The following is a 72089-nucleotide window of genomic DNA, read 5'->3' on the forward strand; positions in this document are numbered from 1 at the left end:
ATTCTTGAGTGAATTGAGTGATATTATTGTTTGTTATTTTGAACTCTTTTGTGGTCTGATTTATTGAAATGATGTTTGAACTAAGCTAATGTTTGTTGAAGTAAAATAACGATGTGCTATTAAGAAGGTCAAGTTGTCAGTTTATGAGTTGTGGTAGTTGACTTGAGTTGAATATTGTTCTTGTAAATGATTTCTGATTTATTTAATATCTTGGTAAAAGGTGAATCGAAATTGCTTGATTTGATTTTTTTTTCTAGGTGAGATTATTAGACAAAATCATGGTTGAGTGCTTTATATTAAGTGGTGTGTTTAGGTAGGGTTTGTGAGTTGTAATACCCCATAAGATCCTAAGCTCAATTTAATCGTAGTTGCATGTTTAAGGGGTTCAAGACTTGAAATTTTCACTAAGTGTTAAAGACTTAGTCATTTTCAAGACCTCTAAACTTCGGTGATCTTTTTTTTGGTCTTCCCAACCCCGAGACTTTGAGTTTTTAGTTGATTCATGTTTGAGGTTGTGAAAGGTATGACTCGGGGGAGTTTTGGGATTTTCTGACGGGCGTAGGGGCATGTTTGGGAAATGAAAATAGAGGGCTCCCACGATAAGCCTACAACGCGGGGCTTGCTCCGCTGGAATAAATCCTACAGCGTGGGGCTTACTCCGCCAAACTGAAGCCCACTGCGCGGGGATTGCTCCACCGGACTGGGTTTCGCGGCGCGCCAGTGTTGTTCCGTCCAGCTCATTGGTCATTAAACTAAGAGCCATTTTTCCCTCAACCCAATTCGTCCTTAGCACAATTTGGGACTTCCAAAAGGGCATTATTTGCCTCTTTCACTCAAAATTACTCTCAAGAAATCCTACTCTTCTCCCAAGAACAAAACCCAAGCTCTTCCTTCAAGAAATCAACAAGCTCCCAATTTTAAGAAACCCTTAAGAAATCTTCATGAAACTATCTATTGAGGTTTGTGGGTACTTAACAATGGATCTCCTTTACCCATTGAGCCCAAGAACCCTATTTTAACTTACAAGTATGGCTTTTCCTACTTTATGAAATTAATCCATGAATTTCATGATAAATCGATTAAAAGTCATGTCAACAAGTGTTTTCAAGTGAAATACGCTACTTCATATTTTGATGCAAGTTTCCATGTCATAGTCGATTGATTTCATGTTAAATCCCTGAATTACGAATTTAGCCATGTAACCATGCTGTTTTCCATATGTTTAACCCATTTCTATGTTCAAGTTCTTGATTCTCACTCTTTTGGTGAAATATTCATATTGTGGATCTTTGAACCATGATTCCATACTACAGTTTTTAAGATTTGTTATCATATTTTATGGTCATTCGGTGCTAGTGGGTTATGAACACCCGATAACTATATGTTTTACATTATTTTAGATTTTAAAGTAATGATTTAGTTAAACTATGAATATTACTATTTACTCCTTTATATAATCATGATGTGCACTATTAGAAATAATGTTCAGTTAAACTTAGTTCAGTTCAGTACCAGTGTCAGTTCAGTTAGGAGTAGGATTTATCACCGAGCGAACCTAGGGATGGGGGCTCACCTGCCAGTAAAGGGTGTGACCCTTAGTAGTAATCTTTGAGTTACAGAACTACGTAGCCAGTGTATGTTCGAGATATCTACCTGTGAGGGTTTACATAAATCTCATAAGAGCACCTGCCAGTAGAGGGTAACTCCCTAATACTTCGGGGCACCAGTTTAGTGGATCCACATAACCAGTTATAGTACCCGTGGCACGATACTGATACCCTTCCAACTGGAGTTACAGGTTGGACCCTGATTAGCTCAGATTGGGGCATTTCGGTTACATGATACCTTCCATAATTTCAGTCAGTAATTCAGTATATCTCAACTCAGGTTTGCTTGATCAAGTGTACAGATTTTCAGTTATTCAACTATACAATTTTAGCCTTTCATATTATAGATTATCTCAGAAACATGTTGCATTCTTGAATATTACATGTTCATGCATACATGCTCAGTTATCTCATGCATTTCAGACAGTCCTTATATCATATACCAGTACATTCAAAGTACTGACCGCATACTTTTTCTTTGCGCTATGTTGTCTTATAACATAGGTTCGGACGATTAATTTTTTGATCATTCTAAGACAACTCAGTATTACCCAGCTGCAGTAATGGTGAGTCCTCATCCATTGAGGACATGATATGTTTTATCAATTATTTCAGCATTTTCTTATGTTCAGTCAGTCGGAGTTAGTTGGAGGTTTGTCCCATCATCTCCTCATGATGTTTAGGGCCTTTCGAACAATCAGACAATTAGTTAGACAACTAGTCTTCTTTCGATTTCTTTTAATTAGTTGTTTTAGACAGAGAGTTTAGTTTCAATTACTTTATCAGTTATTTCAGACATGTTCTTACTACGTATTTCAGTAATTAGACTTCCAGTATTTTATCATCTTATCTTCCATACATATGTTGTATTACTATTTTACTCAGTGCTCACAACAAGTACCAGCTCATGGATAGGTTGTGGTCATTAGTGGTCGTAAGCACCATTGTCTCGACTTGGGGGTAGCCTTGAGTCATGACATTAGTCTAATTAAAATAGTTTATTATTTACCTTGATATACATGAATTAAATATATATTATTGGGCTAGTTAATTTAATGGATGATAGATAGTGTAATGACCCGAATCTGGTACTTGGAAGGCTATACGGTGCTCATGACCCCGAAGGACCTCAAGCTAATATATGATTGATATCTGTAACTGGGCACTGCATAATATACTGTATAAATGCGGAAAAGGGATGAAAGGCCATAAGGTTCAAATATCTGATAAAACATAACATTTGGAAGTACGGTATATCAATACCAAAACAAAACTGAAATAATTATTTGAACATGCTATAGTCTAAAAGCCTCTAAAATATCTGAATAAGAAGTTGATGGGATATGTTCCCAACTAACTCCAACTACTAAAATAAACCAAGTACTGAAAGAATGAAATAATCAAATGATAACGTCCTCGAATGATAAGGACTCACTGCTAGTCTGTCTGCTGAACGTCTGATCTACTAAGGGTGCTCTGGATCTCGTGATTTTGAACCTATGGTATAAAACACCATAGCGCAAATGCGTCAGCACTATTGAATGTACTGGTATGCAAGTGAGGTAGGCTGAATGCAAGGGGTTTATATGTATGAACAATACTAACTGGCTGAATAACATGAATGTGAGAATACATGCATGAATACGTGAAATTTTACTGAGATCATCACATCACTGAATCTGAATACTGATAACATAAGTTTCGTATAATTGATATACTATTATCTGAATGACTGTGTCTGACAATCCTATTTCTGATGGAACTAGCTGATTTTTGTACTGAACTAGGTGACTGTATCTGACAGTCCTGAATTCTGTAGAACTATCTGAGTTCTATTACTGAGACTAGGACTGAGACTATAACTGTGAAAAGTAGTCATCTAACCAACATACCCTAAATAAGCTATTATTGCTGAGTTGGGGTCCAATTTGTAACCCCAATTAGAAGGGTATGGTAAGGACAAACTGTCGGTGACCCTCATCTGACAGTGTCCCCAAAAGAGAATGGTGGGACCCTTATCTGACAGTGTTAATCCACCTCATCAACCCTGAACTATCACTGTTGATGTCTTAACCTATGCTAGCTATATTGTTCTAGAATGCAAGGATTGCTTTTAAGGATCACACCCTCAACTATCAGTGTGTTCCCTGATCCTTGGGTTCACTCGTTGCTAATTCGTACTACCATCTGAATAGTCACCGAAACATAATTAACTAAACTAAACTGGACTGTGTTTATTGAGTTTTGTTGATTGATGGAATACTACCGAGATTATCGAATTTCTGAGATTTCTGAGATTACTGAGTTATCCTGAGTCAAATGATCGACCAAGTTCTATGAATCATGGCTCGACTGAGATTATCTTGAAAATATGACACTGGCTCTAGGCACACAGCTAAATTGTCGGGTACAAGTACCCCAGGACTCGATAGTATGAAAATGACAAGACATGATACTTTTTGACACATGTTCATAGTCAACAATTCATAGTACAATCATTGGGGATTTCATGAATTATTCACATGCTATAAGCTTACACTTGAATAGGAATGCATGTAAACATATCATAATTTCATAAGCCTAATATCATGAGCATTACGTCAATCCATTACAAAGAATAAATAGAACGTAGGAGTCATATCGAACATAAAGGAGAAACATGGATTCATCAATTTTGGTCACAAATGAGTCATAAGGCATAATTTCTATTCTCTTAGGCATTTTATCAACCACCTTGCATTCATATCTTTAGGCTTAGGCATGAATATTGAAATAATACTTCATAGCAACATTTTACACTTCCAATACAAGAATTTCAACCACACTAATATATTTTCATGATAGTCATTAAAGACTTCAACTTAGAAATCAAACAACAACATAAACATGGATATAATTCAATTCATACCATGAAATCCAAAGTTTATATTTCAACTAGGGTTTCTTGAGCTTCATAGGTGAAAGGAAACCATGAATCAACACTTGATATACCTGGGTGATGATTTCTTGAAGATTGGTAAAGAAAAGCTTGAATTCTTGACTTAGAATTAAACACCTAGGGTTTTTTGTTCTTAGGGATTGATCTGTGAGAGAAATCCTAATTTGGTGTTATAGATGAATAATGAAGTTATGAGCTCTAGTCTGGTATAATTATGGGTTAAAATGGGTGGAAAATATCCAAATACCCATTTAAACACGGCTTAAAATCGCTAATTGAAAGTGGCGACGGTTTGGGCAGCGGTCCATTGCTAGCTCGACGGTCTGTCGGTCTATCCCGTCGTACTTGGACAGAACCTAAACTTTCTGCCTCGCCTACGATGGTTTGGCCGATGGTCCGTTGCTAGCTCAATGGTCCATTGGTCCTGACCATCACACTTGACCAGAAGTCGGGTTTACTACCTTAGTCGCTATGGCTTGGGCGGCGGTCCGTCGCTAGCTCAACGGTCCATCAGCCTGACCGTCACTTCTAGGTAGTTCCGATAGTTCTCTATAAAACGTCCACAACTTTTTACTTCAATTTCAAATTTGGACAAAATTGGTATCATTCGAAAGATAATTCAATTTTCCACATGATAGAAGGAGAATTAGGGAAATTCTATCTGATTTAAACAAAAATAATTTAGGAAGTCATCACTAACTCTTCTGGAGACTAGATTTGACTTAAAGAAAGTTTGGGGTATTACAATATCTCCCTCTTGGAAACATTCATCCTTGAATGGGACTAACTATACTATGAAAGATGATAGACTGATCTTACTTAAGGGACGTGAACCTTTGAGCATGTCTATGTGACTGGAACTTCTGATATACTAAAATCTCATACTGAATATGTATGTCTGATGCATGGATATGTGATGGATAGTCTTCATGAATGCATGACTGAAATTACTGAGAAGATGAGTTTCTCACTATGAGAATACATATCTGATGCATGAATATGTGGCTGATATGATACATGAACATATGACTGAATATGCAAAGGTATTTGATACCAAGTTTATAACTGAAAGCTAAATATGAAACTGAATAAACTCGACAAAAATTATTACCTTGAGATGAGTTTGAGTTTGTAGAGAAGAGGTGAGGATACTTGGTCCGCACGTCTGTCTCTACTTCCCAAGTAGCTCCCTCAAAGGATTGATTTTGCCAAAGAACTTTGACTAGAGGGACTTCTTTGTTCCTCAGTCTGTAAGTCTGGTAGTTATGAATTTCAACTGGGATCTCTTTGAAAGAAAGGTTGTTCTGAATATTTAAGCCCTCTACCGGGACTACAACTGCTGGGTTGCCGATGCACTTCTTTAGTAAGGAGACATGGAACACTGGATGAACTGAGGCTATATCTGAAGGCAATTCAAACTCATAAGCTACTTTGCACTGGATTTTTTGTTATACTATTATCTATCTTGAGTTGGGGTTTATCGAAAATAATCTCTCTACTTCATTCAAGGTAGTGGTATGCACTGCGTATACATTATCCTCCCCATACCCCACTATGTAGGAATACACTGGGTATGTTGTTGTATAATTCATTTAAGGTAGTGGTATGGACTGCATACACTTACCCTCTCCAAACCTCATTTTGTAGGAATGCATCGAGTATGTTATTATTGTTGTTATAGAAGTTTGATGTGTTTACTTGATAGTATTTGTCTAGTTTCTAGGCAGCCTCGCTTTTCATAATTACATGTTTAATTGATTCTAGTTGTGGCTTGGAGAAGCAGTAGCATGTAGAGTCGTTTTAACTATCAAACCTGAAAACATCATTATCAATCTTAATTTTCTTCTCTTTTCCACAGTTGTAAAAGTGAGTTGAATGAAGATTAATTACAAGCTCAACACGTTATTAGTACTTTGGAAGAAACCTCTACATATCTTCCTTAGTTTAGGATAGGAGTAATATTTAGTACTATATTTCAGTTAGATTTCCTTTGTGTTGGACTAGTTTTACTTTTCTTTGTACTGTGAGGAGATATTACCTTAGTACAATTTTAGCTTTTTAAATTGTATGATTGTGGGTGAATTTTATCAATCTGGCATGTTTTATAATTTTATTTTTGATTAATTCAATTCTAATTTAAAAAATGATATCAATATGAAATAATTAAGCGATTTCTTGTAATTGGTGACAAAAGATTTTATTATCAAAGATAACTTTTAGCAACGATTAAATTAGACTTTTCAAAATAAATATTTTCGTCACGAAATAAACTAGTTCGTCATAAGTTTGACTATATTTAGTGACATATGTATTTGCCTCAATATCTTCCTTTTTATTTGATACAAATTAATTTTGTATTTTATGACAACCATAATTGTCTGTAATCATAATAATTTAGTGATGATTCTACATTGTTGGTAAAAAATACTATTTTTAGTGACAAATGGTAGATTTAACTACAAAATTATTAATCTTTATTAAAATAATAAATTTATCACTAATTCATACATTTAAGTACGAAATTTTTTGTAGTATACAAAAAGTTGTCAATAGTGACGAAAATACATTTGTTCAGCCACGAAATATATATAACTCTAGAGATAATTCATTCATCGCTTATTGAACTAAATTATTAGGGACGATGAAATTTTGTCGGTATTGATAACTTTTTAGTGACAAAAGTTTATCATCAACTACAAAATAATTACATTGTTTTGACAAACAAATTTGTCATGTTACACATTTGGGGACGATTTTTTATTTTGTAGCTAATTTAATTCTCTTTAGCGACGAAGCACTAAATCATCTTTGTCTACTTTTGGTGACCCACTTTTAGAGACAATTGTTTGATGAAATTTTTTTCGTCGCACTAAATCTTTTGCGATGACATATGACTTATAAGTGACAAAATAATTCATCCCAAATAATCAAATTTGTTGTAGTGATATTAATGCTTTAAATTCAGAACTCACAGACTTTAACTCCTGCCTCCACCTCTGATTGTGATGGATGTAGATGATGGTTGAATTGGAGTTAAAAACTCAAGTTAATTTATGTATGTATATTAATTGTATTTTTGTCTACTTGTTGCTTGCATGCTATTGAATGTTGAACTTGTTGGATAATGATACAAGTTGAATTTTGATCACCTAAAATGGGATTATGTGAAAAGGCTTAATTTAATATGTAAGTATGGTTGAACTATCTTGTTATGTGATTGTAATTTTTGGGATGTTAGTTGATGTTGTGGAATTGACCGGTAAAGATTTATTGTCTTGAAATTGATGAATTTCCTAGAGTTTAAGAGTGGAGACATTTAAATAAGGGTTGCATAACACTTAATTTGGGATAAGGGATAGACACTAGTTATTTGAATTATTTTAGTACATGGACTGATCTTGTCCCCTGTAGGTCATGGATAGTGAAAATATATAATACTCGTAGCATATGTGTATATGGTATTGAAGAATCTGGGGATTCTTGAATGATATCCTAAAGGAAGGCTAAACACGAAATGGACGCTTAAAAGGCAAAAATCAGCAAGCACACAAAGAAAAAAACAACAAACTAGAAGGAGATGAAGAAGAAGAATTGTATAAATGTAAAGATAGTAGAGAGACCCTTACTTCCACTATGTGATTAACAGAAGGAGATGTATTAAATATACAATAACACCTCACTAATGGAAGCTCAAACCACTCTCTTAGGTTATTCAAAGGGCTCACACTTCCTCAAGCACACCTTTCTTGTCAAATAACCCAATACAAGTGAAAACTAATTCAAATGCATTCAAGGTTCAAATTTTGGTTTTCCTCTCTTAAGAAGAAGGAGAAGACTACAATCTAACACAAAGGTTACAATCTAAAAATTCACTCAATTCATTACCTCAAAACTAAGGAAAATAAGAGCTAAGGTATCCATTTATACTATTACAAGATAATGACTCAAATGCCCTTAATGAAGGGCTTTAGGAAAGGTGGCCATGGATTGTCATTTTAATGTGTTAAAAGTCCATCATGACGTTAATGGGAGGTTCCTATGGAGGTAAGATCCCTCCTTCTTTATTCACTTGAACAAGGCTTCAAAAAGGCTCCAAAAGGTCTTCAATCCACAACTTGAACCTTTGATAATACCTTGTACATTTTTTTGTGCTCTTCATGCTTGTATCATCCTCTTCATGTTAAAAGGAATTTGTCCTCAAATTCACATATTAAAAAAACAAAAATAGAAGAAAACAAGCACACAATCCTCTTTGTAGGAGGGTTAGCATTAGTACCACAATTATATCATCACTCCAAAGGTGGTTCACACGTAACATACATCCATTTATCCTTGGTATTTGGCATGAAAAGCTTGACATAAAGTATAAAAATGAAGTGAATGGCATAAACATCAAAAGGTAATGAGCATGAACTGAAACCACACCTCCCACATCTCAAAGGTATTCCAGGGTCAAAGGGAAGTAGTAAGCAAGGGTCTAGGTCGAGGTTAACCATTTCTTTTACTAGAAAATCATGTTCATAATTACCAAAAACAATCACCCTTAATAGAAAGTTATCATTCAAGACTAAAGGGTTGTGGTCTAAAAATTCCCTCCTAGGAACAAGCACACCTTTATTCACAAGTTTGCCAAACAAATAATCATCATGAACAAGACTAGTGGAATGGTTTTCATCACACAAGCTCAAGGGTTCAAGTTTCATATCATGTTCAACATTACAAGAATGAGCACCAACTTGAAGGCTTTCAATTCCACAATTCACATATTCAAGTAGTGGACTATACGTAGGAGCACATTGATCATGGTAAAAATTAAGAGATCTATTAGGAGGAGAAACATGAACCCCTATGTCAAGAAAACCCGAGACCAACACACTAGAGGGTACATCACAACATTTCAAGCTCAAAGAAGGGTAATGAGTATCTTTAAGAGTAAGTTGATCATTGTTCATAACAAAAGAGCTACTAAGGAAAAGTGTATGCACTTGTAAACCCAAAACTACTTCACGAGACACTAAATCACACTATTTTGATATCAAGGAAGTGTAGAGAGTAGCGAAGTCACCTCGGGTAAGGCCTCAACAACCCACTTTTTTGGCTCTATTGGTCAAGGAAGTCTCTAGTTCGTTTCTCATGCTTTCATGTGGAACTCCTTTTGGATCCTTCTTGATTATCATTTCATCTAGTACCTACACATAATAAGATTCAAATCTAGGAAAAATGCTAGCTTCTGGGTTAGGAAGTGACAAAGGTTCCTTACAGACAAGATCCACAATCAAGTAATTTTTTTTCTTTTCTACTTCACTACCCACGGTTTCCCTTTCCCTTTCCTTCTTTTCTTCACGTTTTTCTTGTACCTCAATATCAAGCTTCTCTCCATCATCACCATCTCTTCTCTTAGTTATATAGGGTGATTTTGGCTTAGTAGATCTTGATGAGGAGGCATTGGATTACATTGGTGATGTATTTGGATTTGTGGCATGGGATTTTGTGGAGTGTGGTGTCATTGGTAAAGTGGATTTGGGACTTGGTGGTTTGAATTTTGTGGAGGCTTTGGTGGATATAATCTATCAACCCTCACTTTCATTCTAGTCACACCACCCATCAAGGATGCCATTTCACTCTCATAGCATCCATATCACCCTTTATGTCTCTCTTCATAGCATTGATTTCACCCTTCATATCCCAGGGCAAAGGCCTCAAAGTGATCCTTCAAGGCCCTCACAATATCATTTCCCAAAGGTTGGGATGAAGAACCCTCGGGCTCTATGGTCAAATGTACCTAATAAGAAGAAAAAAAACATAAAAGGAAAAACCTACAAAATGAGCAAACAAGTTAGTTCAAAAACCTCACTTCACTCACACTCAACCTCACCTCACACTTGGCCTCACAAGTGTTGGATAATAGGCAATACTTGGTAAGTTACTTGAGTGGTGAGAAGCTTTTGTACAGAATCGATCTTTGTTTGAAATGACTCAAATAAAGTGATGTACGAACTTGAACCAACAAAACACTACAACTTTAAAACGAGAAAAGCACACAAAAAATCGAAGACACGAATTAAACGAACTCTAGACTAATAATTAATCTAGTAGAAACTTACTAGCTTGATAATTAGTGTTTGAATTAGCTTAAGAGAAAATAGAATCAAAGAGGTGAAACTAAGAAAATCTAATTTTAGAGATGAATTTGGTTGATCACAAGTGATGATGTGGCACTATGTGGTAAGTTGTCACTTTTCAAATTTTCAATTTCCCCAAATCTTGTTTCGGCCAAATATCACCTTTTGGGAAGGAGAGTTTCAGATTTGAGGGGGTAAGGAGAAAAATTAGAGCTCTTTCAACCCACCAATTGAAATTGAAATGAAATGGCCCCCCCTTGTACTTGCAAGTATACTTTGTTGTCCCCTTGTCCCCTCCTCCTTTTAGAAGAAAGGAATATTCTTGGAATATGCTTTTGGACTAACAACTTTTTCACTCTCTTTCTTCCCTCTTTTGGATCAAACAACACCTTTGAATATTCTTCTTCCCTAAGATATGAAGATGATTGATGAACAAGATGAATATTCAAGTATTGACCACGTTTGACCAACAAGCAAATGAACCCTAATGTTGATTTTTCTTTTAGATCTAGGGTCCTTAGGCCAAAACAAACTCAAACAACTGAAAATAAGCCACCAAACACGCCCAAATCACAAGACCAAATCCAGATCTAGCTCAAAAAGCTTCAAAACTCCATAGCCAACTCAACCAAACTTCACTCTAAAAGTAGATCTAGACTCCCTAGGTACTAGAGAGAAAAGATATAGTACAAAAAACTTCAAAAAAAAAAGTAACATTATGTAGATCTAAGGTTCTAAATTCGGATCTAACACAAGACAACACTAGACACCATTTTTTTTTGGGATTTTTAGATTTTTTGACTCTTTATTGTTGAGATTTTCTTAATAAGAACACTAAAACCAAGGATTAGAGTTGTGGAAACAACAGCAAGGATTTGATAGCAAATGATAGCCTAAAGGAAGGACACTTAAAAGGCAAAAAATCAGCAAGCATACAAAGAGAAAAATAACACACTAGAAGGAGATGAAGAAGAAGAATTGCATAAATGTAAAGATAGTAGAGAGACCCTTACTTCCACTATGTGATTAATAGAAGGAGATGTATCAAATATACAATCACACCTCACTAATGGAAGCTCAAACCACTCTCTTAGGTGAGCCAAAGGACTCATACTTCCTCAAGCACACCTTTCTTGCCAAATAACCCAATATAAGTGAAACCCAATTCAAATGCATTCAAGGTTCAAATTTCAGTTTTCCCCTCTTAAGGAGAAAGAGAAGAATACAATCTAACACTAAGATTACAATCTAAAAAGTTACTTAATTCATTATCTCAAAACTAAGGAAAATAAGAGTTAAGGTGTCTATTTATACTATTACAAGATAATGTTTCAAATGTCCTTAATGAAGGTCTTTAGGAAAGGTGCCCATGGAATTTCATTTTAATGTGTTAAAAGTCCATCATGCCCTTAGTGAGAGGCGCCTATGGATTGTAAGATCCCTCCTCCTTTCTTCACTTGAACAAGGCTTCGAAAAGGCTCCAAAAGGTCTTCAATCCGCAACTTGAACCTTTGATAATACCTTGTACCTTTTTTGTGTTCTTCATGCCTGTATCAATTCTTGAGTGAATTGGGTGATATTATTGTTTGTTATTTTAAACTCTTTTGTGGTCTGAATTAATGAAATGATATTTGAACAAAGCTAATATTTGTTGAAGTACAATAAAGATGTGCTTCTAACAAGGTCAAGATGTTGGTTTATGAGTTGTGGTAATTGACTTGAGTTGAATATTGTTCTTGTAAATGATTTCTAAATTATTTAATTGCTTGGTAAAAGGTGAATCGAAATTGCTTGATTTGATTTTTTTCTAAGTGACATTATTACACAAGATCATGACTGAGTGCTTTATATTAAGTGGTGTGTTTAGGTGGCGTTTGTGAGTTTTAATACCCCGTAATATCCTAAGCTCGATTCAATCGTAGTTGCATTTTTAAGGGGTCCAAGACTTGAAATTTTCACTAAGTGTTAAGGACTTGGTCATTTTCAAGACCCCTAAACTTCGATGATTCTTTTTTTTGTATTCCCAACCCTGAGACATTGATTTTTGAGTTAATTCATGTTCAAGGTTGTTAAAGGTATGTCTTAGGGGAGTTTTGAGATTTTCTGACTGGCGTAGGGACGTGTTTGGGAAATGAAAACAGAGGGCTCCCGCGATAAGCCTACAGCGCGGGGTTTGCTCCTCCAGACTGAAGCGAACGGCGCAGGACTTTCTCCATCAAACTAAAGCCTATAGTGTAGGGCTTGCTTTGCCGAATTGAAACCCACAACACAGGGCTTTCTCCACTGGATTGGGGTCCTCGGCGTACCAGTGTTATTCTATCTAGCTCATTGGTCATTAAAATAAGGGGCATTTAATTCATTCCCATCAACCCAATTCGTCTTAGCACAATTTGGGACTTCCAAAGGGAAATTATTAGCCCCTTTCACTAAAAATTACTTTCAATAAATCCTCCTCTTCTCCCAAGAACAAAACCAAGATCATCCTTCAAGAAATAAAGATTTCAAGCTTCCAAGTTTAAGAAACCCTTAAGAAATCTTCATAAAACTATCTATTGAGGTATGCGGGTATTTAAAAATGGATCTCTTTCATCCATTGAGCCCAAGAACCCTATTTTAAATTACAAGTATAAGTCTTATCCTACTTTATGAAATTAGTACATGAATTTCATGATAAGTCGATTAAAATTCATGTCAACAAGTGTTTTCAAGTGAAATATGCTACTTCATATTTTTTATTCAAGTTTCTATGTCATGGTCCATTAATTTCATGTTAAATCCCTGAATTACAAATTTAGCCATGTTGTTTTCCTCATGTTTAACCCATTTCCATGTTCAAGTTCTTGATTCTCACTCTTTTGGTGAAATATTCATGTTTTGGATCTTTGAACCATGATTCCATTCTACTGTTTTTAAGCTTTGTTATCATATTTTATGGTCATTGGTGCTGGTAGGTTATGAACACCCGATACCTATATGTTTTACATTATTTTATATTTTCAAGTAATGATTCAGTTAAACCATGAATATTACTATTTACTCCTTTATATAATCATGATGAGAACTATTAGAAATAATGTTCAGTTAAACTTTGTTCAGTTCAGTGCCAGTGTCAGCTCAGTTGGGAGTAGGATTTAGCACCGATCGAACCCAGGGATGGGGGCTTACCTGCTAGCAGAGGGTGTGACCCTTAGTAGCAATCTTTGAGTTATAGAACTACATAGCCAGTGTATGTTTGAGATGTCTACCTGTGAGGGTCGACACATATCTCATAAGAGCACCTGCCAGTAGAGGGTGACTCCCTAGTACTTTGGGAAACCAGTTTATTTGATCCACCTAGCCAGTGCTAATAGCTGTGGCACGTACTGACACCCTTTCAACTGGGTTTATAGGTTGGACCTAAATTAGCTCAGATTGGGGCATGTCAGTTTCATGATACCTTTCACAGTTTCAGTCAGTATTTCAGTATATCTCAGCTCAGGTTTGCTTGATCAAGTGTACAGATTTTCAGTTATTCAACTATACAGATTTCAGCCTTTCATATTATAGATTATCTCAGAAATATGTTTATGCTTGGTCTTGCATTCTCAAATATTACATGTTCATGCATAAATGCTTAGTTATCTCATACATTTTAGTCAGTCCTTATATCATATACCTTTATATTCAAAGTACTGACCGCATATTTTTTCTTTGCGCTATGTTATCTTATAACATAGGTTTGGACGGTCAATTTCCCGATCATTCTAAGACAACTCAGTATTACCCAGCACCAGTAGTGGTGAGTCCTCATCCATCGAGGACATGATATGTTTTCTTAGTTATTTTAGTATTTTCTTATGTTCAGTCATTCAGAGTTAGTTGGAGGTTTGTCCCATCATCTCCTCATGATGTTTAGAGGCTTTTGAAAAATCAAATAATCAGTTAGACAGTCAGTCAGTTCTTTCAATTTCTTTTTATTAGTTATTTCAGACAGAGAGTTTAGATTCTATTACTTTCTCAGATATTTCAGACATGTTCTTACTACGTATTTCAGTAATCAGACTTACAGTATCTTATCAGCTTATATTCTATAAATTTATTGTATTACTATTTTACTCAGTGCTCACAGCAGGTACCAGCTCATGGATTAGCTTGTGGTCACTAGTAGTCGTAAGCATCGTTATCTCGGCTTAAGGATAGCCTTGGGTCGTGACATTAGTCTATTAAAATAGTTTATTAGTTACCTTGATATACATAAATAAAATATATGTTATTGGGATAGATAATTTAATGGATAACAGATAGTGTAACAACCCAAATCTGGTACCCAAAATGCTACATGGTGCTCATGACCCCGAAGGACCACAAGCTAACCCATGACTATTATCTATTACTAGGCACTGCATAATATACTGTATAAATGCGAAAAAAGGTTGAAAGGCCAAAAGTTTCAAATATCTGATAAAACATAACATCTGGAAATATAGTATATCAATACCAAAACAAAACTGAAATAACTGTCTGAACATGCTATAGTCTGAATGCCTCTAAACTGTCTGAATAAGGAGTTGATGGGACATGTCCCCAACTAACTCCAACTTCTAAAATAAAACAAGTACTGAAATAATGAAATGATCAAATAATAACATCCTTGAATGATGAGGACTCACTGCTAGTATGTCTGCTAAACGTCTGATCTACTAAGGGTGCTCTGGATCTCATGCTTCTGAACCTATGGTATAAAAAACCATAGCGTAAATGCATCAGCACGATTGGATGTACTGGTATGCAAGTAAGGTAGGTTGAATGCAAGGGGTTTATATGCATGAACAATACTAAATAGCTGAATAACCTGAACACGAGAATACATGCATGAATACGTGAATTGTAACTGAGATCATGACTTCACTGAATCAGAATATTGATAACATGAGTTTCATATAATTGATATACTATAATCTAAATGACTGTGTTTGACAGTCCTATTTCTAATGGAACTAGCTGATTTTCATACTGAATTGGGTGACTGTATCTGACAGTCCTAAATTTTGTAGAACTATCTGACTTCTATTACTGAGACTGTAACTGTAGAAAGTAGTCATCTCACTGACATGACCCAAATAAGCTATTATATCTTAGTTGGGGTCCAATCTGTAACCCCAATTGGAAGGGTGTCAATACCACACCACTGGTAAGGACAAGCTGTGGGTGACCCTCACTTGACAGTGTCCCCAAAAGAGAATGGTGGGACCCTCATCTGACATTATTAATCCACCTTATCAACCCTCATTTTTCAGTGTTGATGTCTCAATCTATGTTGTCTATATAGTTCTGGAACGCAAGGATTGCTTATAATGATCACACCCTCAACTGTTAGTGTGTGCCCTCATCCTTGGGTTCACTCGATGCTAATTCCTACTCCCATCTGAATAGACACCGAAACATGATTAACTGAACTAAACTAGATTGTGTTCATTGAGTTCCATTGACTGATCAAATACTGCTGAGATTGCTGGATTTATGAGATTTCTAAGATTACTGAGTTTTCCTGAGTCACATGACTGATCGAGTTCTATGAATCATGGCTTGACTGAGAGTATCTTGAAAACATGACACTGGCTCTAGGAACACAGCTAAATTGTCTGGTACAAGTACCCCCAGGACTCGATAGCATGAAATTGACAAGACATGACACTTCTTGACATATGACCATTGTCAACAATTCATAGTACAATCATTGGGGATTTCATGAAGTATTCGCATGCTATAATCTTACACATGAATAGGAATGCATGTAAACATATCATAATTTGATAAGCCTAATCTCATTAGCATTACGTCAATCCATTACAAAGCAGAATAATAACGTGGGAGTCATATCGAACATAAGGGAGAAACATGGATCCATCAATTTTGGTCACAAATGAGTCATAAGGCATAATTCCTACTCTCTTAGGCATTTTATTTAAGTTGAAAACCATCACAAAAGAATCCATTGAACATATCATTCATGAGTACACCTTCAATTAGGACAATTCAAATCTCATCATTACGTAGTAAATCAACAAATCAATATGTTTGATAATTGTATATGATCATCCGAAAGCACAGAACAAAATAAAAACATTAACCAATTAAATTCAAAACTTTCAAATCTTTCTGATTCAAAAACAAAGAAAATAATTAAAACTCCTAAACTCCTGAACGCGTACTTAGCTCTCTGCTGCCTCGATTCTCACCACACATCCATAACAACCTAGGAAAAGATATCTATCTAAGCATATAAAGCATCTGAAAATATCAAAATATAACCTTATATTTCAAATTTAACAAATAAGTGTAATTAAAGATTCAACTATAATACTAACAAATAATATTTCAAAATATAGTAAATCAACATTATCAAAACTAATAAAAATTAAGAAACAATTAAACAAAGAAAGAGAAAGAGATAAGCCTTTGATATTTTGACTACTTCATTCGGCATCAACATGTTTATTTTGTCCAAATTTTTGATTCAAAATTCTAAACTGAAAAAGAAAATTATCAATAAAAGGAGAATTCATTGTCAATTATTAATTATATATAATTAATATACAATATATAGAAATATTAACTAAAATAAATTTAAAAAACAAAACAAAAAAGATGACGATGCAAGAATATGACTTGAATCCTCAAAACCAAAATATAAGAAGGAAAAAGTAGAAGTGAAAGAAGCATACGTTTGTTTATAAATTTAATTTGATCCATCCAAATATTTCTTATATAGAGTTATAGAATTTGTTTTATACATAAAGTAAAATTCATAATGATTTAGAAGTATTAAATATTATAGTTTCTTACCTAGATTAATAACCAAGCCTAAAAACATACAAATCAAATTAAGTGCAATTATTAGAGCCCGTTCACCTAGAGAAAAAATATATTTATGATATCCTTGAATGAATGATACGCATGAGTTTGCCACTTAGGTGAGTCAATTCTTGAGGTTAGGTTGTTTTGGGTAGTGTTTATGGGCTATCAATTGTGTAAATAACGTGCTTTGTTTAGAAACTTGTATTCCATATAGTCATTGTAGTACTAGCTTGAGTATCTTGCATTTAATAGAAGTGTAGTTTTTCCTAAACTTATGATGCTTAGAGTAAAGAGTTGTTCGAGGATGAACAAAACTTTAAGTGTGGGGTGGTGATTTGGGTGTATTTATGCACTCTAGCGTTACTATTCTAGCTTATTTAGCCTTGTTTTGAGGATAATTCGTGTACTTTTTGTGTTGATATGATATAAATAAGCATATAAGTGTCCAAGTACGTATTTTCAATATTGAAAGTGTTTTTCAAACAAGTTTGTACTTAATTGAGTTATTTAGAGTTCAACTCAGAAAACTAGTGTTACTAACTTGAGCTAGGTGTGTGTCCGTTGGATTCTATTGTATTTAAAAGGTTCCAAATGGTTTTAATGTGTAATTATGAGTGGAATAACTTGTTGGTAATGTGCAAGGTTCAATTTGATTAAGTTAAGAGGCGGAATAATAAGTGAAGATCAGTGTGAATTAGCCTTATTTTAGCTCTTGTTTTGATTCATCATTGAGGATATTGTGTTGTGTTGATCTCTAATTTGTAGTGTGTGATTATGTAGGAGGATTTGTGAGCTAAATATGGTGATATATTTATGATAAAAAGGCTGGAAATTCATTCAAAATACACTACAAAAGGCATGGGAAAAAGATAGGACATTAAACACTTAGAATAAATTTCAGACGCAACTTTCAGTGAGTCGACGCGATATCAATATGTTACGTTGCTCCTGTCGATGCTTTCATCAGTGCGCCGCGATGGGTTGCACATGCACGGCTAATTTTAATTCTTTCCTGACACGGTTAGGACTTTGTCCTATTTTTAATACAATTTGGTGGTACACGTTTTGAGGAGCTAGAGGGAATCTTTGTGGGAATATTGGAAAGTGTGGGACAATTTTCTTAATCCCACAAGGATTAGGAATAATATAATATATATATATATATATATATATATATATATATATATATATACACACACACGATGGTAGACAACTGGGAATGTAGGGGACAATTGGAGGAGCTGCTACACATCGTTGTTAGGTTTAATATTCTTTTTATTTTCTTATTTAGCTTTTAATTATTCATATCATGTATTCAATTATTTGGGTCGTGATTATGAATATTATCGGCTAAAAACCCTCTTTCTGGGGTTAAATCCAAGAATATGAGTACTACTGTTTTGGATTAAAATTCATTTAATTTGCTTATCATTATTGACTGTTTGTTTATTCTTAATTTAATTATTTGATGGATTGATCACCCAAAAAATACATCAATTGTCAACCTTGTGATCTCGGGAGAGGGAATAGGGAGATAGAACCTAGGAATAAACAAACTAGGGTCTGTATTCTTTTATAACATAAGGAATTCAAATTAGCATCTAGGACAGGGATGTACTTAGATTCCATATTTGATTCGAACATGGTAGGATAGCGTTAAAAACACTAAATTGGATTATTACATTTCCGCTCAATGATGTAGTTGTAATGTCCAAATTAGGTAAACAGTTAGAGGTCGGGAGACCATGATCATGAAATTAACCCTATGAATCAACAACTAAGATAAGCAAGTTAACGAATGAAGTTCAATATCATAGTACGATTGTTTGGAGTGCTTTAACCCTGGGCTTTAATCATTGATTATTTCTAGACCTTTATTTACGCATTCTTTACTTTAATTTTTAGTTTACAATTATTCAACAATCTTCTTGGTTACTTTATCTCAATTGTTAAAATGGAATTGGATAGTTGTTTAACACAAGTCCCTGTGGGGTCGATATTCGGCTTTCTTGAAGGCCATTATATTACTTGAGAGACCACGTACATTTGCGTGTGTGCTTGTCCACTGTCAGTCCTTCCATTAGAATAACAAATTCAATCATTACAAATTATGATTCAAGAAGGGTTTACAACTGAACATAAGCTCAACTTCGTCTAGCGGAGTTGGAGGCATTGAATCAGAAGAGATTAGAAGTAGAACAAAGGTTGGAGTGCCATCAAGCTAAACTTGCTAGATCTTTCAATAAGAGGGTGCGACCACGATCATTTCAAGTAGGTGACTTGGTCTTAGCAGTTCGAAGACCCATAATCCTCAACAAATGCATCGGTGACAAGTTTACATTAAAATGGGATGGGCCATATGCAGTGAAGGAAGCTTATTCAAGTGGCGCTTATGAGATTGTTGATCAAGATAGTGTAAGAGTTGGTCCCATCAATGGCAAGTTCCTAAAGCAGTACTTTCCATTAAGGTTGCCTACGTTCCTTAAGACACGAGCTTAAACTATATGTCACTACTAGCCCGCATAAGTCTAAACTGTGAATGACTCTCTCAAAGAAAAAAACAAGAAAAATAAATCTAAAGAATAAATTAACTCATCATTCCTGAACTGTGTTATGACTTGATCCTCTCGAGTTACGTAGGCAGCTTAGAGAATTTTTTACTCTAATTTCAGTCATATGAGTTAAAAAAAGAGAGGAAAAAGGTGTGTCATTATTTGAGCAAGGCAATAACACTTTAAATTGACATATCTATCACATGAGGATAGACGTTCCTTCACTAAGCTTATTGCGGACGTTTAAAGGTGAATAGACCAGCAAAACAATATATCTATATAAATTCGTATAGGTGTTCACCATGATTTTTACATATGTAGTATATCTTAGAGACTTATCTGCAACAATAAAGACATCTCATGATTCAATATCTCCTACGCCAATTTATGAATTTTCTATCATAGTCTCTCAAAGTTGCAAAATAGGTCATCAAATTCCGAACAATGCTGACTTTGATGATGTATCTGTATAAATCTATAAAGGCATTGAGTATGGTTTTTATTAATTTTTTAGATCTATGAATCTACTTTCCCACAAAAAAATAATACCTGATTCTGATACTTCTATGTCGAGATACAAAATTTATCGTGACGCTGTGCAAAGCTGATAAAACTAGCGAACAAAGATTAGAAGATCGGTTTTGGGGAAATATATGGGAGGATTTGGGTTCAATATGATTGTGATTCCCTTGTGATACCTAGAACTACGAGTCTAATTTTCAATTCAAGAAACAACACCTAATTTTGATACTCCTACGTCGAGATCCAAAATTTATCATGACGCTGCCCAAAGCTAATAAAACTAGCGAACCAACATTAAGAGATCGGTTTTGGGGAAATATCTAGGATGAGCAATCTTACTATGATTCCCACATGCGATGTATCTCTATGATTCTAGTTTTCAACGTAAAAAACAACTCCTGATTTTGATGTTCCAACGTCAAGATATGAGAATTTTTGTGAGGATGCAAAAAACAAATAAAAAGTGACAAAACAAAATTGAAAGACTTATTTCGGAAGAGTACCTGGGCAAATACGAAGAATATGTGGCCATGATTTTTATAGACAATATAGGTACATGAGTTAGTTTGCCAATAGAATAAGAATTTCATAATTTCGACACTCCTAGTTCGAGCTATGAATTTGTTTACTATAGCCGCTCAAAGATAAAAAATTGGGCGACATGAAGTTCGAGCAAAGTTTTTTATAAAAGATTTGCCCAAGTGTAAAAATCTTTTGGTCATGACTTTTATGCGCATTGTAGTTTTGTGAATTCTCATCCCAATAACATGACAGACTCATAATTTTGAATTATTTATCTCATGTCACAAATGTCAAAGTGTATGGGTTAGGAAGGAAAATACAAGAAGTTGTTGGCGTGTCAAATTTTAAAAAAACAAACTACATAGCATGCGAGATATTAAAGAAAAATGTCACTTTTATTGCTCTAAGAAAGACTGCCAATACATCATGATAAAATTCAAAATAAAACTAAAAGGGGGAAAGAGAACATTCTTGGGAAAAATAAAAATTAAGGGAAAAGCTTATGGTCAAGGATCTGAAGGTGACTTGTCTCAGCGATTTCCTTTATCTTAGCCAGTTCTTTTTTTTTCTGTTTTTGATAGTGGGTTGATTTTCTCAAGGGCATGTATCTCTTCTTCAACATTAGTGACACTCTCTTGATTTTTGGATTATTTTTTTTTATGCTCTTCAATAAGCGAAATGGTCTTCTTCTCTTCGACGTCTAGGTTTCTAACTCTTTTTCAGCTCTCTCAAGGACTTTTTAAAGCTCTCCCAGATGCTTGTCCACCTTGACTTTGTATTTATTTTCATCATGAAGACGTTATTGCACAACAGAAATACAATGCCCTGAGACTGCACCCTAGGCATCACACGGTGTGTACAACCTGAAAGACCTTAAGCTAACCCATAACTAGTAACTGTTGTGAGCACTGAATATAATGCTAAAATATATATGCAGAAGAAATCTGAAAAATGCCATAAGGTTCTCAAAATACTAAAATAATACTGAGTATAACTGATAATAACATCTAGAAACTGAATAATTATCTATACTAGTCCGAAAGCCTCTAATTGTCTGAATATGGAGTTGATGGGACAAACCCCCAACTAATTCCGACTGAAATATCTACTGAACTACTGAAATATTGAAATAAGTAAACTTTGTCCCCAAAATATGAGGACTCACCACTATAACTGCTACTGATAGCCTGAGTTGTTAAGTACGGTCAGGAATAAGAGCGTCTGAACCTATGATATGAGACATCATAGCTCAAAGAAAGAGTATGCGTCAGTATGTGGAATGTACTGGTATACTAAGTAAGGTAAGGCTGATATACATGGGTTCATATGTATGAGATGATAACTGACTGAATGAACATCAAGAAGTAACTGGATGAGAGTACATACTAAAATCTAACCATTGAACATGCTATACTGCGCATATAGATATACATCAAGTATCTAAGATTATACTAAAACTGAGTGTTGAATTCTAATGGATGAGTAACTGATAAATAATAGCCATGGTTCTGTAGAACTGTCTGAGTTCTTTACTGAATGCTAAGACTAAAACTATAACTGTAGGAGTGTTCATCTAACTGACATACCCCGATATAGATTGATTTGGGTCCTAACCTGTGACCCCAATTGAAAGGGTGTTTGCACTTTGCAACGGGATACTAACAATGCTGGGTCAACCCTAATCTGGCAGAAAGAGTCATGAAGTATATATATGATTGCATCAACCCTAGTCTGGCAGGAGGATGACTTACCCTATGCTGGCTACGTAGTTCTGTAATACAGGAACTGCTACTAAGGGTCAAGCTCTATGCTGGCAGAAATGCCCCCATCCCTGGGTTTTCTCGGTGCTGAATCCTACTCCCAACTGAATTGACACTGAACTGATTACTAGACTGTACTAGGCTTGACTGAACTGACACTGATCGTGTTGACTGACTATACTGGATTGAGTTTACTGAGTTCTATTAACTGACTGAGCACTACTGTTCTTGACCTTTATTGGGACTAGTCCATAACTATTTCAACTAAGCAAACAACTAGATTTTGAGTAATAAATACCCCTAGGACTTGATAGCACAATAGATAAAACATAGCAAATCTTGAAAGCATAGCAATAGTCAATTGTCCACAATTCAATCACTGAGACATTTTGTCAAACACTTGGAGGCCATAAACTTGTACATGAATGAGAACACATGCTAATATGTCATGATTATACTATTCAATTCACATGGACATTCTATCAAATACTTAGGGAGCACAATTAATGCACATGATAATGAACAACACATAAGCATTATCACAATAACTTAAACTTGCAATTTCAAGGGTTTTGGCATGGAAATTACATCAATCAACATTCATTCTATCTTATGTTCATGAAACTTATCATTAAATCTTGAATTGAAAACCCATACTACAACACAAATATAAATACAACCCAATTTGCGTATGTAAATCATGAAACTGAAAGCTTGTAGTTTTAGAAAGGCTCTTGAACTCCAAGGATGGAAGGAAACCTATGGATAAACACCTAACATACCTTGATTATTAATTTTATGAGAATTGTGTTGAATTCTTGGGACTGGTACTTGAACTTGATGAAACTACGGCTTTGTTCTTAAGAGTCTTTGTGAGATAATGAGTGATTTTGCCCTTTGGGGGGTTTAATTTTGTGTTTTGGCTGAATTGAGTGAGGTGAAAAGGACTTAATTACCCTTGGAAAGTCAGAGTTTAATGATCAAAATATGCCTAGTGATGCGGCAGGAGATGCATCGCATCGATGGTGTCGACATGATGGCTGATGTGTTGTGTCGATGTTGTCGATGCAATAGCTAACGCGATGCATTGAGATAGTGTTGGCTTGCTATTTTGGTCATCCAAACATAACCCAAACGATTTTCAAAAATTTTAAAACTACCCAAGATGACCTATTGACAATCTTAATCATGAAACAATTTAAAAATTAATAATCTAAGGTTGTGAGGATTGAAAATAAGATCATCCAATTACGAAGGCTAAAAATGACTCTAAATCTTAACACTTGGCTGAAATTTTTTTCTAAGTCTGAGACCCTTATTACAAGCTATATGGGACTGAATTGAACTAGAACTTTTATGAGGTCTTACAAGAAAGAAACTCCTGAAGAGCATCTCTAGTTATCTTTTTGAGAGCTGGACGATTTTACAACATCATAATCTCCATGTTTCTTAAAAAAGTCTACAAGTAGAACCTCCAAAGAAGATAGGTCAATAATGTTGACCTCCCGAAGACCCTTAAGAATTAAAGCAACCCTTTCTCCAACTCCTTAAGGTTTTCTAAGGATTTGGCATAGAATTGTGTAATAAATTCACACAAGGTACACCATAATCCAGAAACGTAGGACAATTTGAAAGAATAAATAGCCTTTTGTGGTTCAACATTTGGGGCAATCAGCTGTAATGGCCAAACCAAATCCTTAGGGATGTTTGAAGGTCTATGATCGTTTGCTTCAGCCACCATATAAGTAGTTGAAACATTTTGAAAAGATTCAACATTTTCTGACAACTTTGTCGACAAATCCTTATTTGTAGCTTGAGTCTTGGCATTATCAAAAGAAAGATTAGAAATATTTATCACACTTGAGGGATTCGGGCTTGTGACATAATCCTTACCAAATACATCATCACCAATTATGTTACTGAAAATATCCACAAGACCCAACTAAAAAAAAGAGAGGTTAATATCGAGTAAAGAGAAAAGTTGCAATATTAAAAAAATAACTATTACCTGATGTGCCAAATCAGCCAAGGGCATTATTGAACCAACGGCACCATCTTCAAAGATAGCTGTGTCAATACTTATGGAATCCAAATCAGCAAACTCATAATGTTGATCGCTTAAGTCCTTATATTTTTTCTTTAAATGCTTCCAGTGTAGTTCTTGGCTAGCATTGCTTTCATTTGAGCTAGAGGCGACACTATCAATAGCAACTCCATTGAGTGAAATAGGTGGTTTGGATGCAACACTGCAAAATGGCATGATGTCTAGTAACTTTTCAATGCCTTTATCCAACGATCTAGAAGATTTCTTTCTTTAGTAGACAACGTCGATCACTTCGAAAGTGGAGATGGCTACTTCCTTGGGGGACGATGAGGGGATTTTTACTCTTTTATCCATATGTGTATCCTTTCCCTTTGAATTTTTAGATTTAGGAACAACTTGGACAGATTAAGCTGGATTACTCATTACCGCCTTAGACTTTGAAGAGTGAGAAATCTTTCCTTGACCATCCAACTGAAGTTGGTTGATGAGGGGGCATCATTTTTCTTCGGACCTCTTAAAATAATATGGGTACTTTGTCTCAAAACAGTCTCCCAATGGGCTGGCCACCAATTCGAGTACTCACGAGTCATAAAAGGTCCATTGTCCAACGAACGCATTGGTATGTTAAGCTTTGACAAAATTCCAAGACCAACACAAGAATTCCAAAGCTAAACCAAAGCTAGCAGCGAACCATCAAAATGATACTTTGTTAGAATACAGGGAACATCTTGACAAAATCCAAATTGGCGACCAAATCGATGAGGGCTATAAGGCTCCACGGTCAGATCATTATCATGCCTCAAAGTGAAAAAACTTGAATGAAGACCTATGAAGAAGTCACTCTAAGAATTGGATAGTTTGCCGTTATCATAAATTTGTACCTCTTTTCCCTGTAGCAAGGCTAAATGAGGAAACTTCTTTATATTGACTTATTGAAATAACTTGCAAGCATCAACAAATTCAAATTATTTTGCCATCTTTTCTCTTAAAATTAGCCACATTTCCACCCCTCGTTGTGGATGGTTTACATGGTAATAAGTTTTAAAATACTCATATATCCATCCATAAACATAATAGATGGGAAAGAGTGCATGGCAGGACCCTAAGTTTGAAGAAGTAGAGATCTCCCTAAGGCAGCGATAGATGTTGGCACGAACTGGGATCGCCAAAGAAATTTTTTGTCCATGAGCCATCAAGCTTGCGACTTTGAAGATGCTAACATGAATACAACCAGCTTTCTTGTTGGGGTTAAAAAGTTTACATAGCCAACATGCAAGGAAAGCCGCCAAATATGTTTCATCTCTAAGTGATTCTTCCACGACTAGCTCGACAAAAGGGACATTCTCTTCTATGGTTCATGGTAAAAAATTCATGTCAGTATTCCCCAATAGGTCATGATTCATCCTTGGATTCGTCTGATTTTTTGACATATTTTGTGAAGGCTCAACATATTTTCTTGGTCCTTAAAACCAGAAATTAATCAAATCAAAAAAAGAGACGTCATTGATGACACCTTTTGTAAGTCGGTAGAATACCAAAAATAAGTGTGAGCAACTTCTAGAGAGAAAAGGCTTCCCGTTGTTATCCACATATGTCAAATCCATAGTCGAGGGAATAAATTTATCGTAAAATAACCCATGAACATAAAGGCCTCTGATCTTTCTCAAGTCCCATAAAGATATGGATAGCTCTCCAATAAAAGTAGAAATTGTGTTGGTGGATGGATGCCAATTCTCATAAAAGGCCTAGAGCACATTCTCGTTATGGTCATGTGTGACAATGAAGCAAAGACGACATAATAAGTCTTATTGTGCTCCAAGGTCTCCTTATTACGGAAAAGAACGTCCTCTATCCATTCCTAGTAGCCAAATGTATATCGAACCTTATTAAATCTGGAGGGAGGAACACACCAACTACTAAGGCTCCCATTGCGTCTAGGAGAGCTTGTAACAACAATATTTTGATATGTAAAAGACCTTAAAAGGAGAACTTTTTCAGTCATAAATTTTCCCGAAATGTTGTCCATGGCGTCTTTAGTTTTTGTTGTTGACCATTTTGTGAGATGGAGGGAAGTTTTCAGTGGCTTTCTCACAAGTGAGAAGGCGCCAATCACCAGAGGATGAACTTTCAAAGTAAGGTCTTTAGCATGCGAATCTAGGTTGCTCTCCACGATCTCAAGCCAAGGGTATGGAGTTTCATAGTCGTTGAAACAAGTCATTATTGGGGACCAAGAGCACCTACACTGTTCCTGAGTATTAAGAAAGGAATAGTGACTAACCATTATGGACACACAAATTAGGTAAAATAGGAAACAAGAGAACTTGAAGTTGAGTGTTAAAGAAAAAAAATTATTAACTATAGTAACATAGGTTAAATTTGGCCGTAAATTTTTTGTTTAGTTGTTATTCCTTGTTTTCAGTTACAATAAATATAATTGCAAAATGTGGATAAGTTAAAAATCCTTGTTGTTACTTATTTTTAAAAAAATAAGTAGCTTGAGATTGCAGTTACGTATTTCATATTACAATTGTGAAAATTTGAGTGAGCAAAATACAGCAGGCTGCTATGAAAGTTATAGTTACCTAAGAAGCAGTTTTTGGATTCAATCCTATCGGTAAAGGTAACAGCTTCACAGTCTGGCAATCAAACACAGTCGAACACTTTTCTTTGTGGCTACCGAATGCTTTGATGAAACTCCGGTGATAGGGAAAAGCTTATATAGAAGTTCTTATGGTAATTCTCATTTCTTATACAAGGAAAGTTGTGGTGAAATTAAAAGATGAGAATCCCTGAAAAATTCAAATAGTCAATCAGTTGGAAAATTACCATATTGAGAAGATTTCTTTAGAGGAGACTTTAATTCTATTGTGAAACCAAAAGAAAAGTTAATATTTTTCTTTGATACATAAAATGAAAATGATTGAGGTGTTGACATGGACTACTCAAGGTGAGGTGCCTTGGTGTATGTTATTTGCGGATGATGTAGTGTTGATTGATAAGACGTGCGCGGAGGGGGGGGGGGGGGGGGGGGGGGGGGAGGGGTGTGTGAAAGATAAATTGGAAAGGTAATATTTTTTCTTTAGTACAAAAGGAAAGGTAAAATTTTTTCTTTAGTACAAAAGTTCAAGTCAATTTTTTTACTTGATACTTGCAATATTTCAAGTGAGGGTGTTGTATTGATCCTTCTATTTCAAATACATTGAAAGGGTCACATGGTTGTGCTAGTAATAATTACTTAAATAAATATTAAGGCGGTTATTTCTCATGTTCATACTTATCCAAGAAGAGTCAAAAAGGAAAAAATCAATTTGGTCATTTTTTTACTCTTGAAGTAATATCGAGTTTGTACTCGATTGTGGGCGAAAAATGAGGATCACCACAAATACATCGTTGGTTTCTTTGACAAAGCCTTTCACGACATGAAAGTTTATAGAGGAAACTTTAGTTAGACCACTCGTAAGTATTGATCTAACTATGATGCACTGATGAGAAACAAATACCTTTGAAGTCACGAAAATGAAAACGCATTCATGAGTACTTCAAGTCTCTCCGCCAAGTTTTGGCAAGCCTACATGTTGACAAGTCTCAAAGTAAGGGGCATTTGTAGACATATAAAATTCGATGAATTAAATTAATACAAAATTTAAATTTAATTCATGGTCATTTGGGTTAATTAATTAATCTGGGCCTTAAAAATTAGTTGGTCCATTTTATCAAATTCAAGACCAAGGTCCATTATACCTTGGAGCCCAAACCCATGCCATGTTTCAGGGTGACTTGGCGTTCCCATCAAATTAAATACCAACAAAGTGATGCCACATGTCCAAATGATATGAAAATCTCATTCAAATTCAAGAACTAGTCAAAATTCGCCAAGTGTCAAAGTGACATATTTCGGCTAATCACAAGAAACTAAGCCTACCCCCTACAACAATAAATAGAGGATAACATAACATTCTAAAGGACATTCTGAAAGGAGGACTATGATAAGCATTGGCAACATCAACTTCGACTATCAAGTTCTTGCAAGGAGCAGTCAACGGAGTTCTTCTAGGAGATTATTTCAAAGTGAAAAAATATTTATAGACATTTTTGGCGATTGAAATACATCTCTAGGAGTCCAAACCATCCAACAATTCGAGAAATACACTATTGAAAGCCCTCGAATCATTTTTAAATTTAGGAGAGAAGAATCAAGAGAGTCACAGAATTGTATTCACGAGATTCATCAATAAAAATTATTTTTTCTCTTTTATTTATCTTGGTTTCAGATAATTTTTGATGCATTGAAAATTTGTTGTGAACTACACTGAAAGCGTTTGAAGAAAAATTAATAATATTCAATCCGTGATTCTAATATATCAACCCTAATTAATTATCATAAGTCATTTATTTATTAAAATTTAAAAACAGTTAATTATGAAAGGTAAATTAAACATTTATGGCATGTTTGCTTCAGCTGTTTTTACCGTGATTTTACCATAGCACCCCTAATTAATTATCATAAGTCATATATATATTAAAAAATTAATAATATCAAATTATAAAAAAAAAAAAAAAAGTAAAATAGACATTTATGACATATCTGCTTTAGCTGCTTCAACCATGGTTTTACGAAATATCACCCCCTTAATTAATTTTATAAGTCATTTAAGTATTAAAAAATTAATAATATTTAATATAAATGTAAAATAGATATAAAAATGATAAATTAACTCTTTGTATTTTAAATTAACTTGACGTCTTATACTAGGTCCACTTAAATTTTTTTCACAAGTATTTTTATCGTAATTTTGCTATGTTACTTTTAATTAGTTGTTGTAAGTCACTTAAGAAATTTATGCTTCGGTGTTTTAGTCATTATTTTACTATATTACCCCTAGTTAATTATTATGATCATTTAAGCATTGTTCTACTTAAATTGAAATAGAAAAATATTATAATCACAATAATTAAAAATTTAAATTATATAAATAATTTGATTGGCTATCGACGACACAAAACTCTAGACAAAGAGAGTAGGGGCTTTGGGTTGTAGGTGACAAAAGTGTTTTAAAATGAGGTGTAGGTGACACAAGTCTTAATAATTGAGTTGAAGTGACAATTACTTTATTATGGATTAAGAAAGTTGGAGAAGTTTGAAAATAACTCACAAGTTTTTTAATTTACACTTTGATCCAAAAGTTAGTTAATATAACAGGAAAAGGAGGGGAAAAGGGTATGTTTCTCTGTCTTCTCATCCGTTGTTATTTTCTCTCTTTTCATAATTATTGTTGTTCATTGTTGTTGTTGCTTTATTCATCATCTTCTGCTTTATTATCATCACCTTCATCTTCATCTTCTTCATGGTGACTATTATTGTTGTTGTTTTTACCGCTACTGCTACTATCTGATCAATTTCTTAGGTGAAATTTTATTTCCTACATCACTTTCCACTTTGGCATTACTTCATAGGTGACTTTGGTAAGTAAAATTATGATTTCTATTCGAATTTGTTATCTGGGTACACAGTTACTGCTATTTGCCAATAATAGATAGAATCCGATCATGAATCCAACATAAGTGCCCACAATTTAAATAGATCACTCATCTAGTACATCAGATGAGTAATTTGTTACAGCGGAAGACTCATATGTTGGATTCATATTGATGCTTCTATAGTGTCCGTAACATGAAGTGAACAAATGGATAATCTGTTGTAACAGAAAATCTATCTGTTGCAATAGACTAGTCATCTATTGCATCAGGTTGATTATCTACTGCATCAAATTGCTTATTTATTACAACATATGAGTAATCTGTTACAACAGATGATTAATCTGTTTGGAACAACATAAATTAGCCCCTGCCACAAACCCAACAGATAACCAATATGTTTCAACTCTTGCTATTGCTACTGGATTCAAAATTATTTCTTACGTCCAATCATCGACATGTTTGTTGAGAAAATAATAGACAGAATGAAAATTGATTACTCCCTCTATCTCAAATTACCCATCCTAAATTTTCTAATTTAATTTCTTATTTACTTGTTTTTTTTAATAATCAAAAGAGACAAAAATATTCCATGCTTTACCCTTTGCATTAATTAATTTTTCTTCAAATTAAAATGTCAACTAGACCTTCAATTAAGTCTTTGCAATTACATGTTGTTGGTATTACATTCATCCCGACCCGAGTCGTCGATCGATCACTCTAAGTTGAAAATATTCTCATTAACTTAATGTTAAGCAAGTACCTAAATCGATTTAGGTGGAAATAGGGATGAATGAGTTCATAGGGTCAACTACAACCTCAATTAAGTCTTTGGAATTGCATGGTGTTGGTATTGCATTCATCTCAACTCGAGTCGTCGATCAATCACTCTGAGTTGAAAAGATTCTCATTAACTTAATGTTAAGCTAATACCGTAATTAATTTGTGTGGAAATAGGGATGACTGAGCTCACAGGGTCAACTACAACTTCAATTGAATCTTTGCAATTGCATGGTGTTGGTATTGCATTCATCCTGACCCAAGTCGTTGATTGATCAATCTGAGTTGAAATGAGTTCTCATTAACTTAATGTTAAGATAGTACCTAAACTGATTTAGGTGGAACTAGGGATGAATGAGTTCATAGGGTGAACTACAACTTCAATTGAGTCTTTGGAATTGCATGGTGTTGGTATTGCATTCATCCCGACCCGAGTCGTCGATCGATCAATCTGAGTTGAAAAGATTCTTATTAACTTAATGTTAAGATAGTTCCTAAATTTATTTAGGTGGAACTACGGATGAATGAGTTCATAGGGTCCACTATAACTTCAATTGAGTCTTTCCAATTGCATGGTGTTGGTATTGTGTTCATCCGAACCTGAGTCGTCGATCGATCACTCTGAGTTGAAACGATTCTCATTAACTTAATGTTAAGCTAGTACCTTAATTTATTAGGTGGAACTAGGTATGAATAAGTTCATAGGGTTAACTACAACTTCAATTGAGTCTTTGCAATTGCATGGTGTTGGTATTGCGTTCATCCAGACCCGAGTCATCGATCGATCACTCTGAGTTGAAAAGATTCTCACTAAATTAATATTTTAAATACCATATCTTTTAAAATTTTAAAAATTAATTAAGATCAATTTGAACCAACTTAGCAATTTCAAAACTTATCATTCTTTTCCCAAATTACAAATCAACCCATACAAATCATCCATTTGCGTGAAAAAATTTTCCTCATTTCAAATCTAAAGCTCTCGCTCTTCTCTCTCTCTCTCTCTCTCTCTCAAAATAATATAGACAACAACTACTCAACATATTGCTCAATCCTTCAAAGTAGATCGATTTTCTTCCTATTTCCGACCATATAGTTGTTATTTTCAACTTCTGTAATGCCCTGTACTTTTTCCTAGCTTGAAATCGTCTAAAAAATGTTAGAAGATTTTATTTAAATATAAATCGACCTTGTTACATGTGGTATTTTTAATATTTTCACATTGGAAATTTAATTAGATTTCCAACGATACCAATTTCGTCAAAATCTGACATCAGAGGAGAAAGTTATGGCTAAAATATAGAAGGCAGTAAAACCATCAAAATGCGGCGGTGAGGTCGATGGACCTTCAGACTGGCGATGGACCATTGCCCACGACCGTCGCAGTATGGCAGTGAGAACTACCTTCTTCCTAGGAGCGAAGGCCCAGGCCGACGGACCGTGGGACTAGCGACGGACCATCACTCAGGCCATCGTAAGGGAAACAGTGAGCCCACCTTCTGGATAAGGTGCGACGGGCAGGTTGATGGACCGTCGTCCAGACCGTCATCTAGGCCGTCACTACTTAGGAAGTAATCCCCTTCCCTGGTCCACGTACGATGGTCGAAATGATAGACTGTTGCTCTAGCGATGGACCGTTGCATGAGCCATTGTAGGTCCCGATTCAGTAAATTAAAGCCATTTTTAAAAGAGTATTTTGGCCATTTACCACCCACCTATATATATACCCAATTATATCTGATTTCAGCCATTTTGTTCATTATTACTTCACAACTAATATTAGGCTTTCTCTCTAATATTAATCTCCAAGAACAAAAATCCAATCATCTTCAAGAACTAAGGGATTTCCAATTCTTCAAGTTCAAGAACATCAAGAATCTTAATCCAGGTATGCATAGTGTTCATTCATGGACTCCTTTCGTCCATGAAGTCCAAGAATCCCTTTTCCAACTTTAAGTTATGGATTTTCTTTATTATTTCATGATTGGGTTGTTCTTGTTCACGTTGATAAATGAGAAATTGAATTTTACTCCATGTTTCTATGTGGGTTAATTATTATAGATATAGATTCATGCAAACCTATGACTAAACCCTTGAATGATGAAATTATAATGTGACCATGATATTTAATTATTGTACAATGATGTTTACATGTACCATGACTACAATATGTTTGATTTAATGGCTAAATGAAGGAAAAATGCTTAACTAGTATGTTGTCATGAAATCCCTATGTATGTACAAGTTTATGCCTATCACATGTTTGATGAAATGCTTCAGTAAATGCATTATGGTAATTATTATGTATTCAAGCAAGTCATGCTTTGTCAATTTCTTTCTATCTAGTCCTGGGGGTACTTGTACCCGAAACATTAGCTGTGTTCCTAGATCCATGTCATGTTTTCATGATACTCTCAGTCAAGCTATGAATCCTTTGACTTCAAATAGCCTTATGACTCAGGAAATCTCCATAATCTCATGAACTTAGTTAGTTGTCAGATATTAGTAGTATTCTGTCAGTCAACAGAATTTAGTAACTCAGCTCATGTTCAGTTCAGTAAATCATGTTCAGTGTCTATTCAGATGGGAGTAGAAATTAGCATCGAGTAAGCCCAAGGATGGGAGCTTACCTGTTATATAAGGGTGTGATTCTTTGAAAAAATCCTTGCATTTTAGAACTATGTAGCCAACATAGGTTGAGACATCATAGCCTGCTATATGAGGGTAGATAAGGTGGCTTAACCTGTTATAGGGGGGTTAACACCATTCTCAGTAGAGTTACCTATTATATGAGGGTTACTCACATGTTGTCCTTACTAGTGGTGTGGTATTAACACTCTTCCAATCAGGGCATAGATTGGACCCCAGTTCAGCTATTATAGCACATATGGGGCATATCGGTTAGATGACTATCTCCCACAATATCAGTATCAGTCTCAGTAAAAGAACTCAAATAGTTCTTCAGAATTAAGGACTGTCAGATACAATTAACTCAGATACAGTACAGAACTCAGATAGTTCCATCAGATTTAGGACTATCAGATATAGTCTCTCATGTTATTAGTTATATCAGTTATCAGTATGTCATGTTATTAGTATTCAAATTCAGTAATCATGTTATCACGATATCAGTGTCAGTTTTTATGTCTCAGGCATATACTCGCACGCTTATGATAGTCAGTCTGTTAGTATAATTGTTCATACATATGAACTCCATGCATTTAGCCTACCTCACATGTATACCAGTACATTTAAAGTACTAACGCATTCGCGATATGGTGTCTTATACCATAGGTTCAGAGACATGAGCTCCAAAGCAGCAGTAGATTCCAGTCTAAGCAGTCAGAGTCAGAAGTGAGTCCTCATTTTTTGAGGACATGATTATTCTTTATTATCTCATTTATTAGTTTATCAGTTAGAGTTAGTTGGGGATATGTCCCATAAACTCCTTACTCAGACAGTTCAGTCAGTTAGAGGCTTTCGAGACTATTATATTCAGACAGTTATTTTAGTTGTTTTGGGTATGTCATACCCCATTTAGATGTTATGTTTTACTTCAGTTATGTAAACCTTATGGCCTTTCGATTCATGTTTTTACATTTATTCAGAATATTATGCAGTATACAGGTACAAATATCAGTCATGGGTTAGCTTGTGGTCCTTTAGAATTATGAGCACCGTGTCATAATTCGGGTACCAGATTCGGGTCGTTACAACTTCATTCTCACTTGTATCCATCATTTTCTCTGTCCTCATAGGTAGAAGAGTTCTACATTTGTTCTTTATTGTAAAAATTATGGATTTTTAGTTATCAGATAAAAAATAAGACTTTTAGTTGTATTATCTTCAAGAATGGGTTAACAATTTTGAGTTTTGAAGCTAAAAATGTATGAAGCACCCGAAAAAACCCTAATTTTTGTCTCAGTATTTTGTTTGACTGTTGTGGTATTTTTGGATGGTGTTTGTGTTAGTTATTGTTGGTGGTGTCAGTATTTGTGTTTTTGGTGGTGGTGTCGGTCATCTTGTTGTTGGTATTGGTGGCATTGATGGTGGTCTTAGTGGCATTAGTGCTGGCATTGGTTGTGGTGTTGGTGGTGGTCTTGGTGGTCTATCTGTTGCAATAGGTGGAAGATCTGTTGGAAGATATCAAATAGGTCTTCAAACAAATTCCCCATCTGTTCCAACTGATGGGTTATCTGTTGGAGTATTTTTTTTGTAATGTGGCATAGAATAATTTCTTAAAATTTGTCTTAACTTTTTTTTTAAAATTATAAGGAAATCAAATGCAATGTATTTTTTGTTTTTTCTATTATTTGTAGTTAAAAGATGTCTCCCAAAAGAAAAGAAACTGAAAGTGGATTAACTTCTGACCACCCAACAAAAAAGGCTAGAGTACAGATAGATTCGGAGGAACTTTTTGAATAATCGCAATCAAGGCAAAATTAAGTTGAGGAAAGTGATAACTTCTTCTCACCAATACGGCGTTAATTAATATCAAATATCAGATTTCGATTTGCAATGCCGATAGATAGCCCTAAAAAGTAACTGGTGATCTTGTACTTAAATGTCAGTTGGGGAAATGTTTTGATCAACTTAGGAGTATTATGAAGAATGAAAACATAGACGAACTTTGTAACAAGAGATAATTTGCATACTTTCTTAAGCTTCCTGAGGACCGCACTCTCCATTTCCCAATGAGCATAGTATATGGTCTTCTCAGGTGCAGGATCAAGTACGCAGGGGATGGCAAAGATTCGATGGAGGGTTAAAAAAATATAGATGAAATCTAGATCAACTATTGTGGCATGCTGGTTTGTTTTGGATTGAAAGAGTTTGCCATAGTGATAGGCTTGAGATGCGATCATTCAGAAGAACCTCTCATCAAGGAAACACCCCTACAAGGGTACAACAAACGCAAAGGAAAAAAGATGGGTTATTGGGCATTGTTGGACGTAGCTACAAAGCAGAGGATTTGATGGCAGATCTCGAGGATAAAAGCATACCAAAACATTAAAGGGAGAAATTGTTCTTAGTTTGGTTTGTCCATTCCGTTTTATTGGTACAGACATTAGAAAAGTCATAGAAGATGATTTGTTGGCGCTTGCTGATGTTTTGAGAAATTCAACAATTATCCCTGGGGATATGACAGCTACTACTTGACTGTCCAATATTTACTGACAAAGCTATCCACAGGGACGATCACATTATACGGCTTATCTTGGGCTTTCATGGTACAATTGATCATTATTTTTACTCATCCATTAATTTATAATGAATATAGTTATTATGACTTTTTTTTGCTTGCTTCCTGTCTACATTTTTTAGGCTTGGCATGTGAAGTCATTCCTCCCCTCCTAATGAGGTTTACCATCCAAAGATCCTTAAGTGGTTGCCTGCAAAGGGCAGCAAAAAAATTAAGGAGGCTAATCTTTTTAACCCTCCAAATGATGCAATACGTCTTATTTCAACTAATATATTTTCCTCAAAGAAGGATATTGAAATAGATGTGCCATCTATTGCGAAAGATGGGTCATCTGTTATAACAGATTACCCATCAACTGTAACTGGTGCAATAGATGGGTAATATGTTGTGACAGATAATCCATATTTAGTAACAGATTAACCATCTGTTGCCCTGGTTCTCTGAACCCAATTCAATAGATTAGCCATATACTATAAATTATGCAACAGATGGGTAATCTAATGCAACATATTGTCAATCTATTGTGACATATAGATCAGCTATTAAGGCAGCTAGATTGTTTATTCCATAAGTTGGTTGTGTCAACATATAACCCAACTGACTGCAAATTATTGTTATATAATTTAAATGTCTCGTGTTTTTTTATAGGTTGTGCATCATTGGATCGTGCCTACTGAGCATGAGTTGGGGATGACTTCTTTTATTACTCTAGGACTTATTGATACAAAAGCATACCCAACGATGAAGCTAATAAAGAAGGAATTGGCTGGAGCAATGGCATAAGAAGAGCGATTAGGCAAGGTTAGCCTAATGTTGAAGCTCTTCATGACCAAACTACTGCAACAGATCCGGGTGCTTCTTCTGAGGGTGTTACTAGTAGATTTGTTGATGATGGTGGCAGCCGTCCTGATGCTGCTGCTATTGCCGGTCATGATTATGATCATGTTGGTGCTTAGGAAAAAATAAATATATTTGAAAACATCCCTTACATAGGTCCCTCTCACCCCTACACTGTTCCCTTCCACCCTTACAGTGGTCCCTCTACCCCTCTTCTCCCTCATATTCTTATTGTAAATACAAAGTGTGCAAGGATAGAGAGGATAAACCCTTTGAAAAAATAGAGGCTATTGCTAAAGCTGCGGAGGAGTTGAAATCCAAGAGGGGTTTCATACCATCCAAAAAGGTGAGAGAGCCATACACTCCTACAGTGGCAGTTAGGAGGAAGAGAAGAAACATTAGAAAAATACTCTCCATTTTGAAAAACAGAAAAAATTGCAATTCCTCCCGATCCAAGAGTTGTTAAAGTTCAGAGACCGCTGAAGAAGGTGGACATATACGCGGCACTTGGCGATGAGGGGAAGAAGGAACTAGAAAAAATCATGACTGACGAGACAAAACCTCCATAATAATACACCATGCATTTCTTTGCCGCCAAGGACTTTATGAGTATGACAAATATGCGTGAGTGGTACGTGGACAATGTAAGTTTACTTTTGCTAACCTAGTCTTCCAATCTACTTCATGAAGAAAAAGCTACACACAGATGTGTAATCTGTTGCAACAGCTGGGTATTCTGTTGCAACATAATACATATTTGTTACATAAGTTGCATTAGCTGGGTAATCTATGAACTGATTCAGATAACCCTCTGTCACAGAATCTTTCCACTGTGTTTTCCTTTTTAAAAATTACTAACCTATTTAAAAATTGTCTTCTTATACCACAGTATGTTGATGAAATTCTCTGCCTCATGAGGGGCAGGCAATTAGCATACCTGGATGCTTATGATGCTGCCTATAGGATAATGGACCTCAACTTCTACAAGAATTTCAAGAGTGGGTACGATGATCTCCATAGAAAGGATGGTCCTGGTGGCCAGAGATTTGATAAGTTAGTTTCTACGTTCCAATGGGATAAAGACTTGATTAACTATGTTAGAGGGAAGATACTATATCCACACGGAAAAAGCTAGACCAAGGCAAAGAAAATCCTTGCAGTCATGAACATGAAAGTCAAACAATTTCTCGCTGTTTAGATACTACTCGATAAGGGAAATTTTAAGGTTTATGAATGCAACTTACCTGTCTTTAAAAAGGACACATTTTTAACCTACGTGCAGCCACTCTTGAAGTTGTTCCCTAAGTTGTTGACGCAGAGTAAGCTGATAAATTATTTGACGGCAGAAGTCTTGATGAAGGAATCATGGGATTTTCAAGGTCGAAATAAGAACTTCCACCTCTAAAAAAATAAAACCAATGCAGCGTGCAGGCCATACTCATTTGCATAAATCTAGTGTTTGTTGACTGGCACTGAAATGATGGGTATGTGCGACGCCGTTGTGGGAAAGATGCAAAAGGTCTAGGCTTATGGGGTACTAACTAAATGGTTAGAGCCCGTGTATAAAGAAGAATATGTACAAAGATAGAGGCAAACATGATAATAATTTTTTATTTCAAGCCACTTTACTTTACATGTAGTGGCAATAATTTTTATGTCTGGCCAAAAGTTGAATTTTTATAATGCAACAGATTGTCTCTCTGTTGTAATAGATATAATACCTGTTGTGACAAATTAATTATCTATTGAAATAGGTTGGTCATCTGTTGCATTATGAAAATATTTTCCAGTCTGTTTGTCGCAGCAGATATATAATATATTGCAACATATAATATATCTGTTGCAACTAATAGGTAATCTACTGGAACAAATCAAAAAAGTAGGAAGACCTGTTATATAATTTTCAGTAGATGACCTACATGTTGCAATATATGTCTAAATCTGTTTGATAAGATATGTCATCTGTTGTAGCAGATGTATTATCTGTTGCGATATTTGAATCTAGTATTCCATTTAAATTAACATGTTCAAAACTAAGGATTAAATTATATTCATAGACAGTATAAAATAAATCGAAGCCTTTGAAAATTACATGAAATAACTCAACAAATAAATAAAATGTAAAAAAATTATTATGCATACAAATGATCTACTCTACAAATAAATCAAGAAGTTAAACCTAAGAGGATAGGTTATTACATTGACAGATTAAAGCTATAAAGAGCTACTCAATATGGACAAGTTGTTCTTCATCTGGTGTTATGGAATTTGGCTTTGGTCGTTGTGGATCTTTAACGTCCCTTGAGTACGGCTTCTAAGCTTTCACTTCTACGTATTTCCATAAAAGAGCAGCATATGTTTTGTGGAGTAATTCAGAATCAAGTCCATCATTTGGTACTTGTAATCCATCGCTTAGATTCTCGGTGTAAGTGGCAACAAAAAGACCATAATCCCTACATTTTAATAAAATAGATAATCCATATTTTGCAGTTCATGTAAGCATTATGAAATTTATGAAATGAAACTAAATCATGACACTTATACCTGCAGGCTACCAATGGTTTGTTGAGCAATTCCTTCAACATATTGTACATCAAATGGATTACCCCTTTTATCCCAGTATACTTCAATTGTCACCAGTCTGTATGAACTTTTTGGTCCAAAAAGCCACTCATTTCAAGGTAAGTAGGAAAATTTTGGCCAGCTTTTGTATCTCAGACGACGGCCCAAAAAGTCTCCTTTGTGACATTGAATCATAAACTCAAATTCACCTCTTTTTTGGAACGACGACAGCCAACACCCAATGGAATTCATCATCACAATTGATTGGGATGTATACTTCATCGACCGAATGCCAAGTTAAGCCAGCTGGATTGTTAAAACCTTTGATGATGTTGATTAAGTATTCCTCATTTCAGAAAACTTCCGAATATTGTTGATAATACCTATCGTAGGCATTATTGGTCTAAACTTTGTACAAATAATTGTCTTTCGTGTATCTATATTGTTCTTGTATTTACAACTTGGCCTTCTTTTGGAGGTAGTAAAAAATGATATCGATGTGTTGCACATATTATCAAATATTTTGGATTACGTGACAAAAAAATTAATATGTCGATGCAATTAAATAAAGTATTAATTAATAGTAATATGTATGGCATTTAAACCTCATCATTCCAGCAAGTTTGGGGCTGTGACATCAACTACAACCAATTTTTCATTTCGGGATGTGCAACAATAAAGTCAAACATATCAAAACCAACACTCAATTCGTTCACTTTGTAGTGTTCGTCATTTTGTTTTCTACGTAATGATTTATATGTGTTAATGCCATATTCATACAATAAGAATTGTATAAATCAATATCCTTAAAATTGATTTATGTACCAGCTGGCATGATGCTTTAACAACCCATCGACAATCCATTCTGAATAGTCGTTGAACAACTTTATTAGTTTTTTTGAACCTCGTCTGAGATATTGAACCCTTCAAATGGGTAATTCTTCCGTTCTCCTAAACTGATAGGATCCACTTTTTCTTCTTCTTTGGAAGTAGTTGATGGATTATCAACTGTGATATTATACTCTTCAGCAGTAGCTTCTACTGTGACATCCACCTGGAAAGCCAGAAGTGCCAATGCTAATTACATGTATACAACAGATTGTCTATCTGTTACAATAGATAAGTCTTATGTTGCAACAGATGGATCATCTGTTGGACAAATTCAAATAGGTGACCCATCTATTGCAATATAAGACTCATCTATTGGTATAAATTAAAACAGTATGAAAACATATTTTATTTGATCAAATAGACAGACATATGTTACAACAGATAACACATCTGATACAATAGGTTAGACAATAGTTGAAACAGATGTATAAATCTGCTTGATAATTTTCAACAGATGTATCATCTGCTGAGATAGATATGTGCCTATTTTTTTTATTGGAACAGATGATATACATTTACCATTTTCATCTTATGCTGCTCTCCTATGGCCCTCATACATTGAACAGCAGTGCAAGACAAAGATAGAAGCGTTGCAATTCTATTTTTTCAATGCTTGATGATGCCTTGGAAATATCTTTCCTTCTCCTCTTAGCCACTTTGATCTCTAGTAAAGTGTATGGATATGAAATCCTCTTTGATGGAATAACATCCCTCTTAGATGTCATTTTCTTTACAGAAGTAATTGGTGCGTTAATATCATTCATCACTCCATCATGTTTTGCCTTGCAGTCTTAACATTTTCATGCAGAACATTCGCTAGATGTGACCAAATCTGGAGAAAAATCTGTATAACCAGTATGATCATAATCATAATGGCTTGTTATTTCAAAAAATTATAAGAGGAGCATCATTAGCCCCAACAGCAGCACACTACTACTACCACTACTAATACCATCATCAACAACAAAAAGACCACCCTCCAAAATTATTTTTCTTATGATGATTGTTGCTCCAAACAATTCCATTTTTATTCTATCAACGACCTTAGGGCCCGATAAAGTTTGCACAGACCGTAAAGTAAAAAAATGGCATCTTTAACTCTCGATTGGTCAGAACAAGCCACGAAAGGATAATCTAAAATAAATCAGTACATATATTAGAATGATGATAAAATCATTCAAAATAATCATTAATTAAAATAAAAACTTGATTAGAATTAGACTTACTGCTTCCTTTGGGAGATTGAAAAAATCAAGAAATTTTGCATTTTTATCATTTTGGCCGACAACCATCTGACGATTCTTGGACAGAAAAATTCTTCCTGGTAGTTCACTTATTGTCTCAAATAAGGAATGGCGTTAAATTTCCAAGCCTATAATATAACGCCAATAAATCAAAAGCATTATTAAATAAAAAAAATGAATCATATCATAATAAAAGAAATATTTACCATGAAAGCCCATGGAAAGCAATATAAGTTGACTTTCTTTGGCATTAAAGGAGTCAACAAATATTTGATAGTCATTTTGAAGTTTTCATAACACCAAGGATAGTTGTTAAATGCCTCAAGATCCTCAGAGAGATTTATTAAATCGAGGCTTATATTGTTGTTAACGTCTCTCGTCCAAAGAATATTATGTACAAACCAAACCAAGAAAAATGATTGCTTGTGTTTCTTTGAAAGTATTTTACCTTTCAATGCTTCTATCAAAGTTTTGTTTTTGAAGCTTGGACCAACAATGGACACCAGGTCATCACGATCACTCGACTTGCCTTTGCCTTTTTTAGGTGTGTGGGTGCTTTTTGGGTTAGAGTAGGTATAACTTGAGAAGGAGAAGGAGGATAACATTTTCGTTTAGTAACTATGGCAAACTATTTGCAACCAAAACAAACAAGCATGTCATAGTAATTTATCCACACCTCATCCATCTTATCTTTGTTTTCATACATAAACCTACGCTTGAGAAGATCATATACCATTTTCATCTGGAAATGAGCATTGTTGCCCTCCGGCAAATCAAGATATTGCCCAAATCAACTTTCCCTAAAATAAAAATCTAACTTTTGTTCTCAAAGTAATTTTTTGAAGGCGTCGAAAGATTTTCCCATGGCTGGCTTAACCACGAAATCACCCATTAAATCCGTGGCACCATCGCACTATATTCTCATAGGATAATGATCAATGTTAAAGGTTTGTACCAAATCTTCGGCGGTAGGGCTATTAGTATTTGGATCATCTCTTTTGAAACATTCCTTCTCCCCGTGTTCATTATCTTCTATTCTTGATTGAGATAACACTTGTAAAGCAAGCTCATAGAGTGGTGGATGTAGCCTAGCTACTTCAATTGTTCCTTTACTTAGACTTGGTTCACTTTCTTTTCTTTTGGGTGCCATATTATTTTAAATTAACAGAAATATGAAATAGATTATATGTAATGCCCCGAGTTTGTACCCCGGACGTCACCTGGTGCTCATAATCCCGAAGGGCCACAAGCTAACCCATGACTAGTATCTGCTACAATAACTAGGTAATAATATTGTAATAATGTGAAAATTAGGCTGAAGTTACCATAAGGTTTTTAACTAAATCAAATACTGATAAATAAATACTAAAAACTAAATATCTGTCTGAAACAATCTAATTCGAAAGCCTCTAACTGTCTGAAGATGGAGTTGATGGGACAAGTCCCCAACTAACTCTGACTACTGAAATATACTGAAATAATAACTTTGTCCTCGAACTATGAGGACTCACCACTATATTTGTCACTGATAATCTGAGCTTCTAAGTACAGCCAGGAGCCCGTGCGTCTAAACCTATGATATGAGACATCATAGCATAAAATAAAAATTATGCATCAGTACTTTGAATGTACTGGTATACTAAGTGAGGTAGGCTGATATGTAAGGATTCAAATGCATAAAAAATAACTGACCGAATAATGTAAACATAACTGAATGGAGGTACATGCATGAATACATAAACTGTAACTGAGATCATGTTAATACTGGATACTGAGTTCTGGTAACTAAGTGACTGATATCAGATTTTATTGATAAATGAATTACTAATAACTAGGTAACTATTTTTGACAGTCCTGAGTATATAGAACTTAACTGAGTTCTATACTGGGCTAGATGATTGTATCTGACAGTCCTGATTCTGTAGAACTGAATTGAGTTCTATATTGAGTCGGGGACTAGAATTGAAACTGAAATTGTAGGAGTGTTCATCTAACCGACATACCCCGATTATAAATTGAGTTGGTTCTAACCTATGAACCCAGTTGGAAGGGTCTTAGAACCTTGCCAAAGGATACTAATAATGGCTATGAGTTAACCCACTCTGGTAGGAAGACATTTCATCAACCCTCGCTGGCAAAAAAACTCTTACGAGATGTATTGACCCTAGTATAGAAGGAAGATATCTCAACCTACGTTGGCAATGCAGTTCTGTAATGCAGGGATTACTACTAAGGGTCAAACCCTGTACTGGCAGGAAAGCTCCCATCCCTGGGTTCACTCGGTGCTTAATTCCTACTCCTAACTGAATAGACACTGAACTGATTTCTAGACTGTACTAGGCTTGACTGAACTGTTATTGATCGTGCTGTCTAACTGAACTGAACTGAGTTCACTGAGTTCTATAACTAACTGAGTACTACTGTATGTGACATCACGGAGACTATTCTATAGCTACTGAAATTCTAAGTAAACAGCTAGATTGTCGGGTATTGAATACCCCCTAGACTCGATAGCATAGATAGTAACAACATAGCACAATCTTGAAAGCATGATAACTAATCACTTTATCACAATTCATTTATTGAGGCATTTTAGCAAACACTTGCATGGCATGAACTTTTACACAAACTATTATGTCATGATTTCACTACTCCACTCACATGTACATTATATCAAACACTTGGGGGCATAGTTTATGCACATAATACTAGTCAACCTACAAGCATCATGACCATAATTCCAAACACACAAATACAAAGGTTTCCAACATGAAACTATATAATACTACACACCTTCTATTTAATTCACATAAATTTTGTAATTAATCATGGATTAGAACCAAAATAAAATCATAATCATGAATACAATTTAACTCAACATGAAATTTATGAAAACAATTATCTTGAAATTTTAAAAGTGGTTTATGGACTCCAAGGGTGGACGGAGACCCGTGGATGAACACCTAACATACCTTGATTATTAAAGTTGTGGAGAATGGGGTGAGTTCTTGAGACTTGATTCTTGAACTTGATGAAGCTAGGGCTTGTTCTTGAGAGGATTTTGTGAAGGGATGAGAAATTATGCTTTTTGGGGCTTTAATCTTGTGTTATGGACCTATTGAGTAAAGGTAAAATAACCCATTTACCCTTTAAAACGCTGAACAAAACTACAAAAATTACCCAAACCAGGCTCGACAGGGCCCGCAGGCTTTGGAGCGCTGCTCTGGGCAAGGCGTCGTGGCCTGTATCATGGTCTCCCCCAGCACCAAATTGGACAGGGCATCGAGGGCTAATCGCCCCGAGCCACTATTTTGGAGTTTCAAACACACCCTTATGTTTGTCCAAAAATTTCGAAACTCACCCGAGATGTACTATTGACTTTCTTGATCATGAATCAACTTAAAAACTAACTTTCTAAGGTTGGAAAGGTCGTAAATAAATTCCTCAAACTTTGAGAGCTTTAGAAATAACTAAGTCCTAACACTTAGCTGAAATTTTCTAAGTTTGGGACCTCTTGTGGCATGCTTTAATGGACTCGAACGATTAGGATTTTGTGGGGTCTTACATTATAATTGATTAATGCATCGTTAAAAAGGGATAACAGTAAATTTGACATGCACAATAGTAAAATAACAGTTCAATACACCACACATATGTTACACCAGGTATGTTATCTGTTGCAACATATAACGACCTATTTTAATGGATGAGTAAACCGTTGGAAATAGTAAAAATAGATCACTAATCTATTACACCTGGTAGTTTATCTGTTGCAACATATAACCAATCTGTTGCAATGGATAAGTAATTCGTTGGAAACAATAAAAATAGATCACTTATCTGTTGCACCAAGAAAGTTGTCTATTACAATATATAACTAACGTGTTACAACGGATGAGTAATCCATTGGAAACAGTAAAAATAGATTACTGATCTGTTGCACCAGGAAGGTTATCTAATGCAACATATAACCAACTTGTTACAACGGATGAGTAATATATTCTGTTGCACCAGGTAGTTTATCTGATGCAACATATAACCAACCTGTTGCAACAGATCAGTAATTTGTTGGAAACAGTAAAAAGAAATCACTCATCTATTGCACCAGGTAGTTTATCTGTTGCAATATATAACCAACGTGTTGCAATGGATGAGTAATCCGATAGAAACAATAAAAATAGATTATTGATTTGTTGCACCAGAAAGGTTATCTATTGTAACATATAACCAACCTGTTGCAACGGATAAGTAATTCATTGGAAACAATAAAAATAGATCACTCATCTGTTGCAGCATATAACCAACCTATTGTAGCAGGTGAGTAATCCATTGGAAATAATAAAAATAAGTCTCGCATCTGTTGCACCAGGTAGGTTATCTGTTGTGTCCTATAAATAACCCATTGTAGCGGATGAGTAATTCATTGAAAATAATTAAAACAGATCACTCATCTATTGTAAAATGATTTATCAATTAGATTTTTTCCAAACAGAAGAGTCGTTTGTTGCAACAGATGAATGATCTATTAGATTATTTATCTGTTGCATCAAATTTTCATTATTGCATCAGATTTGCATCTGTTACATCAGATGATTCATCTATTACATTAGATGGTTCATCTGTTGCAATACCATTTTTACCAAGAAAAATAACAAATCAACCCAGGAACACCAACACAACACACACACACACTAATAACATCAATAGTGAACAAAAATCACCAACAAATTGAATCAACAGTTCGACAATAAGAAAAAGAAATGCCAGAAATTAGGGTTTTATTCAGTCCACATTTCAAATTTAAGAAAGAAATATTAAAATTGTTAACCAATATTACAAGAGAAGTTGGCTCAAGTTCTTCTGTTTCTTCATAACAAAAGGCATAACTTTTTACCTGTGAAAGAATAAATGGGACAACAAAGAACTCGAAGTTGTTATCAACAGATAAATTTTCACGTGGATTAATGTTTGAAAATTGAAAAGGAACTCGCTCGACTATTTATCTCCGGAGGTTGAAGTCTCTCGGAATTGAAGGGAGAAATTTTGCAGAACTGCTGGTTGAGAGAGAGTTGAGAGAAGCTATCGAGAGAGAGGGGGGAGTGACTGGTTGATTTGGATTGAAGAGGAGTGTGGGTTAGGTTGATTTGTATTTTTGAAAAGATTAGAAAGTTTTGAAAACATTAATCAAGTCCATAATTAACTTAATCAAGTTTTCTAATTATGCTTGACCCTTTAAGTTGGTCAATGTCACCAATCCTTCCTTCAAGACTTAAAAGACACCTTTCCTTCAATTTTCTCGAAAGAGTAACATATATTATTCAAAAATTCTTAAAAGTATTATAAATTATAATAGTTAACAACTTAAAATAACTAAAAAGATTTTAATCTGTTATGTATTTCAAAAAAAATATGTAAGAAATACTAAAAATTACAATAATTAACAACTTAAAAAATATAAAAGATATAAAATATTTGGTTGACTCTTGAAATTATATTGGCTTCACTTAAATTGAAATAAAATAAAACTATTATAAATCACAATAATTAAAAACTTAAATTATTTTTAAAATATAATTGACTATAAAGGCCACAAAAGTTTGGACAAGAGAAGTAACGTATATTATTTGAAAATTACATTAAAAATATTATAAATTACAATAGTTAACGACTTAAATTACCTAATTACATATTAAAAGTATGATTGATTATCTAGATTCTATTCGTTCACATAAATTGAGTCAAAAAAATAACATATATTGAACTCGTGTTAGATCACAGATGAATTTTAGAATGTATGTGCAATCCTTTTTTTAACTTTTATTTAAATATATCAAGATTGAAAAGGTAAGTTCTAATAGAGCATAAAAAACAGTGTATAAGAAATAATGTGAACATAAATAATACCAGTATTACTAATACAAGCATTATTAATGCAAACATTACTAATACGTTCTACTCAAAATTATTCTTATACACTAACAAATGACTTCTATGTTTCAATAAAAGGAAAATATATACAAAAGCAAAGTTCGATAAAACATCTATAGAAGTATATTTTATTGTGTTCTGAAAGTCAAATAACTTAAATTAATATGACAGATGGTAACTTATAATTTTATTTTTGATATAATTTTTTAAACACTTCAAATATTAATTTAATTTAACTTCAATGAACAAGTTGACAAATAAAATAAAAGGAAAAATAAAAGCAAAAGACATTTATGTCGGCTTAGTTGGGGATACAATGCAATTTAGGGTTATTAATTGCAACCCACATGTGATATAATATGTAATGACTAGATAACCTATTATCTTTTTCAACAATTATTCTCCATTTTATATAACAGGTGTCAAGTCTTATGTATCAATTTTAATCTCATATTTTTCACTTAACGTATCAAATCTCAGTCATATGATTAAAGACCTAAACTTCAAAATGCATCAAATTTTATTATTTATATGAGTAAAAAGTTATATATAATTATATTGTGGGATAATTTGGCTCCTTGAAAAATACTATCAAGTAGTTAATATATTTTGTGTATTCATGTTTTAGAATTCACCATTCGAATTGACATCAATCTAACCTGTCGTACATATTCAAAATATCTTAATGTTTGGTCTGTGACGACACGGGCCATGCTCCCCTAGTAAATAAATAGTATAAACAACATAAATCTCATCCTTAATGAAAGTAATTACATAGAATCCCTGATACAAGAATAACAAGGAAAGGCACAAAACATACACCAAAACTGTCCTCAAGTTCTAAGAACCGAGGACCCCTTTGATGACCACTCTCGGATTCAACAAAGAAGAGAAAGAATGAAGAGACTATAAGGTATTTAACACACCAAGGCAGCCAACAACCAAACTGAGTTACAAAACAAGAAGAAGAACACAATAATATTATAACAACAACTCACGGCTTTCCTAGAAATAAGAGCAAACTAGTACAAATGATTACAATAATAAAACGAACAAAGGATAGATAGTTAGACCTTGGTTGGTATAATCTTAAGAACCCAAGAACATGTGATAATCTTGGACCCGTAACACTACATACAAAGATTAACCTAACTCCTACGTTGACACAAGAGGGACTTTACCTCCTCTAAACACCAACATCTCAAGCCATGAATGCAACACTAGTGATTCCACACTAGTATCACCCTAATTTCGGGTTGTCTCCTAAAGAGAAGAGAGGACCTGTCTTTCAAAGTGTTATACAACTTACAAATATCATCAAAGTCTAAGACAAAATAACCTACAATGTTCGATTTATACTAGGGTACAACTAGAATACAAAATAACGAAAAGGCCCTTTAATGAAAAGCCTCAAAATGCCGCCCATAGAGTGCAGTGTAGTTTCTGTTTTGGTGTGTTTTTTAGGCCCTCTTTTGCATTTTTCTTGCATACTCCATGCCTCGGGTTCATTACACTTTCACACGTCCATCCTCGTGGTTGTACTTGTATGATCCTCCCCTTCTTGAAAAGGATTCGACCTCAAATTCGTACCTTGAAAAATCAAGAGAAGATAAACAAGCACACATCCTCATGACATGAGGGGTTAGGGTTAGCAAAAAAATAACACATCAACATGCCATGCCGAGGCAGAACATACTTAAAGTATAGACATGGGTCCTTTGTTTTAATCATGAAAAGATTAGTACAAATGCTACAAAGGAGGTGGCTCGGGCAAGCATCAAGAAAAAAGAAAAATAGGCCAAGAGTAATCCTTTCCCACCCTAAGATGGTACCTGGGATCAAATGGGTGGAGTACCTAAGGACTTAGGCCTCAGCCACTCTTACTTTCCCCTAAGGTGGCGTCTTCAAAATTAGGCATACCGTCTATATCCCTATGAAAAATATCATGAGCACAAAGAGGATAAAGAAAGGTGTCACACGAGTCAACTCCAACAACGGTCTCCTTATGCGTGTACTCACTAGTTTCAAGTCCAACAACACTAGTAGGCTTAACATAGAAAACACATAAAGAAGAAGTAGATGGAATTTCTAAGCATGCAACACCTTCTCTTTCAAGAGAGTAGTCCCTACATAGACCTAAACTAACATGGGCTGCAAAGGTATCACAAGCAAAACCATCTTTACCAAGACTATCACATTTCGGGTTTCCTAAATAATTAAGCATGTCAAGGTCATTTCCACCCAATTCATCATTGTCCATAACCTCACTAGTTGTTGGCAACTCATATACCAACATAGTCACACCTTGGTTTTCATAAGGGTCAACTAGTGTGTGAATACTCTCGTCACTTGGTAATGGAACCTTAGTCAAATTATAAGTGCTAGCACTAGATGGACACAAATCATTCTCACAAGGAGAATCAATTTCGTCATCTAAAGTATCAACAAGTGCTTGTGTACCTACAACAAGAGTTTGGTCCTCATGCGACCTAACAATACCGAGAGTATCACAAAAATGAGACTTGAGCACCTCTACCCTAGGCAAAGCCGCAACTACACTTTCTTGGCTCCAGCTAGCCACAACACAACTTTCTAAGTTCATAGGAGTGTAGCGGATAGCATTTTTACCTCGTATCTCACATGAGCTACGGTCGTCCTCTTAACATTTGTTCGGTAATCCCACTTGCTCCCTTTGACCTACCATACGATCCAATCTTTCATTTTCCATAGCTAGGTATCAGGACGTAGTGTCCACGTAGGCCAAAATTCATTAGTGGCATTGTTGTCCATGGGTTGAAAGGTTTAAGCCGTGGGTTCCCTTGTAATTGTACCTAAAAAAAAGCAAGCCTACAAGGTAAAACACAAGTTAGTTCAAAACAACTTCACCACACTCTCACACACTTAATCGTCTTACACTTGGATTCACAAGTATTACAAGTCGGCTCGTAGTTCATGATGAGTCGAGGGGTGAGTCTACTCCTTGGTCAGAATGGATTCTTTGTTGGAAAACTCAAGGAAAGTAATGTCCAAACTTGAACCAAGAAGTACTATGATTTTTAAAATCACAAAAGCACAAAAGAAACGTAGACACGAACAGTGGATTCAAAGGACTAATTGACAATCTAGTAGGAGTTTACTAGTTTGTTAATTAGTTCTAGGATCAACTAATGAAACCAAGAATAAAAAATTAGAGACTAGAAAATCCAAATTTGAGCTTAATATTGATGGTGAACAGTAATTAGGGTGACGTGGCAGCATGCAATTGGTCTCGATCCCACACAACTTTAGTCACAAATTTGAAATTTCAATCTTCACACAACTTAAAATGGATGACAATTGATTTTGGAGGGAAAGTAAAAGTCTTGTAGTCTTTTTCAACTTTTCAAACTCAAAAATGTCAGATTTGACTTTACTATTCCTACAAGACAAGATCCTTTGATTTAAGAAAAATGGTTGTCAAGTCTAGGAAGTGATGTGTGCTAGTCTTCTCACAACAACTTTACAACTTTTGTCTTACAACTTTTTGGATCTATTTTACACTTTTTGTTGTCTTAAGTTGTAAGAATAGATGAAGAACAAGATGAACACTACAACAACCTTCAAGAACACAATAACAACTTCTTCAAGAATACAACACAACACCACCAATTGTCAACAACAAGGTATAACATACGGCCATCTTCAAGTCACCACAACAATGGTCAATATTATAAGCTCAACTTTAGATCTAGACACTTTAGTGTTGGTGAGAAAGGATCCAACACTAGAAACACACTAAAAAAGTAAAAGACTACTAGATCTAGTCACCAAACTCTTAGACAAGTCAACACAATTATACTTCAAAATTTGGCCAAGGTCCAACACAACACAACGTCTCTAACTTTGGTAAGATCTTCCCAAGATTAGTTTTGTAAGAACAAAATCAAGACTTGAGCTTTGATACCAAATGATACAAGAATAACAAGGAAAGGTACAAAACATACACCAAAACAGTCCACAAGTTCAAGGAACCGAGGACCCCTTTGATGACCACTCTCGGATTCAACAAATAAGAGCAAGAATGAAGAGATTACAAGGTGTTTAACACACCAAGGTAGCCAACAACCAAACTAAGTTACAAAACAAGAAGAAGAACACAAAAATATTGTAATAACAACTCGCGGCTTCCCTAGAAACAAGAACAAATTAATACAAATGATTACAAGAATAAAATAAACAAAGCATAGATAGTTAGACCTTGGTTGGTATAATCTTAAGAACCCAAGAACATGTGATACTCTTGGATCCTTAACACTACACACAATGGTTAACCTAACTCCTACGTTAACACAAGAGGGACTTTACCTCCTCTAAACACTAACGTCTCAAGCCATGAATGCAACACTAGTGATTTCACACTAGTATCACCCTAGTTTCGGGTTGCCTCCTTAAGAGAAGAGAGAAATTGTATTTAAAAGTGTTATACAACTTAAAAATATCATCAAAGTCTAAAAAAAATGACCTACAATGTTCTATTTATACTAGGTTACAACTAGAATACAAAAATGACCAAAAGGCCCCTTAATGAAAAGCCTCAAAATGCCACCCATGGAGTGTAGTGTAGGTTAGGTTTTGGTGTGTGTTTTAGGCCCTCTTTTACATTTTTCTTGCACACTCCAAATCTCGGGTTCATTGCACTTTCACACGTCCGTCCTCGTGGTCATACTTGTATCAATCTCGGATGTACTTTCTCTCTCCCATCTTTAGAAAAATACATATACATTATTCTATGTCTTATGCTTTACTACAATGTATGAGGTAACCATTTTGCCTACAATTATGAAAATAAAACCAGATACCATTATTCTCTCTCACAATTAAATCTAGTAATTAATGTTTTGATTTTATAGGGGCTTGAAAATAGAAACTGCAATACAAATTCAAAAATTTCCTGAAACATCAAAAAAATTAAGTTACAACCGGAAAAAAAATCATTTTTTCAAAGTTATCAGAACTATCACAAAAAAATCAAGCTACAACCAAAAGGAAAAACACAAAAAGGGAGCAGCATATCAGCAGACTACTAAAAACAAAAACAGATAACCTTATACATTAGTTCGACATGTATGTGTGCACCTTATACATAGTACTTCAATGTATAGTGTCATCATGAAAACTAATGTAAAATATAAGCTTTATGGATAATGTAACCTTATACATATTATAAGAATGTCATGAAAACTAATATCTAATGTCAATTGAGAAAATACCCTATTACCTCCCTAAACTATATCTAAAATGGTTGTGACACACCTCAACTTAAAGGGGGTCCTATTATCCCCCCCCCCCCCCCCCCCCCCAGACTAATTAAAAGTTTAGATTTGACACCCTTAGTGCCTATATAGCAAATACGTGGCACACACATGTGGCTACATGGAAACTTCAGTGTGTTGTGCCACGTATATGTCATGTAGGCACTAAGGGTGTCAAAATTACACTTTTAATTAGTTCAGAGGGTAATAGGACCCCCTTTAAGTTGAGGTGTATCTCTGCCATTTTTGGTATAGTTTAGGGGGGTAATAGGGTATTATCTCATGTAAATTTTCTAATGTATAATGTAAATATCTAAAGTATAATGTGACCATAAATATATGAGGTTAAAACAGTCAATTTAAACTTATGTATATTATATTGTATAAGGTTACAATTGTAAAGTATAATGTACCCAGCGTATGTCAAAAATATATCAATGTAAAGTATTATAAAAAAGTATTAACGTATAAGAAATCATTTACTGAAGTAAATAAAGTATTATAAAAAAAATATACCTTTCTAATGTATAATGTAAATATATAAAGTATAATGTGATCATAAAGGTTAAGTTAGAGTCACCGAGAACTCAAATAGAATGTTGTGAAGCACTGGCAATGAGAGAATTGGAAATATGGCATTGGTAATAACACCTTTTTAGGTGAATTGATAACGTTCTGATTTTGGAATTCTTCATTCTACGCCAAAACGCCATTGTTAAGACTTCAGTACGCTTTGTAGTAGCCCTAGCTACCCCAATACATTGAAATTGGAAACTGGAGAAATATTTCTCCGAAAGGAGAATCGGGTTATGTTGGAGGATCCGAATTGTTTATATACTTGGGCTTCCTAAAATCAATTCATGTGAATTCAGTTTTGGGCTTCTGGGGTGGGGGTGGGGGCGGGGCGAGGGAAATTTGAGAACTACATACGCAACAAAGAAAAAATCGAAAGAATTTTTTATTTAAATGAAGAAAGTGATGAAATTTATTACTTGATCAGTTGATGTTTGATAAGTAAAAGAAATTTGAAACCTCCAAATCACGTTAGCAAGGTTTTAGGCGGAAAAAGTGGAGCACAACTTGGAGTAAAACACGGTGTTTTGAGATGTATAAGAAGGAAGAGAGAGAAACAGTAAAAAAGAAGGGATTTGTGTAATTAATTTGGAATTTTTATAATTTCTTTTTCAATATGGGATTTTATGTATTTTATGTAATAAGGTAAAATTACTTTGTGTATGTATGTATTTTTTTCCTAAATAAATAAGAGGCCTAAAATACAAGCAAATCTGATACAATTCGAATTTTTCTCCCACGCTGTAAAAGGCCTTGAATTAAAAGGGAGAAACAAGTTTTCCAATTAAGTGAGGGTCCTTCAAATTTTAAAAATTAGGTAAAAAGGGACAAAAAAAATTCATTTTTTTTAAAACATTTTCGCTCCAACAACTTTGCAAAGTTGTTCGTCAACTATCAAAGTTGTTCGACAACTATTAAAGTTGTTCGACAATTTTGATAGTTGTTGAAACAACTAATGCAATTGCCGAACAATTGTCCCGGTTGTTTGAGCTCTTTATCTTTTTTAATTTAGTAATATTATGGGACTCACTTATATCCTTTTTTTAATTTAAGACTTGGAAGGGTCTTTCAACTCATTTTTCTCGCTTGTAACGACCGAATTTTACTGCGATATCTATCCATCAAATTAGTCCGACTTTAATCAATTATCAAATACCGCATGAGAAACAAAAAAAGATTGTCGAGCTGTCGTTAGTTGGTCACATTTTGAATCCACGAAATCCAAGACACAGAGCACACCATGGAGCTACAAAAGTTATAGATAACTAAAATGCTACCAAATTACTAAAGCTATTTACAAAAGTGATCGGATTAATTAATTTGGATGTAAAAACTAATTTGTAGCAATATAGTTCAGATCTAGGCTACTGAAGTTGAAAATTCACGTCTAACTTCAGATCTTTATCAAAGTATATATGAAAAATGACTACAGTTTCAGTCGTGTGAAACATAAGTTCGCATTTAGCAATTCAACACTCAATTTTTTCTCAAATAAGTTCAAATTTGAGATAAAAAATTTATATATAACTAAAAAATAAACTCTAATCATTAATTTATCAAAATAACAACAAATCTAAGTAACTCATTTAGCACATTTTTAATTCTCTCATGTATGTTTGCGCTTCAGTCATATATGATTGAAACATATGTTAAAATTGCAAAAATATCAGTCATGTTAGTTTGAAATTTTTATGGCAAAAAAATAAATTATATTTCGAATTTCAACAATTCAACACTCAAATTTAATCTAAAAAGGCTCAAATTTAAAACATAATTTTAATGTATCATAAAGAACAGAAGTGTTCCCAATTTTTTCCCCAAAACTGGATAAAGAACAAAAGTAAAACATAAGCCTGTTTAATCGAATTTCTCTAATGTTCTCATCAAATTTGTTAGAGCATGTGGAGTTTTGATGATAGACATGAGAATAAAACATGTGGTACAAGCTGTTCCATCCAACTGAACCAAGATCAGCTACAGATGGGTTATTGATATGATGACTTGACATACAAATAGACGTGGATAACATTTATCATATCAGAAGTTGAGTTGAAAAAGAAGACTTGCAAAAGTTGAGTTGAAAAAGAAGATTTGCTGAAGTTGAGTTGAAAAAAAAAAGAAGTGCAGAAGTTGATTGGAACAAGAAGTCCTGCACAAAAGTCCTAGTCAAGATGAAGAGAAACATAAAGATGGGTTGATCAAGGAGTCTAGCAATAAGGCTAAAAGAAAAATCAAAACCGTTCAACTTAATCTAGAAGAGAGAGACGGCTACAACAAGAAGTAAAGTTACTTGATAAATTCCTACTCGAGATAGAAGAATAGAGATAAAAGACTGCATCAGAAGGAGTGCTTATATACGCCAAGCTGCATTCAATTAAGTACTCAAGCACTAAAAATTATAATCAATAATCAGCATATCAGTTCACACACTTAAAGAAGAACCTAGTCTCTTACTTAGCAAGTCGTAAGCTTTGTGTGTAGTAGATAGGTTCTTTGAATTGTAATGAGTAATTGTTCTAGTCTCAGTGATCTATAAACTGAGTTAGGAGTTATGTCTTCAAGTTTGGGAACTCGAAGACTTGGGAACACTAATCTTGGGAAGATTTGTGTTTTTGTAGTGATAGGAGTTAGAAGTTTTAATTCCTAGTTTATAAGAAGTCTTGTAATTTTGTTGATTATTAAGGCTCAAGTGTTTTAGTGAAGTTTGGGTCGAATCCTGTAGAGGTACATGTCGCGGTTTTTTACACCTTTCTTGCACCGAGTGTTTTTCACATAAAAATACTGTGTTCAGTTTTCACTTCTGTGAACCACGTTTACTTACCTGTTCCACAGATAGACAATTAGTAGGGGTCGTACTCTAACAGAATTAAGGTTCAAGTGTTTTAGTGAAGTTTGGGTTGAATCCTGCATGAGTTGATGACAAGGCTTACCACCTTAACAAATGAACTGACTTCCTTGGAAAAGGTCATCTCTGAGGAAGAACAAGTTGAAAAGGTACTGAGGGTATTACCTAAATCAAAATGAAATGTTAAGGTGACTGCAATCAGGGAGGAAAATAAGGATCTTGAAGGCATGACACTGAATGAACTAGTAGGGAACTTAAGGACTTATGAAATGGAAATTGGCGGAACTAAAGAACAAGTTGCTCCTGATAAAATCCTAGCATTGAAAGCTTCTGATAGTGATGAGGAATTTGATAAGAAGCAAGTTGCCTTCATAACTAAAAATTTCAGAAAATTCTTTAAGAAGAAGAAGGAAATAGGTACTAAGAAAAGTTCAACTGACAATCCAAATGTTTTTGACAAATGTGGCAAAACTGATCATTAGATCAGAGATTGTCCAGTCTAGGAAATAGAATGGAAGAAGGAAAGGACTGAAAAAGAACTAAAGGCTAAAAGAAAGGAGGAACATGCAATGATATCTAATTGGGGATCTGATTCAAATGAAGATGAAGTAGATGAAACTGCATTCATGGATTTTGAAGATTCAGACTTAGATAAAGAAGATGAAGGTTCTAAGATAAGTATACTTGAACTCAAAGAAAAATTGAAATTGTTTTCAAAACCAAAACTTATTTCATTGATGAGAGCATTGATTGATGATTTCTAAGAGTTATCCTCTGATTGGTATGAATTGTTCAACAGTCTTGCAAGTCTCAAATTTGATCTCATTGATCTAAAGGCTTATTCAAGAATAGTTGACAAGAAAAATAGCACTCTCAAGAAACAGGTTACAGAACTTAAGATTTCAAACAATAATCTTAAGTCTGAAGTTCTCAAACTAACTCTCACTGGAATTGAGAAAAGGACCATGAGTAAAGAACAAGTAAATGTTGAACTTGAGTTAGTTAAATACAAGCAAAAATGTCAAGATTTAACTAAAAAATCAATAAGATGAATCAGGAAGTTTGTACACTAAAACTTGATCTTGAAAGGGCAAATAGGTGGACAAACTCCTCAAGAATTGTTCAAAAATTGAGTGAGAGAAATGTCAATGAAAGGCAGGTTGGGATTTCACAAAAGTTTTGATAATCCTAAAGATTTATGTTACATCTGTGGCAATCTTGGATATCCCACCAATGAATGTCCAGTGGCTGCAAAAAGTAGATCAAATAGTCAAAACCTGGTCAACAGTTTTTCTCAGATCAAAAAGAACAAAACCAATTCTAGTCAGAGAAACAGGTTGAACTACATGTTGCCTACATGGACTAGAAGAAACTTAATTCATCCTTTCACTCATAAAATAGAACCCAAGTTTGTCAGGGTTCCTAAATCTAACCATTAATTTCTTTTGCAGGAGAAAGTGAAAGGAAGCAAAAGGCACTGGTACTTGGACAGTGCTTGCTTAAGACACATGATTGGTGATAAGAAAAAGTTTCTTTCACTCTCCAAAATAGATGGAAGAGGAGTGTCTTTTGGTGATGGAAAAAAGGGAATTATTACTAAAGTTGGAAAAATTGGCTCATCTGAGTCAAAAGCATTGGAAGATGTCTATCTTATAGAAGGACTGAAACATAACCTGTTGATCATCTCACAACTGTGCGACAAAGGTAATAAAGTTATTTTTATTGCTGCAGGAGTCAAAGTTAAAAGGAAGAACACCAAAGAAATTGTGCTCACGGCAAGGAAATACAAAAATGTATACAAAAAAGATATCTTGGTACTACCTAGACCTGAGCTGACTTGTCTGAGTGCAATTGAAAATGGTCCCCTCTTTTGGCATAGAAGACTTGGTCATGCAAGTTTGAAACAACTAAACATGCTTTCATCCAAAGACATAGTATTAGGATTACCCAAGACCAAGTTGAAGGAAGAAAAGTTATGTAGTGCTTATGTAAGGGGGAAGCAGGTAAGGTCTTCCTTCAAGTCAAAGAACCATGTTAGCACATCCAAGTGCCTTGACCTAGTTCATGTGAACTTGTGTGGACCCATGAAACTTCAAAATAGAGGTGGAAATAGGTATGTTTTTATAATTGTTGATGATTATTCCAGGTTCACCTGGACACTGTTTCTAGCCTCGAAAGAAGATGCCTTTGATGTCTTTAAAATTTTTATTAAGAAAATTGAAAAGAAGCTAGGTACTTCCTTAGTCTCCATGAGGCCTGACCATGGTACAGAATTTGAGAATGCAAAATTCTTAAAATTTTGTTCAGTAAATGGTATAAATCATAACTTCTTAGCTCCTAGAACACCACAACAAAATAGAGTGGTGGAAAGGAAAAATAGAACGTTGGAGGATATGGCTAGAACAATGATGCTTGCAGCAAATGTTGCCAAAAACCTTTGGGCTGAGGCAATAAGTACTGTAGCATATATCATAAATAGATGCATGATCAAACCTTTGTTAAAGAAGACTCCCTATGAATTACTAAAAGGAAGAAAGCCTAACATCTCTCATTTTAGAACTTTTAGATGTAAATATTTTATACATAATAATGGAAAAGATAATTTGGGAAAAGTTGATGCTAAAAGTGATGAGGGAATCTTCTTAGGTTATTCACTCCATAGTAAAGCTTATAGGGTTTTGAACAACAAAACTAACTGTGTTGAAGAAAGCATGCATGTGATCGTTGATGAATCATGTGTTAAGACTAACCGGCAAGAAGGAAATGATGTTGAGGAATAGGTTACACAACCCGATTCATTGACTGAATCTACCAGACTTGGAGGCACCTCAACAGGGGTAACTGAAGATGAAGGCACAATGACAGGGGAAACTGAGCCACTTACTGCCCTAGATCAGAATGTCACAAGTGATCCTGGTATCTTACTACGGTTGATTCCTAAGGGATATAAGTATCAAGGATCACATCCTATAGAGAATGTTCTTACTAAGCTCACCTATGGGATCACCACAAGATCTGGACTGAGAAGTATTCTGTCAGAAATAGAACCAAAGAAGATAACTAAAGCATTGCTTGATGCTGATTGAATTATAGCCATACAAGAAGAGCTTAATCAATTTGAAAGAAGCAAAGTATGACACTTAGTTCCTCTTCAAAAAGACAGATCAGTAATTGAAACTAAGTGGGTATACAAGAATCAAGTTGATGAGCATAGAACAGTTGATCTTAGGTGTATTTATATGCCTAAACACCATAACTTATCCATATTTTAGCAAAGTTTAGAGAACAAAGTGCCTAGTTTCTTATGTTTTTACTCTACTTCTATGTAATTAAGTTAACCGATATGATTAGAATGATTTCAGGTATTAATGAGGTAGATGAAGACATAATGAGACTATGGAATGCGGATGGCCTATGACACAAGAGAGAGTAGCAGTCTGGACCAAATGCGGCACCTAGAAACTATGTCCAAGACTAGTTTGATATTTATAATTAGTTTAGGGACTTAGAAGGCAATTATGAGAGAAAAGATTATTAAAAGGCTTAATGCTGAATTTTTATTCATTATTCATTATTCTGTATTAGTTTTTGAAGAGGGAAAGTGGTGTCTTAGCTTGGAGAGAGAGAAAAATATTTTTCTCTTGTTCTCATAATTCACACACCAAGATCATCTTCTAGTTTTTGGTATGATGAATATTTCTATTTTGATTTTCGTTTTATTCATGGGTAGATAAGCTTATTAGTTAGGGTTATGGAAGCCTTGTGGCATACAATCTATCACTTTGGGTTTTGAATTCGTTATGCATTGATCTGTTTACATCAAACTCTCTTCGCTTATCTTGAATTCTTATAGTTGCAAACATAGAGTATATGCCTTAAAGAACAACTTGTTCAAAAGAAAGGTTGATGTTCGAAAAAGAGAGTAGTGACAAGAAAATAGGATTTCCAACCCCTATTTCATATGTTAATGCCTTAACAGGATTAACTACTTGGAGATTCCATATTATTTTTGGTAAACGCTTTTGATTCGAGAGAACTAAAGTGAATTAGTCCTTGATGGTTGAGAAACACTAGGATTATGTTATTAAATACAATACGTTTCTCTGTAAGTAAGATGAATGTATGAACTCGTAAAGCCCATAGCTAGAAAGTATTGAAAACTACAAGGTGGACATAACCCTAGCTTGGTATTTCTCTGAATTTGAATACAACTACACATTTTTCATCTTGTTAAACTGAAACCATTAATTTGTGAACTGAATCAAATCCCCCTATTTATTTTACGGAATCAAATGATTAAAAGTCAGCTAATCTGCATACAACTTAATTAGCACCATATTTCCTGTGGTATTTGACTCCAACCTAGTTGTGTTATATATTTGACAACGACCGCTTACTCTCTCGTAAGAAAGGTGTAATTTGGGCGTATCAAATTTTGGCGCCATTGCCGGGGAATACGGTTGTCGATTGAGTTTATGTGTGTTAATTGATTATTAGTCAAGTTTCCTTATTTTACATTTATTTGTTACTTTTATTTGTTACAGGATCATTGTTGTTTATGCCATGATCCAGAAGTTCAGGAGAACCATTATTACCCTTCAATCCTGAACCTCATCTCATTGAAAGAATGGCTAACTAACTGGAAGCTGAAAGATTAGCCACTTTGGCTAATGCTCAATTAAATCTATAGAGTGTAGATAACCCTGCTCGAGTACCTAATCTAGATGAAGAGGACCTGGGAGATTATGATTTAATTGACCCAAATAAGAGGAGGCATTCAACAGGGGTAGTTGCACCTGTAAATCAAAATCATCCATTCAGAGGAAGACCAGACTGCCAAGCTGCACAGTTTGATGTTGACAACAATGAGGATGATTTAGATGGAACTAGATCTACAGGGGCAATCATTCTACCACCACTAGCTCCTGGGGTGAAATTCAACACACCAATACTATGATCTAGCTACTGAATTTGAAAGGACACTTTGGTGGATTACCTGGTGATGATCTAAATCTATATTTGGTGAATTTCATCAGTATTTGTAAGTCATTTGATAATCTTGGAGTGGGACAAAATTCTATTCATTTAAGATTGTTCCCACCGTCTTTGTCTGGAGAAGCAACTATGTGGTTGAATAAGCTGACTCCTGATTCTATAACAAACTGGAGGCAATTGAAAGGAGATTTTTTAGAAAGGTTCTTTTCGCTCTCTAGAATGTTATAGTTGAGAGATGAGATCAGCAACTTTAGACAATTGGCTAATGAAGCTTTGCATGAGACTTGGGCGAGATTTAAAAAGAAGTTGACTCAATGCCCAAACCATAAGATGACTGATGAACACTTGATGGAAATATTCTACAGAGCTTTGAACTCCCTTACAAAGCCAATAGTGGATAATGCTGCAGAAGGAGCTTTTATGAGCTCACCTTTACTGAGGCTGTGGATATGTTAGAAAGGATGACTAATACAGGTAGAGCTTGGCATACCAGAGATTTTGTAGTAGGAAGCAGTACTGGGTCTAGTATAATATCAGCAAAGCAGTGTAGGAGAGAAGAGGATCTTGATCAACATATGGCTCACATGAAAACCTAGATGGATCTGCTCACGGAACATTTGCTATCAGGAAATGTAGAAAAGGTAAAAGTTATGGGGTCCCACGGTAAGGGAGTTGAATCAAACATAGAGAAAGAGGACAACTACTTGTATAATCAGGGGGTTTCGAGACCAGTGGTCAAGGAAACCAAGGTTGAAACGATCAATGAGATTGGAAGAATAAAAGTGATAGGAGTGGACTGTATGTCTCCTGGAAGCCGTGATAATGTTGCCACCAATTCAGGCAAAATATCCATGGAGGACATGATGGAGAAACTATTAAAGGGAGTTTAGGCAACCAATTCTGGGGTGACTACTATGAAGAGTGACATATCTTCCATGAGTTAACTAGTAAATTCGCACCCAATCGCTATTAAACAACTAGAGCAGCAGAAGAGCCAATTATCCACAGCATTCAACCAAAGACAGAATGGGACTCTACCAAGTGATACAGTTCAAAATTCGAGGACTGATGGATCATGTATGGCCATTACCACTAGGAGTGGTAAGATGTTTTCTAGTCCAGGTTTGGGAGCATCATCTTATATTGATGAGGTCGAAATGAATTGGGAGATGGTTGAGGAATCTTCAGTGGTGCCTGTGAAGTTGGGAGGTTCAAAAAAGAAGTGTGCAGAAATGGAACAACCACCTAAGCAGAAGTATATTAGTGATGTAGAGCAAGGCATAAGAAAAGAGGTAGAAGTTGTTCCAATTGAAATACCAAGGCCACCACCCCTATTTCTAGAATGATTAAAGAAGAAATAATATGATGGCAAGTTTAGAAAATTCATGGCTATGTTAAAGTAATTAACAGTGAATGTACCCTTAGTTGAATCACTGGAACAGATGCCCAGATATGCTAGGTTTATGAAATACCTGTTGATGAAGAAAAGAACTTGAGCTATGAAATGGTAGACAATCTTCATTATTGTAGTGCTATTGCTACAATATCTATTGTCCAGAAGAAAGATGATTCGAGAGCATTTACTATTCCATGTACGATTGGATTGCTAAAGTTTGAAAAGGCCCTTTGTGATCTTGGGGAAAGTATAAATCTTATGCCATTAATGGTTTTCAAGAAACTGGGTTTGGCAGATCCTATGCCCACTAATATACGGCTTCTAATGGCGGATAGATCGATAAAAGGGCGGATTGGGATTCTACATGATGTACTTATAAAATATGCAGATTTTATATTTCCTTCCAACTTTGTAATTCTTGATTGTGAAGTGGACTTTGAAGTAATAATAATTTTGGGTAGGCTGTTCTTAGCAACTAGGAGAGTGTTAGTTGACATGGAACTGAATAAGCTAAAATTTAGGCTCAATGAGAAAGAAATTAGTTTTGAAGTATGTCGGTCTATGAAATAACAAAAGGAGATGAGTGTCTTCTTGATTGTTGATATTCTATGAAGATGAGTGAGATGTACCAGTTAAGGATAGGTTTTCTGTGGAGACCATAACTAGTTTGGTTAAACTTGCAAGCAAGGATGTGAGTGACTTCAAAGTGGTTGGACTAGGAATAAAGCATTTTCTTGATCCATCAAATGAGGTACAAATGGTATCATTAATGTATCTTGATAAAGTTTGAGTAGTCAAGATAATTGAGTAATTCCACGATGTTAAATCAGGCATTGCATGGGAGGCAGCCCATGATTTTATTTTCATTTTATCATGTTAAACAAAAATAAAAAAATAAGAGTCGAGCCATGACCAAAACTACGACTTTTGGTGGGAGGCAACCCATCCTTCTAATCATTTTTGTTTTTTTGGATTAAGTGTAGGTGTATGAAGTACTAAGGAGGAGATTAGTACCAAATTTGATTTAGAAGTGAGCCATGTCAATGGTGGTAAGTTTAGGAGTGATGGGAACATTACAGGTAAGTTGGAGTGGTCAAATGTGTAAGGCTCATGTATGATTCGTGTTAGAGTCGTACCCCGAATTATGTTAATCCAACCCAAAAATTTTCGCAGTGCGACTTTATTTGTGACTTTTAATGAGGTCTGTGGTGGTAGCATAGGGATCGAGCCGATAGGCCCCATCCCAAAGTCCACCACTGACCTCGATAAGGGTGCGGGGGCGAAGCCCCTATGGTTTGTACCTTTCTCAATGCCTCATATGGACAATGGGGTTCATAGAGTCCAAGTTTAAATGTTCTATAGGGTGTGAGGCACCTAATTTACATAGGCCATAGCAAGGGCATCGCCAAGACATAATCTAATTCCTATTGCATAAGGTTTGATTTACCATGTACGACGCCTACCTCAAGCTAGGCGATCACCTGTGTGGCGCACACATACCTTTAGGTGATCAAGTGTGTGGCGCCTACCTTATCACCATCACCTACTGCCTTACTTATGAGATAATAAGTGTGGCGCCTAACTCACCTTATGCGGCAACTTATGCGATACATGCTTAAAGTTGTGCGATTACTTATGCACTGCCTACACCAACGCACATGCTCACTGCTTTGGTTGAGCGATGGCATGTGTGATGCATACTTAATGATGTGTGATAACATATACGTCGCATACCCTTCCAATTTCAACATGAATCCAACTTTAACATGGGTCAACCCAACCCAGATTTTCATTCTTTAAATAGACTTAACACCCTAAATGCCTAAATTCATCCTTATTTCACCCTTAAGCCATACAATATTGAGATCTCACCATTCTCTTTGTCCTTCACTAATCTTCCATCTTCAAGGTAAGTTTTACTTTATTAATCCTTAGTTTTTGTGACTCTATGTTATAGTTAATTGATTTCATAAGGATTATGAATTAAATTCTTGCCATGACGATGTTGTGAAAGTGATGGTGTTTTGTATATTTTGATATGGTTGAAAGTGTAGAGCATAATTCTGTTCAAATAGTGCTTCATTGAAATAGAATTGGGGGAATTGAAGTGAGTGAATTGTATTGCGAATAATGTAGGTGCACCATATCAAAGTGTATGTCGGCAAAGTTTGAGTACCTGACAATAACACTTAATTGGTTTACACTAGCAAATTAAGTATGGGGTGATGACTTCACCACACTCATCTTAATTATAGTGAGTTTCATCATGTGTGGCTGGTATGGATGATATGATGAACACAGGAAAAATAGATCCAATGATGATCTCCATGCAGGTGGCATAACTCCTAATATAGATGAAAGCTACTACTATCCAGGTTCTTTGTCTTGTTATTTGCACTGGGGACAGTGCTTAGCTTAAGTGTGGGGGGCTAGTTACTTTACTACTTGTCTTGTAAGATAATAGGACCTTCTCCTTAGTATACTTTTGGATAGGATTAGTTATTTTGTTTATTTTGTTAGTTATTTAGTCATAATTAGGTGCTTTTTTCAATTATGGATGGATGACGACCATCTTAAGAGAAAATTAGTCATTTAATTGCTTGTAACTGTTCTTGTGGATCACATAATATTATAACATAAGTATGTGATAGATCATTACGTTTGAAACACCTAGGCTCTAGTTGTGACTCTTGTTTTGATTGTTGGTTTTATTTGAATTCATGTAATTGTTGGGTCGAGAATCTATAATGCTCCTAATTGAGTTGACCATGTGCTATGAGTGTATAAGACTGTTGTATATTCCTTATTTCAAATTTTGCTAGAACTTGCCTGGTGTGTTTGCAAAGAGAAATAAAGATTGTGAGTTTAGGAGATGATTTCGGCATTTATTTGATAGCCATTGTTCATACCTTCTTTTGACCTACTTTTTTACATTACCTTAGCTAGCTCCATTGATTCTTTAGCTTGTTCTTTTGTTAGCCTCATAGGTAGCCTATTCCATTCTTTAATAGACCGTAATTTGATCCAAAAGCTCCTAAGCACTTTAATGTAAAATTAATTTGAGTTAGAAGTTCGACAATTAGAGGAAAAAGGTGAAATTGATGCCCTAAAGTCTAGTTATTGGCGTGTGAAAATGATGTGGTTGCGAGTAGCGAAGATTATTGGAAAAAAATCTTCAAATTCTATCCCGGACATGTTACAATGAACCTGTTTTGGCCTTGGTCCTTCATGGACATTGTGCACCTCAACTAAGGCAAATCGCTTAAGTTGAGGGTGGATATTATAGGGGTACGTAACATGAAAAGAGTGCAAAAAAAATACTTGAAAGGGTTGCATACTCCCACCATAGTGTTATTAATTGAGCTTAATGAGTTGGGGTGAAATGCAAATCTGTGAAGCTAGCAGAAGTGGAAATTGGTTGTTAGAGATTGGTCTTAATTGCATAATGTAGTGTATTAAAGCACTTAGGGAAGATAGTCACTATTTCTGGCAAAAATAGTTCCTACCCATCCTTTAGCCTGTATTACAACCCGTAAAAGACCTATTTGATCCTATTATTAGCATTCTGATATTAGTGGAGTATTACACTAAGGGAAAATATATGGTCATCAGTTGTAATTTGAGAATTTTTTGTAAGAGTGAGAGCAACTTGATTCTTATACCCATTTTGTAAGAAAGCTACATGATTGTGAGTGATTATGGGTAACTTTATTGTTGTGAGGGCACATGGTTGATGAAAGTTGGGTAATTTATATGATTTCTTTGGTTAAATGGTATGCATGAAATTGCCAACTTAATGAGTCTATTCTTGAGGGTAGGTTGTCTCTAGTAATGATTCTTGAATCTACTTCTTGTTCATAATTGTTGTGTGAGCCTATTTGAGCATCTTGTCTTCCTTTGTGGGTGCTAAGGCTTGTGTAGTAAGCATAAATGGATATATTTTTCGAGGACGAACAAAGCTTTAAGTGTGGGGTTGTGATCTTGGGTGTATTTATATGCCTAAGCACCATAACTTATCCATATTTCAGCCAATTTAGAGAACAAAGTGCCTAGTTTCTTATGTTTTTACTCTACTTCTATGTAATTGAGCTAACCGATGTGATTAGAATGACTTCAGCTATTAATGAGGTAGATGAAGACATAACGAGACTATGGAATGCGGATGGCATATGACATAAGAGAGAGTAGCAGTCTGGACCAAATATGGCGCCTAGAAACTATGTCCAAGACTAGTTTGTCATTTATAATTAGTTCATGGACTTAGAAGGCAATTATGAGAGAAAAGATTATTAAAAGGCTTAATGCTGAATTTTGATTTACTATTCATTATTTTGTATTAGTTTTTGAAGAGGGAGAGTGGCGGCTTAGCTTGGAGAGAGAAAAAAATATTTTTCTCTTATTCTCACAATTCGCACACCAAGATCATCTTCTAGTGTTTGGTATGATGAATATTTATACTGTGATCTTCGTTTTCTTCATGAGTAGCTAAGTTTATTAGTTAGGGTTATGGAAGCCTTGTAGCATACAATCTATCACTTTGGGTTTTGAATTCATTATGCATTGATTTGTTTATATCATACTCTTTTCGCTTATCTTGAATTCTCATGGTTGCAAACATAGAGGATATGCCTTAAAACACAACTTGTTCGAAAGAAAGTTTGATATTCGGAAAATAGAGTAGTGACAAGAAAATAGGATTTCCAACCCTTATTTCATATGTTAATGCCTTAACAGGATTAACTACTTGGAGATTCCGTATTGTTTTTGGTAAACGCTTTTGATCCGAGAGAACTAAAGTGAATTAGTCCTTGATGGTTGAGAAACACTAGGATTATGTTAATAAATACAATACATTTCTCTGTAAGCACGATGCATGTATGAATTCGTAAAGCCCATAGTTAGAAATTATTGAAAACTACAAGGTGGACATAACCCTAGCTTGCTATTTCTCTGAATATGAATACTACTACACGTATTTCATCTTGTTAAACTGAAATCATTAATTTGTGAACTGAATCAAATCCCCCTATTTATTTTACGGAAACAAATGATTAAAATTCAACTAATCTGCATACAACTAAATTAGCACCATATTCCCTGTGGGATTCGACCCCAACCTATTTGGGTTATATATTTGACAACGACCGTTTACTCTCTCGTAAGAGAGGTGTAATTTGGACGTATCAACAATCACAAGAAACAAGGCAAGGTTGGTGGTCCAAGGATACAACTAAGAAGAAGGAATTGACTTTGATGAGACTTTTGTACTAGTAGCAAGACTTGAAGCCATAAGATTGCTTCTTGCCTTTGCTGCTTACAAGGAGTTTATACTCTACCAGATGGATGTGAAGAGTGCATTTCTGAATGGAATTCTCAAAGAAGAAGTATATGTCAAGAAACCTCTGGGATTTGAAAGTAAGAAGTTTCCTGATCATGTATATAAACTGGATAAATCCTTGTATGGATTGAAACAAGCACCTAGAACTTGGTATGAGAGATTGTCAAAGTTTCTACGGGAGAATGGCCATTCCAGAGGTAAAATTGACAATACCCTTTTCTTAAAAACTAATGGAAAGGATTTTTTAATTGTGCAGGTTTATATGGATGACATCATTTTTGGAATCAACTAATATGACTCATGAATTTGCAAAACTCATGAGTAGTGAATTTGAGATGAGCATGATGGGAGAACTAAATTACTTTTTGGGTTTACAAATAAAACAGTCAGCATCAGGGACAATGATCCACCAATAGAAGTATGTCAAAGAGCTTTTCAAAAGATTCTCCATGGAAGAATAAAAGGAGATCAGTACTTCTATTGCTACTGCCACAAAGCTGGACATGGATGAAATAGGTTCAGATGTAGAGCAAAAGATGTATAGAGGTATGATAGGGTCACTCTTGTACCTCACTTCAAGCAGGACTGATATTGTATTTAGTGTAGGGCTATGTGCCAGGTTTCAAGCTAAGCCCAAGGAATCACATCTAAAATCAGTGAAAAAAATCTTCAAATACTTGAAAGGAACCAGTGATCTTGGATTATGGTATCCCAAAGGTAGTAACTTTGATTTGCTAGGATATTCTGATGCTGATTATGCAGGATATCTGGTGGACAGGAAAAGTACTACAGGTATGGCACACTTCTTGGGATCATGTTTAATTACCTGGTCCACAAAGAAGCAAAATTCAATTGCCCTGTCCACTGCTGAGGCTGAATATGTAGTTGATGGGTCATGTTGTGCTCAGTTGTTGTGGATTAAACAATAACTTATGGATTTTGGTATAGATGCCGGTTGTGTTCCCATTTTTTTGTGATAATACAAGTGCTATTAACATAGCTAAAAACCCTGGTTAACATAAAAGAACCAAGCATATTGATATTAGACATCACTTTCTTAGAGATAATATTAAAAAAGGTCATATATCAATTATGTTTTGTTCAACTGAGGAACAAATTGCTGACATATTTACTAAGCTTTGAGTAGAGAACATTTTAAAGGAACAGGTTAGCCTTGGGGATGATTAAAATTGTATAAATCTCCCCCAATGATTAATTAGAAAAGACTGTACTTAAGTGATAGTTTATTAATTCAGTCTTACACATTTAGTTGTGTATCCAAATTCCAAGGTTTTAGAGTAAATTAACTAAGCTATGTGTTGATTTTGCAGATACTCTAAACCATCAAAGCAAATTTTGACCATTGTTTCCACAGTTCAGGTATGATTTTCACTTGTTCATGATTGCAAAAGAGAGAAACAAGTTCTTCACTTGGTCCCTTACGTTATACTTAAACTGCCAAAAATCCAAAAGTCATCTGCTTCAAAAAGTTGTCAGCCTTTTCCCATCATTACAAACCTCTTAATCATTACGTTTCTATTAAAATTCTTTCCCACACGGTTCATCTTCCTCCAAATCCCTCTTAAATACACATCCCCTTTTCCTCTTCTTCTTATTCCTTCTAAACCTTCTTTACAAAAACACACTAACATTTTATCTCACTAGCCATGGATTCCTCATCATTTTCTTTATCCTCCTCACTTGACTCCACCACAAATAATCTCACCTCTATTATCATTCACCCAAATATAACCTTACCTCCATTAATTCCTCCCAAATCACCCAAAATTCTCTGATTTTCTGCGTTCAGAAACTTTCCAAACCCTTTTACCCAATTTTCTCCAACTGCCTCATCCCGTTCCAACCCTTCACTTTCTCCACCAATTTCACTTCAAATTTTTGATCAAGATGATGAACCCATTGCAAATCTCATCCCTCGAAGGTCCAAATCTATTCTAAAATGGAAATCCTCTTTTGTTGTCATTAATGTAGATAAATCTACTTCATTTAAGCCTTCCTCTATAGTTAGTTCTCCTCACATTCCTCTTACTCAAGGAAATAAACAATGAAAAAATGCTTTTTTGGAAGAAGAACTTCATGCAAGTAAAAAGAAACGGGTTACTCCTTATGCTTCTCCACCACTCAGTGATCCCCCTCCTGATATTCTCCTTCGCTCTAAATGAAACTAAAGCATATCATTGCCAAAACCCCAAAATCCTCTTTCACACCTATCTTTCCATCCCAACCCGCTTCCAAAACTTCCTCGTCTTTAAAATCTACTGCAAAAGCTTCTCCTACAAAAGCCTCCACTGTTAAAGGATCCTCTTCCACTAGAGGCTCTTCAAAATCCTCTTCTCATCTGAAGAAACAAGTATCCCAACCTGTTTCTTCTGATTTCTCTGACTTAGATTCTGATTTTCTTCCTAATACCCCTCCTGCTCCCTATACTTACCCTGATCCAGATCTTAACTATGATGTTATTTTTGATACTCCTGCTAGTAAGGCTTCTCAGTCAGCTCATGTTTTTCACTTTTAAAAACATAAGTTGGCTAGGGGTAGAGTTGTCACTAGTTTTTGGGGACCTGATATGGATGTGTTGCTCACTAAACTGAATGATCAGGGATGCTCACACCTCTTTCTTTAAGGTAATTATCAAAGAAAGTTTGGGAAAGCTAAAGTGTATGAATTTTATACAAATAGAGTTGCTATTGGAGAGATGTTCTCCACCACTGTTTATAGAAAAACTATTAATCTTTACCCTACTAATCTGAGTTAGATTATACATATTCCTACTGGGGGTTGGGGTCATTATGTGAAAGGTTCTTGGCCTCCTCTTGATAACCTTCCTTCAGCTATTGATATTTCTAGGAAATTCTCTCAGGAAACCTTCTTTTTTAACACATAGAAGAGTTCTCGAGAATGAGATATCTCCTGTCCACTAGTTCTATTTTGATGTAGTTCACAAGATGATCCTTCCTAGATAGGAAAAGAGAGCAGTAGCAAATTTTCTTGGTCTTACCTTGATGGAATTGCTAGACTCTTAGATTCCAATTGATCTTCCTACACTCATCATCAAGCACATGCAAAGGGTTTTAATTCAAGATGCAAATGGCCATGCTTTACCATATGAGTTCTGGCTTGCCCCTATTTTTGAGGACTTTCATGTTTCTATCAAAGTGTGGTCATTACAGATAACAAAGGATATTACTGGGTCTGTGAACCATGCTATGTTGCCTGCGGCTATGAGAAGTGTTGATAATCCTATGCAAAGGCTGAGAAATGCTTTTGTTGCTAAGAAAAGTGAGGTGGATGTGGCACAAGCTGTATTGGAAGTTTCCCGGGCTACTCATGAGGAGGAGAAACAGGTCCTTCAAGCACAAATTGCCTCCCTTATAGCCCTCTTGGAAAAGAAAAGAGCTAACAATGCAGATATTATTAAGAAGCTGACCTCCCTTATTCCTTCTTCCTCATCCACTTAAGCCCTCTTAGTGTCTTAGGCATCTTTCTTTCCTGCTTTTAGTTTAAGCTATTTCTATCTAATTATTTATTATGGGTTGTGATCATTTTATTCTGATCTACAAATGCAATGGTTCCTTTTTTGCTTTATGTGGCTCACTTCTGTGTTATTGATACATTGCTTGTTCCTGTTGCTCTAATGTCTTCATATTTTAGTGATAGCCCCAGTGGTCATGAATTATATGACGTATTTCATTCATTGGTCAAATTTTTCAAAGATGTCAAAATGGGGAAGAATAGATTATACAGTGCTTATAACTCAATTGACTAATCTATGTTTCATTCTGTTTCTTTTACTTTACTTTCTTGGT

The sequence above is a fragment of the Capsicum annuum genome, chromosome 12 (assembly GCF_002878395.1).
Source record: "Capsicum annuum cultivar UCD-10X-F1 chromosome 12, UCD10Xv1.1, whole genome shotgun sequence".
Lineage (NCBI taxonomy): Eukaryota > Viridiplantae > Streptophyta > Magnoliopsida > Solanales > Solanaceae > Capsicum > Capsicum annuum.